At 46.4% G+C, this 72,089-nt stretch overlaps 1 protein-coding gene across 3 annotated transcripts; it reads right to left on the bottom strand.

The window, feature by feature from the left end:
* Positions 1-22,650: 22,650 nt before the first annotated feature.
* LOC106592347 (microtubule cross-linking factor 3) lies at positions 22,651-50,230 on the bottom strand. 3 transcript variants are annotated; one of them, XM_082976023.1, is made up of 12 exons: positions 50,134-50,230; positions 48,086-49,005; positions 46,955-47,179; positions 44,373-44,531; positions 43,464-43,532; positions 43,034-43,350; positions 41,517-41,667; positions 40,141-40,305; positions 39,316-39,516; positions 38,850-39,206; positions 37,062-37,765; positions 22,651-22,787 (listed from the first exon to the last, which is right to left on the bottom strand). In XM_082976023.1, the coding sequence occupies exons 2-11, from the start codon at positions 48,896-48,898 to the stop codon at positions 37,646-37,648; spliced, it is 2,577 nt and encodes an 858-aa protein (XP_082832149.1). In that variant the 5' UTR covers positions 48,899-49,005; positions 50,134-50,230; the 3' UTR covers positions 22,651-22,787; positions 37,062-37,645. The 3 variants fall into 3 exon arrangements, with proteins under 3 accessions (XP_082832149.1, XP_082832150.1, XP_082832148.1); XM_082976024.1 differs by lacking the exon at positions 22,651-22,787 and adding an exon at positions 33,105-33,266 and having other exon boundaries at positions 37,062-37,967; XM_082976022.1 differs by lacking the exon at positions 22,651-22,787 and adding an exon at positions 33,105-33,266.
* Between the last annotated feature and the right edge of the window lie 21,859 nt (positions 50,231-72,089).

The following is a 72,089-nucleotide window of genomic DNA, read 5'->3' as shown; positions in this document are numbered from 1 at the left end:
AGGACTATGCTTTGGTAAACATGTCTCTCTGTAGTGAGGTCAGGACTATGCTTTGGTAAACATGTCTCTCTGTAGTGAGGTCAGGACTATGCTTTGGTAAACATGTCTCTCTGTAGTGAGGTCAGGACTATGCTTTGGTAAACATGTCTCTCTGTAGTGAGGTCAGGACTATGCTTTGGTAAACATGTCTCTCTGTAGTGAGGTCAGGACTATGCTTTGGTAAACATGTCTCTCTGTAGTGAGGTCAGGACTATGCTTTGGTAAACATGTCTCTCTGTAGTGAGGTCAGGACTATGCTTTGGTAAACATGTCTCTCTGTAGTGAGGTCAGGACTATGCTTTGGTAAACATGTCTCTCTGTAGTGAGGTCAGGACTATGCTTTGGTAAACATGTCTCTCTGTAGTGAGGTCAGGACTATGCTTTGGTAAACATGTCTCTCTGTAGTGAGGTCAGGACTATGCTTTGGTAAACATGTCTCTCTGTAGTGAGGTCAGGACTATGCTTTGGTAAACATGTCTCTCTGTAGTGAGGTCAGGACTATGCTTTGGTAAACATGTCTCTCTGTAGTGAGGTCAGGACTATGCTTTGGTAAACATGTCTCTCTGTAGTGAGGTCAGGACTATGCTTTGGTAAACATGTCTCTCTGTAGTGAGGTCAGGACTATGCTTTGGTAAACATGTCTCTCTGTAGTGAGGTCAGGACTATGCTTTGGTAAAACATGTCTCTCTGTAGTGAGGTCAGGACTATGCTTTGGTAAACATGTCTCTCTGTAGTGAGGTCAGGACTATGCTTTGGTAAACATGTCTCTCTGTAGTGAGGTCAGGACTATGCTTTGGTAAACATGTCTCTCTGTAGTGAGGTCAGGACTATGCTTTGGTAAACATGTCTCTCTGTAGTGAGGTCAGGACTATGCTTTGGTAAACATGTCTCTCTGTAGTGAGGTCAGGACTATGCTTTGGTAAACATGTCTCTCTGTAGTGAGGTCAGGACTATGCTTTGGTAAACATGTCTCTCTGTAGTGAGGTCAGGACTATGCTTTGGTAAACATGTCTCTCTGTAGTGAGGTCAGGACTATGCTTTGGTAAACATGTCTCTCTGTAGTGAGGTCAGGACTATGCTTTGGTAAACATGTCTCTCTGTAGTGAGGTCAGGACTATGCTTTGGTAAACATGTCTCTCTGTAGTGAGGTCAGGACTATGCTTTGGTAAACATGTCTCTCTGTAGTGAGGTCAGGACTATGCTTTGGTAAACATGTCTCTCTGTAGTGAGGTCAGGACTATGCTTTGGTAAACATGTCTCTCTGTAGTGAGGTCAGGACTATGCTTTGGTAAACATGTCTCTCTGTAGTGAGGTCAGGACTATGCTTTGGTAAACATGTCTCTCTGTAGTGAGGTCAGGACTATGCTTTGGTAAACATGTCTCTCTGTAGTGAGGTCAGGACTATGCTTTGGTAAACATGTCTCTCTGTAGTGAGGTCAGGACTATGCTTTGGTAAACATGTCTCTCTGTAGTGAGGTCAGGACTATGCTTTGGTAAACATGTCTCTCTGTAGTGAGGTCAGGACTATGCTTTGGTAAACATGTCTCTCTGTAGTGAGGTCAGGACTATGCTTTGGTAAACATGTCTCTCTGTAGTGAGGTCAGGACTATGCTTTGGTAAACATGTCTCTCTGTAGTGAGGTCAGGACTATGCTTTGGTAAACATGTCTCTCTGTAGTGAGGTCAGGACTATGCTTTGGTAAACATGTCTCTCTGTAGTGAGGTCAGGACTATGCTTTGGTAAACATGTCTCTCTGTAGTGAGGTCAGGACTATGCTTTGGTAAACATGTCTCTCTGTAGTGAGGTCAGGACTATGCTTTGGTAAACATGTCTCTCTGTAGTGAGGTCAGGACTATGCTTTGGTAAACATGTCTCTCTGTAGTGAGGTCAGGACTATGCTTTGGTAAACATGTCTCTCTGTAGTGAGGTCAGGACTATGCTTTGGTAAACATGTCTCTCTGTAGTGAGGTCAGGACTATGCTTTGGTAAACATGTCTCTCTGTAGTGAGGTCAGGACTATGCTTTGGTAAACATGTCTCTCTGTAGTGAGGTCAGGACTATGCTTTGGTAAACATGTCTCTCTGTAGTGAGGTCAGGACTATGCTTTGGTAAACATGTCTCTCTGTAGTGAGGTCAGGACTATGCTTTGGTAAACATGTCTCTCTGTAGTGAGGTCAGGACTATGCTTTGGTAAACATGTCTCTCTGTAGTGAGGTCAGGACTATGCTTTGGTAAACATGTCTCTCTGTAGTGAGGTCAGGACTATGCTTTGGTAAACATGTCTCTCTGTAGTGAGGTCAGGACTATGCTTTGGTAAACATGTCTCTCTGTAGTGAGGTCAGGACTATGCTTTGGTAAACATGTCTCTCTGTAGTGAGGTCAGGACTATGCTTTGGTAAACATGTCTCTCTGTAGTGAGGTCAGGACTATGCTTTGGTAAACATGTCTCTCTGTAGTGAGGTCAGGACTATGCTTTGGTAAACATGTCTCTCTGTAGTGAGGTCAGGACTATGCTTTGGTAAACATGTCTCTCTGTAGTGAGGTCAGGACTATGCTTTGGTAAACATGTCTCTCTGTAGTGAGGTCAGGACTATGCTTTGGTAAACATGTCTCTCTGTAGTGAGGTCAGGACTATGCTTTGGTAAACATGTCTCTCTGTAGTGAGGTCAGGACTATGCTTTGGTAAACATGTCTCTCTGTAGTGAGGTCAGGACTATGCTTTGGTAAACATGTCTCTCTGTAGTGAGGTCAGGACTATGCTTTGGTAAACATGTCTCTCTGTAGTGAGGTCAGGACTATGCTTTGGTAAACATGTCTCTCTGTAGTGAGGTCAGGACTATGCTTTGGTAAACATGTCTCTCTGTAGTGAGGTCAGGACTATGCTTTGGTAAACATGTCTCTCTGTAGTGAGGTCAGGACTATGCTTTGGTAAACATGTCTCTCTGTAGTGAGGTCAGGACTATGCTTTGGTAAACATGTCTCTCTGTAGTGAGGTCAGGACTATGCTTTGGTAAACATGTCTCTCTGTAGTGAGGTCAGGACTATGCTTTGGTAAACATGTCTCTCTGTAGTGAGGTCAGGACTATGCTTTGGTAAACATGTCTCTCTGTAGTGAGGTCAGGACTATGCTTTGGTAAACATGTCTCTCTGTAGTGAGGTCAGGACTATGCTTTGGTAAACATGTCTCTCTGTAGTGAGGTCAGGACTATGCTTTGGTAAACATGTCTCTCTGTAGTGAGGTCAGGACTATGCTTTGGTAAACATGTCTCTCTGTAGTGAGGTCAGGACTATGCTTTGGTAAACATGTCTCTCTGTAGTGAGGTCAGGACTATGCTTTGGTAAACATGTCTCTCTGTAGTGAGGTCAGGACTATGCTTTGGTAAACATGTCTCTCTGTAGTGAGGTCAGGACTATGCTTTGGTAAACATGTCTCTCTGTAGTGAGGTCAGGACTATGCTTTGGTAAACATGTCTCTCTGTAGTGAGGTCAGGACTATGCTTTGGTAAACATGTCTCTCTGTAGTGAGGTCAGGACTATGCTTTGGTAAACATGTCTCTCTGTAGTGAGGTCAGGACTATGCTTTGGTAAACATGTCTCTCTGTAGTGAGGTCAGGACTATGCTTTGGTAAACATGTCTCTCTGTAGTGAGGTCAGGACTATGCTTTGGTAAACATGTCTCTCTGTAGTGAGGTCAGGACTATGCTTTGGTAAACATGTCTCTCTGTAGTGAGGTCAGGACTATGCTTTGGTAAACATGTCTCTCTGTAGTGAGGTCAGGACTATGCTTTGGTAAACATGTCTCTCTGTAGTGAGGTCAGGACTATGCTTTGGTAAACATGTCTCTCTGTAGTGAGGTCAGGACTATGCTTTGGTAAACATGTCTCTCTGTAGTGAGGTCAGGACTATGCTTTGGTAAACATGTCTCTCTGTAGTGAGGTCAGGACTATGCTTTGGTAAACATGTCTCTCTGTAGTGAGGTCAGGACTATGCTTTGGTAAACATGTCTCTCTGTAGTGAGGTCAGGACTATGCTTTGGTAAACATGTCTCTCTGTAGTGAGGTCAGGACTATGCTTTGGTAAACATGTCTCTCTGTAGTGAGGTCAGGACTATGCTTTGGTAAACATGTCTCTCTGTAGTGAGGTCAGGACTATGCTTTGGTAAACATGTCTCTCTGTAGTGAGGTCAGGACTATGCTTTGGTAAACATGTCTCTCTGTAGTGAGGTCAGGACTATGCTTTGGTAAACATGTCTCTCTGTAGTGAGGTCAGGACTATGCTTTGGTAAACATGTCTCTCTGTAGTGAGGTCAGGACTATGCTTTGGTAAACATGTCTCTCTGTAGTGAGGTCAGGACTATGCTTTGGTAAACATGTCTCTCTGTAGTGAGGTCAGGACTATGCTTTGGTAAACATGTCTCTCTGTAGTGAGGTCAGGACTATGCTTTGGTAAACATGTCTCTCTGTAGTGAGGTCAGGACTATGCTTTGGTAAACATGTCTCTCTGTAGTGAGGTCAGGACTATGCTTTGGTAAACATGTCTCTCTGTAGTGAGGTCAGGACTATGCTTTGGTAAACATGTCTCTCTGTAGTGAGGTCAGGACTATGCTTTGGTAAACATGTCTCTCTGTAGTGAGGTCAGGACTATGCTTTGGTAAACATGTCTCTCTGTAGTGAGGTCAGGACTATGCTTTGGTAAACATGTCTCTCTGTAGTGAGGTCAGGACTATGCTTTGGTAAACATGTCTCTCTGTAGTGAGGTCAGGACTATGCTTTGGTAAACATGTCTCTCTGTAGTGAGGTCAGGACTATGCTTTGGTAAACATGTCTCTCTGTAGTGAGGTCAGGACTATGCTTTGGTAAACATGTCTCTCTGTAGTGAGGTCAGGACTATGCTTTGGTAAACATGTCTCTCTGTAGTGAGGTCAGGACTATGCTTTGGTAAACATGTCTCTCTGTAGTGAGGTCAGGACTATGCTTTGGTAAACATGTCTCTCTGTAGTGAGGTCAGGACTATGCTTTGGTAAACATGTCTCTCTGTAGTGAGGTCAGGACTATGCTTTGGTAAACATGTCTCTCTGTAGTGAGGTCAGGACTATGCTTTGGTAAACATGTCTCTCTGTAGTGAGGTCAGGACTATGCTTTGGTAAACATGTCTCTCTGTAGTGAGGTCAGGACTATGCTTTGGTAAACATGTCTCTCTGTAGTGAGGTCAGGACTATGCTTTGGTAAACATGTCTCTCTGTAGTGAGGTCAGGACTATGCTTTGGTAAACATGTCTCTCTGTAGTGAGGTCAGGACTATGCTTTGGTAAACATGTCTCTCTGTAGTGAGGTCAGGACTATGCTTTGGTAAACATGTCTCTCTGTAGTGAGGTCAGGACTATGCTTTGGTAAACATGTCTCTCTGTAGTGAGGTCAGGACTATGCTTTGGTAAACATGTCTCTCTGTAGTGAGGTCAGGACTATGCTTTGGTAAACATGTCTCTCTGTAGTGAGGTCAGGACTATGCTTTGGTAAACATGTCTCTCTGTAGTGAGGTCAGGACTATGCTTTGGTAAACATGTCTCTCTGTAGTGAGGTCAGGACTATGCTTTGGTAAACATGTCTCTCTGTAGTGAGGTCAGGACTATGCTTTGGTAAACATGTCTCTCTGTAGTGAGGTCAGGACTATGCTTTGGTAAACATGTCTCTCTGTAGTGAGGTCAGGACTATGCTTTGGTAAACATGTCTCTCTGTAGTGAGGTCAGGACTATGCTTTGGTAAACATGTCTCTCTGTAGTGAGGTCAGGACTATGCTTTGGTAACATGTCTCTCTGTAGTGAGGTCAGGACTATGCTTTGGTAAACATGTCTCTCTGTAGTGAGGTCAGGACTATGCTTTGGTAAACATGTCTCTCTGTAGTGAGGTCAGGACTATGCTTTGGTAAACATGTCTCTCTGTAGTGAGGTCAGGACTATGCTTTGGTAAACATGTCTCTCTGTAGTGAGGTCAGGACTATGCTTTGGTAAACATGTCTCTCTGTAGTGAGGTCAGGACTATGCTTTGGTAAACATGTCTCTCTGTAGTGAGGTCAGGACTATGCTTTGGTAAACATGTCTCTCTGTAGTGAGGTCAGGACTATGCTTTGGTAAACATGTCTCTCTGTAGTGAGGTCAGGACTATGCTTTGGTAAACATGTCTCTCTGTAGTGAGGTCAGGACTATGCTTTGGTAAACATGTCTCTCTGTAGTGAGGTCAGGACTATGCTTTGGTAAACATGTCTCTCTGTAGTGAGGTCAGGACTATGCTTTGGTAAACATGTCTCTCTGTAGTGAGGTCAGGACTATGCTTTGGTAAACATGTCTCTCTGTAGTGAGGTCAGGACTATGCTTTGGTAAACATGTCTCTCTGTAGTGAGGTCAGGACTATGCTTTGGTAAACATGTCTCTCTGTAGTGAGGTCAGGACTATGCTTTGGTAAACATGTCTCTCTGTAGTGAGGTCAGGACTATGCTTTGGTAAACATGTCTCTCTGTAGTGAGGTCAGGACTATGCTTTGGTAAACATGTCTCTCTGTAGTGAGGTCAGGACTATGCTTTGGTAAACATGTCTCTCTGTAGTGAGGTCAGGACTATGCTTTGGTAAACATGTCTCTCTGTAGTGAGGTCAGGACTATGCTTTGGTAAACATGTCTCTCTGTAGTGAGGTCAGGACTATGCTTTGGTAAACATGTCTCTCTGTAGTGAGGTCAGGACTATGCTTTGGTAAACATGTCTCTCTGTAGTGAGGTCAGGACTATGCTTTGGTAAACATGTCTCTCTGTAGTGAGGTCAGGACTATGCTTTGGTAAACATGTCTCTCTGTAGTGAGGTCAGGACTATGCTTTGGTAAACATGTCTCTCTGTAGTGAGGTCAGGACTATGCTTTGGTAAACATGTCTCTCTGTAGTGAGGTCAGGACTATGCTTTGGTAAACATGTCTCTCTGTAGTGAGGTCAGGACTATGCTTTGGTAAACATGTCTCTCTGTAGTGAGGTCAGGACTATGCTTTGGTAAACATGTCTCTCTGTAGTGAGGTCAGGACTATGCTTTGGTAAACATGTCTCTCTGTAGTGAGGTCAGGACTATGCTTTGGTAAACATGTCTCTCTGTAGTGAGGTCAGGACTATGCTTTGGTAAACATGTCTCTCTGTAGTGAGGTCAGGACTATGCTTTGGTAAACATGTCTCTCTGTAGTGAGGTCAGGACTATGCTTTGGTAAACATGTCTCTCTGTAGTGAGGTCAGGACTATGCTTTGGTAAACATGTCTCTCTGTAGTGAGGTCAGGACTATGCTTTGGTAAACATGTCTCTCTGTAGTGAGGTCAGGACTATGCTTTGGTAAACATGTCTCTCTGTAGTGAGGTCAGGACTATGCTTTGGTAAACATGTCTCTCTGTAGTGAGGTCAGGACTATGCTTTGGTAAACATGTCTCTCTGTAGTGAGGTCAGGACTATGCTTTGGTAAACATGTCTCTCTGTAGTGAGGTCAGGACTATGCTTTGGTAAACATGTCTCTCTGTAGTGAGGTCAGGACTATGCTTTGGTAAACATGTCTCTCTGTAGTGAGGTCAGGACTATGCTTTGGTAAACATGTCTCTCTGTAGTGAGGTCAGGACTATGCTTTGGTAAACATGTCTCTCTGTAGTGAGGTCAGGACTATGCTTTGGTAAACATGTCTCTCTGTAGTGAGGTCAGGACTATGCTTTGGTAAACATGTCTCTCTGTAGTGAGGTCAGGACTATGCTTTGGTAAACATGTCTCTCTGTAGTGAGGTCAGGACTATGCTTTGGTAAACATGTCTCTCTGTAGTGAGGTCAGGACTATGCTTTGGTAAACATGTCTCTCTGTAGTGAGGTCAGGACTATGCTTTGGTAAACATGTCTCTCTGTAGTGAGGTCAGGACTATGCTTTGGTAAACATGTCTCTCTGTAGTGAGGTCAGGACTATGCTTTGGTAAACATGTCTCTCTGTAGTGAGGTCAGGACTATGCTTTGGTAAACATGTCTCTCTGTAGTGAGGTCAGGACTATGCTTTGGTAAACATGTCTCTCTGTAGTGAGGTCAGGACTATGCTTTGGTAAACATGTCTCTCTGTAGTGAGGTCAGGACTATGCTTTGGTAAACATGTCTCTCTGTAGTGAGGTCAGGACTATGCTTTGGTAAACATGTCTCTCTGTAGTGAGGTCAGGACTATGCTTTGGTAAACATGTCTCTCTGTAGTGAGGTCAGGACTATGCTTTGGTAAACATGTCTCTCTGTAGTGAGGTCAGGACTATGCTTTGGTAAACATGTCTCTCTGTAGTGAGGTCAGGACTATGCTTTGGTAAACATGTCTCTCTGTAGTGAGGTCAGGACTATGCTTTGGTAAACATGTCTCTCTGTAGTGAGGTCAGGACTATGCTTTGGTAAACATGTCTCTCTGTAGTGAGGTCAGGACTATGCTTTGGTAAACATGTCTCTCTGTAGTGAGGTCAGGACTATGCTTTGGTAAACATGTCTCTCTGTAGTGAGGTCAGGACTATGCTTTGGTAAACATGTCTCTCTGTAGTGAGGTCAGGACTATGCTTTGGTAAACATGTCTCTCTGTAGTGAGGTCAGGACTATGCTTTGGTAAACATGTCTCTCTGTAGTGAGGTCAGGACTATGCTTTGGTAAACATGTCTCTCTGTAGTGAGGTCAGGACTATGCTTTGGTAAACATGTCTCTCTGTAGTGAGGTCAGGACTATGCTTTGGTAAACATGTCTCTCTGTAGTGAGGTCAGGACTATGCTTTGGTAAACATGTCTCTCTGTAGTGAGGTCAGGACTATGCTTTGGTAAACATGTCTCTCTGTAGTGAGGTCAGGACTATGCTTTGGTAAACATGTCTCTCTGTAGTGAGGTCAGGACTATGCTTTGGTAAACATGTCTCTCTGTAGTGAGGTCAGGACTATGCTTTGGTAAACATGTCTCTCTGTAGTGAGGTCAGGACTATGCTTTGGTAAACATGTCTCTCTGTAGTGAGGTCAGGACTATGCTTTGGTAAACATGTCTCTCTGTAGTGAGGTCAGGACTATGCTTTGGTAAACATGTCTCTCTGTAGTGAGGTCAGGACTATGCTTTGGTAAACATGTCTCTCTGTAGTGAGGTCAGGACTATGCTTTGGTAAACATGTCTCTCTGTAGTGAGGTCAGGACTATGCTTTGGTAAACATGTCTCTCTGTAGTGAGGTCAGGACTATGCTTTGGTAAACATGTCTCTCTGTAGTGAGGTCAGGACTATGCTTTGGTAAACATGTCTCTCTGTAGTGAGGTCAGGACTATGCTTTGGTAAACATGTCTCTCTGTAGTGAGGTCAGGACTATGCTTTGGTAAACATGTCTCTCTGTAGTGAGGTCAGGACTATGCTTTGGTAAACATGTCTCTCTGTAGTGAGGTCAGGACTATGCTTTGGTAAACATGTCTCTCTGTAGTGAGGTCAGGACTATGCTTTGGTAAACATGTCTCTCTGTAGTGAGGTCAGGACTATGCTTTGGTAAACATGTCTCTCTGTAGTGAGGTCAGGACTATGCTTTGGTAAACATGTCTCTCTGTAGTGAGGTCAGGACTATGCTTTGGTAAACATGTCTCTCTGTAGTGAGGTCAGGACTATGCTTTGGTAAACATGTCTCTCTGTAGTGAGGTCAGGACTATGCTTTGGTAAACATGTCTCTCTGTAGTGAGGTCAGGACTATGCTTTGGTAAACATGTCTCTCTGTAGTGAGGTCAGGACTATGCTTTGGTAAACATGTCTCTCTGTAGTGAGGTCAGGACTATGCTTTGGTAAACATGTCTCTCTGTAGTGAGGTCAGGACTATGCTTTGGTAAACATGTCTCTCTGTAGTGAGGTCAGGACTATGCTTTGGTAAACATGTCTCTCTGTAGTGAGGTCAGGACTATGCTTTGGTAAACATGTCTCTCTGTAGTGAGGTCAGGACTATGCTTTGGTAAACATGTCTCTCTGTAGTGAGGTCAGGACTATGCTTTGGTAAACATGTCTCTCTGTAGTGAGGTCAGGACTATGCTTTGGTAAACATGTCTCTCTGTAGTGAGGTCAGGACTATGCTTTGGTAAACATGTCTCTCTGTAGTGAGGTCAGGACTATGCTTTGGTAAACATGTCTCTCTGTAGTGAGGTCAGGACTATGCTTTGGTAAACATGTCTCTCTGTAGTGAGGTCAGGACTATGCTTTGGTAAACATGTCTCTCTGTAGTGAGGTCAGGACTATGCTTTGGTAAACATGTCTCTCTGTAGTGAGGTCAGGACTATGCTTTGGTAAACATGTCTCTCTGTAGTGAGGTCAGGACTATGCTTTGGTAAACATGTCTCTCTGTAGTGAGGTCAGGACTATGCTTTGGTAAACATGTCTCTCTGTAGTGAGGTCAGGACTATGCTTTGGTAAACATGTCTCTCTGTAGTGAGGTCAGGACTATGCTTTGGTAAACATGTCTCTCTGTAGTGAGGTCAGGACTATGCTTTGGTAAACATGTCTCTCTGTAGTGAGGTCAGGACTATGCTTTGGTAAACATGTCTCTCTGTAGTGAGGTCAGGACTATGCTTTGGTAAACATGTCTCTCTGTAGTGAGGTCAGGACTATGCTTTGGTAAACATGTCTCTCTGTAGTGAGGTCAGGACTATGCTTTGGTAAACATGTCTCTCTGTAGTGAGGTCAGGACTATGCTTTGGTAAACATGTCTCTCTGTAGTGAGGTCAGGACTATGCTTTGGTAAACATGTCTCTCTGTAGTGAGGTCAGGACTATGCTTTGGTAAACATGTCTCTCTGTAGTGAGGTCAGGACTATGCTTTGGTAAACATGTCTCTCTGTAGTGAGGTCAGGACTATGCTTTGGTAAACATGTCTCTCTGTAGTGAGGTCAGGACTATGCTTTGGTAAACATGTCTCTCTGTAGTGAGGTCAGGACTATGCTTTGGTAAACATGTCTCTCTGTAGTGAGGTCAGGACTATGCTTTGGTAAACATGTCTCTCTGTAGTGAGGTCAGGACTATGCTTTGGTAAACATGTCTCTCTGTAGTGAGGTCAGGACTATGCTTTGGTAAACATGTCTCTCTGTAGTGAGGTCAGGACTATGCTTTGGTAAACATGTCTCTCTGTAGTGAGGTCAGGACTATGCTTTGGTAAACATGTCTCTCTGTAGTGAGGTCAGGACTATGCTTTGGTAAACATGTCTCTCTGTAGTGAGGTCAGGACTATGCTTTGGTAAACATGTCTCTCTGTAGTGAGGTCAGGACTATGCTTTGGTAAACATGTCTCTCTGTAGTGAGGTCAGGACTATGCTTTGGTAAACATGTCTCTCTGTAGTGAGGTCAGGACTATGCTTTGGTAAACATGTCTCTCTGTAGTGAGGTCAGGACTATGCTTTGGTAAACATGTCTCTCTGTAGTGAGGTCAGGACTATGCTTTGGTAAACATGTCTCTCTGTAGTGAGGTCAGGACTATGCTTTGGTAAACATGTCTCTCTGTAGTGAGGTCAGGACTATGCTTTGGTAAACATGTCTCTCTGTAGTGAGGTCAGGACTATGCTTTGGTAAACATGTCTCTCTGTAGTGAGGTCAGGACTATGCTTTGGTAAACATGTCTCTCTGTAGTGAGGTCAGGACTATGCTTTGGTAAACATGTCTCTCTGTAGTGAGGTCAGGACTATGCTTTGGTAAACATGTCTCTCTGTAGTGAGGTCAGGACTATGCTTTGGTAAACATGTCTCTCTGTAGTGAGGTCAGGACTATGCTTTGGTAAACATGTCTCTCTGTAGTGAGGTCAGGACTATGCTTTGGTAAACATGTCTCTCTGTAGTGAGGTCAGGACTATGCTTTGGTAAACATGTCTCTCTGTAGTGAGGTCAGGACTATGCTTTGGTAAACATGTCTCTCTGTAGTGAGGTCAGGACTATGCTTTGGTAAACATGTCTCTCTGTAGTGAGGTCAGGACTATGCTTTGGTAAACATGTCTCTCTGTAGTGAGGTCAGGACTATGCTTTGGTAAACATGTCTCTCTGTAGTGAGGTCAGGACTATGCTTTGGTAAACATGTCTCTCTGTAGTGAGGTCAGGACTATGCTTTGGTAAACATGTCTCTCTGTAGTGAGGTCAGGACTATGCTTTGGTAAACATGTCTCTCTGTAGTGAGGTCAGGACTATGCTTTGGTAAACATGTCTCTCTGTAGTGAGGTCAGGACTATGCTTTGGTAAACATGTCTCTCTGTAGTGAGGTCAGGACTATGCTTTGGTAAACATGTCTCTCTGTAGTGAGGTCAGGACTATGCTTTGGTAAACATGTCTCTCTGTAGTGAGGTCAGGACTATGCTTTGGTAAACATGTCTCTCTGTAGTGAGGTCAGGACTATGCTTTGGTAAACATGTCTCTCTGTAGTGAGGTCAGGACTATGCTTTGGTAAACATGTCTCTCTGTAGTGAGGTCAGGACTATGCTTTGGTAAACATGTCTCTCTGTAGTGAGGTCAGGACTATGCTTTGGTAAACATGTCTCTCTGTAGTGAGGTCAGGACTATGCTTTGGTAAACATGTCTCTCTGTAGTGAGGTCAGGACTATGCTTTGGTAAACATGTCTCTCTGTAGTGAGGTCAGGACTATGCTTTGGTAAACATGTCTCTCTGTAGTGAGGTCAGGACTATGCTTTGGTAAACATGTCTCTCTGTAGTGAGGTCAGGACTATGCTTTGGTAAACATGTCTCTCTGTAGTGAGGTCAGGACTATGCTTTGGTAAACATGTCTCTCTGTAGTGAGGTCAGGACTATGCTTTGGTAAACATGTCTCTCTGTAGTGAGGTCAGGACTATGCTTTGGTAAACATGTCTCTCTGTAGTGAGGTCAGGACTATGCTTTGGTAAACATGTCTCTCTGTAGTGAGGTCAGGACTATGCTTTGGTAAACATGTCTCTCTGTAGTGAGGTCAGGACTATGCTTTGGTAAACATGTCTCTCTGTAGTGAGGTCAGGACTATGCTTTGGTAAACATGTCTCTCTGTAGTGAGGTCAGGACTATGCTTTGGTAAACATGTCTCTCTGTAGTGAGGTCAGGACTATGCTTTGGTAAACATGTCTCTCTGTAGTGAGGTCAGGACTATGCTTTGGTAAACATGTCTCTCTGTAGTGAGGTCAGGACTATGCTTTGGTAAACATGTCTCTCTGTAGTGAGGTCAGGACTATGCTTTGGTAAACATGTCTCTCTGTAGTGAGGTCAGGACTATGCTTTGGTAAACATGTCTCTCTGTAGTGAGGTCAGGACTATGCTTTGGTAAACATGTCTCTCTGTAGTGAGGTCAGGACTATGCTTTGGTAAACATGTCTCTCTGTAGTGAGGTCAGGACTATGCTTTGGTAAACATGTCTCTCTGTAGTGAGGTCAGGACTATGCTTTGGTAAACATGTCTCTCTGTAGTGAGGTCAGGACTATGCTTTGGTAAACATGTCTCTCTGTAGTGAGGTCAGGACTATGCTTTGGTAAACATGTCTCTCTGTAGTGAGGTCAGGACTATGCTTTGGTAAACATGTCTCTCTGTAGTGAGGTCAGGACTATGCTTTGGTAAACATGTCTCTCTGTAGTGAGGTCAGGACTATGCTTTGGTAAACATGTCTCTCTGTAGTGAGGTCAGGACTATGCTTTGGTAAACATGTCTCTCTGTAGTGAGGTCAGGACTATGCTTTGGTAAACATGTCTCTCTGTAGTGAGGTCAGGACTATGCTTTGGTAAACATGTCTCTCTGTAGTGAGGTCAGGACTATGCTTTGGTAAACATGTCTCTCTGTAGTGAGGTCAGGACTATGCTTTGGTAAACATGTCTCTCTGTAGTGAGGTCAGGACTATGCTTTGGTAAACATGTCTCTCTGTAGTGAGGTCAGGACTATGCTTTGGTAAACATGTCTCTCTGTAGTGAGGTCAGGACTATGCTTTGGTAAACATGTCTCTCTGTAGTGAGGTCAGGACTATGCTTTGGTAAACATGTCTCTCTGTAGTGAGGTCAGGACTATGCTTTGGTAAACATGTCTCTCTGTAGTGAGGTCAGGACTATGCTTTGGTAAACATGTCTCTCTGTAGTGAGGTCAGGACTATGCTTTGGTAAACATGTCTCTCTGTAGTGAGGTCAGGACTATGCTTTGGTAAACATGTCTCTCTGTAGTGAGGTCAGGACTATGCTTTGGTAAACATGTCTCTCTGTAGTGAGGTCAGGACTATGCTTTGGTAAACATGTCTCTCTGTAGTGAGGTCAGGACTATGCTTTGGTAAACATGTCTCTCTGTAGTGAGGTCAGGACTATGCTTTGGTAAACATGTCTCTCTGTAGTGAGGTCAGGACTATGCTTTGGTAAACATGTCTCTCTGTAGTGAGGTCAGGACTATGCTTTGGTAAACATGTCTCTCTGTAGTGAGGTCAGGACTATGCTTTGGTAAACATGTCTCTCTGTAGTGAGGTCAGGACTATGCTTTGGTAAACATGTCTCTCTGTAGTGAGGTCAGGACTATGCTTTGGTAAACATGTCTCTCTGTAGTGAGGTCAGGACTATGCTTTGGTAAACATGTCTCTCTGTAGTGAGGTCAGGACTATGCTTTGGTAAACATGTCTCTCTGTAGTGAGGTCAGGACTATGCTTTGGTAAACATGTCTCTCTGTAGTGAGGTCAGGACTATGCTTTGGTAAACATGTCTCTCTGTAGTGAGGTCAGGACTATGCTTTGGTAAACATGTCTCTCTGTAGTGAGGTCAGGACTATGCTTTGGTAAACATGTCTCTCTGTAGTGAGGTCAGGACTATGCTTTGGTAAACATGTCTCTCTGTAGTGAGGTCAGGACTACGCTTTGGTAAACATGTCTCTCTGTAGTGAGGTCAGGACTACGCTTTGGTAAACATGTCTCTCTGTAGTGAGGTCAGGACTACGCTTTGGTAAACATGTCTCTCTGTAGTGAGGTCAGGACTATGCTTTGGTAAACATGTCTCTCTGTAGTGAGGTCAGGACTATGCTTTGGTAAACATGTCTCTCTGTAGTGAGGTCAGGACTATGCTTTGGTAAACATGTCTCTCTGTAGTGAGGTCAGGACTATGCTTTGGTAAACATGTCTCTCTGTAGTGAGGTCAGGACTATGCTTTGGTAAACATGTCTCTCTGTAGTGAGGTCAGGACTATGCTTTGGTAAACATGTCTCTCTGTAGTGAGGTGAGGACTATGCTTTGGTAAACATGTCTCTCTGTAGTGAGGTGAGGACTATGCTTTGGTAAACATGTCTCTCTGTAGTGAGGTCAGGACTATGCTTTGGTAAACATGTCTCTCTGTAGTGAGGTCAGGACTACGCTTTGGTAAACATGTCTCTCTGTAGTGAGGTCAGGACTATGCTTTGGTAAACATGTCTCTCTGTAGTGAGGTCAGGACTATGCTTTGGTAAACATGTCTCTCTGTAGTGAGGTCAGGACTATGCTTTGGTAAACATGTCTCTCTGTAGTGAGGTGAGGACTATGCTTTGGTAAACATGTCTCTCTGTAGTGAGGTCAGGACTATGCTTTGGTAAACATGTCTCTCTGTAGTGAGGTCAGGACTATGCTTTGGTAAACATGTCTCTCTGTAGTGAGGTCAGGACTATGCTTTGGTAAACATGTCTCTCTGTAGTGAGGTCAGGACTATGCTTTGGTAAACATGTCTCTCTGTAGTGAGGTCAGGACTATGCTTTGGTAAACATGTCTCTCTGTAGTGAGGTCAGGACTATGCTTTGGTAAACATGTCTCTCTGTAGTGAGGTCAGGACTACGCTTTGGTAAACATGTCTCTCTGTAGTGAGGTCAGGACTACGCTTTGGTAAACATGTCTCTCTGTAGTGAGGTCAGGACTACGCTTTGGTAAACATGTCTCTCTGTAGTGAGGTCAGGACTATGCTTTGGTAAACATGTCTCTCTGTAGTGAGGTCAGGACTATGCTTTGGTAAACATGTCTCTCTGTAGTGAGGTCAGGACTATGCTTTGGTAAACATGTCTCTCTGTAGTGAGGTCAGGACTATGCTTTGGTAAACATGTCTCTCTGTAGTGAGGTCAGGACTATGCTTTGGTAAACATGTCTCTCTGTAGTGAGATCAGGACTATGCTTTGGTAAACATGTCTCTCTGTAGTGAGGTGAGGACTATGCTTTGGTAAACATGTCTCTCTGTGGTGAGGTCAGGACTATGCTTTGGTAAACATGTCTCTCTGTAGTGAGGTGAGGACTATGCTTTGGTAAACATCATGTCTCTCTGTAGTGAGGTGAGGACTATGCTTTGGTAAACATGTCTCTCTGTGGTGAGGTCAGGACTACGCTTTGGTAAACATGTCTCTCTGTAGTGAGGTCAGGACTACGCTTTGGTAAACATGTCTCTCTGTAGTGAGGTCAGGACTACGCTTTGGTAAACATGTCTCTCTGTAGTGAGGTCAGGACTACGCTTTGGTAAACATGTCTCTCTGTAGTGAGGTCAGGACTACGCTTTGGTAAACATGTCTCTCTGTAGTGAGGTCAGGACTACGCTTTGGTAAACATGTCTCTCTGTAGTGAGGTCAGGACTACGCTTTGGTAAACATGTCTCTCTGTAGTGAGGTCAGGACTACGCTTTGGTAAACATGTCTCTCTGTAGTGAGGTCAGGACTACGCTTTGGTAAACATGTCTCTCTGTAGTGAGGTCAGGACTACGCTTTGGTAAACATGTCTCTCTGTAGTGAGGTCAGGACTACGCTTTGGTAAACATGTCTCTCTGTAGTGAGGTCAGGACTACGCTTTGGTAAACATGTCTCTCTGTAGTGAGGTCAGGACTACGCTTTGGTAAACATGTCTCTCTGTAGTGAGGTCAGGACTACGCTTTGGTAAACATGTCTCTCTGTAGTGAGGTCAGGACTACGCTTTGGTAAACATGTCTCTCTGTAGTGAGGTCAGGACTACGCTTTGGGAAACATGTCTCTCTGTAGTGAGGTCAGGACTACGCTTTGGTAAACATGTCTCTCTGTAGTGAGGTCAGGACTACGCTTTGGTAAACATGTCTCTCTGTAGTGAGGTCAGGACTACGCTTTGGTAAACATGTCTCTCTGTAGTGAGGTCAGGACTACGCTTTGGTAAACATGTCTCTCTGTAGTGAGGTCAGGACTACGCTTTGGTAAACATGTCTCTCTGTAGTGAGGTCAGGACTATGCTTTGGTAAACATGTCTCTCTGTAGTGAGGTCAGGACTATGCTTTGGTAAACATGTCTCTCTGTAGTGAGGTCAGGACTATGCTTTGGTAAACATGTCTCTGTAGTGAGGTGAGGACTATGCTTTGGTAAACATGTCTCTCTGTAGTGAGGTCAGGACTACGCTTTGGTAAACATGTCTCTCTGTAGTGAGGTCAGGACTACGCTTTGGTAAACATGTCTCTCTGTAGTGAGGTCAGGACTACGCTTTGGTAAACATGTCTCTCTGTAGTGAGGTCAGGACTACGCTTTGGTAAACATGTCTCTCTGTAGTGAGGTCAGGACTATGCTTTGGTAAACATGTCTCTCTGTAGTGAGGTCAGGACTATGCTTTGGTAAACATGTCTCTCTGTAGTGAGGTCAGGACTATGCTTTGGTAAACATGTCTCTCTGTAGTGAGGTCAGGACTATGCTTTGGTAAACATGTCTCTCTGTAGTGAGGTCAGGACTATGCTTTGGTAAACATGTCTCTCTGTAGTGAGGTCAGGACTATGCTTTGGTAAACATGTCTCTCTGTAGTGAGGTCAGGACTATGCTTTGGTAAACATGTCTCTCTGTAGTGAGGTGAGGACTATGCTTTGGTAAACATGTCTCTCTGTAGTGAGGTCAGGACTATGCTTTGGTAAACATGTCTCTCTGTAGTGAGGTCAGGACTACGCTTTGGTAAACATGTCTCTCTGTAGTGAGGTCAGGACTATGCTTTGGTAAACATGTCTCTCTGTAGTGAGGTCAGGACTATGCTTTGGTAAACATGTCTCTCTGTAGTGAGGTCAGGACTATGCTTTGGTAAACATGTCTCTCTGTAGTGAGGTGAGGACTATGCTTTGGTAAACATGTCTCTCTGTAGTGAGGTCAGGACTATGCTTTGGTAAACATGTCTCTCTGTAGTGAGGTCAGGACTATGCTTTGGTAAACATGTCTCTCTGTAGTGAGGTCAGGACTATGCTTTGGTAAACATGTCTCTCTGTAGTGAGGTCAGGACTATGCTTTGGTAAACATGTCTCTCTGTAGTGAGGTCAGGACTATGCTTTGGTAAACATGTCTCTCTGTGGTGAGGTCAGGACTATGCTTTGGTAAACATGTCTCTCTGTAGTGAGGTCAGGACTATGCTTTGGTAAACATGTCTCTCTGTAGTGAGGTCAGGACTATGCTTTGGTAAACATGTCTCCCTGTAGTGAGGTCAGGACTATGCTTTGGGAAACATGTCTCTCTGTAGTGAGGTCAGGACTATGCTTTGGTAAACATGTCTCTCTGTAGTGAGGTCAGGACTATGCTTTGGTAAACATGTCTCTCTGTAGTGAGGTCAGGACTACGCTTTGGTAAACATGTCTCTCTGTAGTGAGGTCAGGACTATGCTTTGGTAAACATGTCTCTCTGTAGTGAGGTCAGGACTATGCTTTGGTAAACATGTCTCTCTGTAGTGAGGTCAGGACTATGCTTTGGTAAACATGTCTCTCTGTAGTGAGGTCAGGACTATGCTTTGGTAAACATGTCTCTCTGTAGTGAGGTCAGGACTATGCTTTGGTAAACATGTCTCTCTGCCTCTCTATTTTTCCTCTGCGTTTCTTTTTTCCTTATAAATGTTTGTTCTCAGGAGGCCAAATGAGAGCCACATGTTGGTTCAAAGCAGATTGTTCCTTTTGTATTTCTCGTCTCATTAGGAAGCTAATCGCCTAGCCTCTCCTAGCCTCTCCTCGCCTCTCCTCGCCTCTCCTCGCCTCTCCTCGCCTAGCCTCGCCTCTCCTAGCCTCGCCTCTCCTAGCCTCTCCTCTCCTCGCCTCTCCTCGCCTAGCCTCTCCTCTCCTAGTCTCGCCTCTCCCTGCCTCGCCTCTCCTAGCCTCTCCTCGCCTCTCCTAGCCTCGCCTCTCCTAGCCTCTCCTAGCCTCGCCTCTCCTAGCCTCTCCTCTCCTCGCCTCTCCTCGCCTAGCCTCTCCTCTCCTAGTCTCGCCTCTCCCTGCCTCGCCTCTCCTAGCCTCTCCTCGCCTCTCCTAGCCTCGCCTCTCCTAGCCTCTCCTCGCCTCTCCTCGCCTCTCCTCGCCTAGCCTCTCCTAGCCTCGCCTAGCCTCTCCTCGCCTCTCCTCTCCTAGCCTCTCCTCGCCTCTCCTCTCCTAGCCTCTCCTCTCCTAGCCTCTCCTCTCCTAGCCTCTCCTCTCCTAGCCTCTCCTCGCCTCTCCTCGCCTCTCCTCGCCTCTCCTCGCCTCTCCTCTCCTCGCCTCGCCTCTCCTAGCCTCGCCTCGCCTCTCCTCTCCTCTCCTAGCCTCTCCTCTCCTAGCCTCTCCTCGCCTCTCCTCTCCTCGCCTCTCCTCTCCTCGCCTCTCCTCTCCTCTCCTCTCCTAGCCTCTCCTAGCCTCTCCTAGCCTCTCCTAGCCTCTCCTAGCCTCTCCTAGCCTCTCCTCTCCTCTCCTCTCCTAGCCTCTCCTAGCCTCTCCTAGCCTCTCCTCTCCTCTCCTAGCCTCTCCTAGCCTCTCCTAGCCTCTCCTAGCCTCTCCTAGCCTCTCCTAGCCTGAGTGTGTCAGATTTCGAGCCTTCTGTATTGGATGTCCCCTGATGTTCTCCATTCACTAGCTACCCACTGCCTCCTCATCTCCTTCCCTTTCTCCACCTCTCATCTCCTTCCCTTTCTCCACCTCTCATCTCCTTCCCTTTCTCCACCTCTCCTCTCTCCTTCCATCCTCTCGTCATCACCTGATCCTCTCGCTCTCCTCCCACCTCTCTCCCTCCCACCTCTCTCCCTCCCGCCCCTAACCTTACTGTAGCTGTACTGGGATCAGTATTAGTTGGTCTGCCAAAGCATAACCCCTAACCTTACTGCAGCTGTACTGGGATCAGTATTAGTTGGTCTCCCAAAGCATAGCCACTAACCTTACTGCAGCTGTATTGGGATCAGTATTAGTTGGTCTTATGTTTCCCAAAGCATAGCCCCTAACCTTACTGTAGCTGTACTGGGATCAGTATTAGTTGGTCTGCCAAAGCAGAACAGGAGGACAGTACCTTAGACTATAGAGATATAGCAGGACCAGTGAGCTCCAAGGACTTTGTCCCATTACTCTGCAGAACATGACTATATGAATGGCTACTTTGTTAGGATTGTTTCAATAGGACTGGTCACATGTCAATGACTCTTTCACTATGTTTCCAATAGTTGCTGTTAGCACCACTCTTCAACCACAAAACATCACCACATTCTGCTTTACAGCTCAGCCAACCTGGTCCCAGATCTGTCCTGTCTTTCCAGCTGCTATGGGCAATGTCATGACAAACAGATCTGGGATCAGGCTACAAAACATCACCACATTCTGCTTTACAGCTCAGCCAACCTGGTCCCAGATCTGTCCTGTCTTTCCAGCTGCTATGGGCAATGTCATGACAAACAGATCTGGGATCAGGCTACAAAACATCACCACATTCTGCTTTACAGCTCAGCCAACCTGGTCCCAGATCTGTCCTGTCTTTCCAGCTGCTATGGGCAATGTCATGACAAACAGATCTGGGATCAGGCTACAGCCAAACACTTCACATACTAGTCTACAGGTCCAGTGTCAGGGGATTTGTTGTAACAAAAAACTGTAAAATGCTGGAAAAACAAAACAAACAAACTCTCCAGTGTCATGGCTCACCTCCTCTCCCCTCCTCTCCCCTCCTCTCCCCTCCTCTCCCCTCCTCTCACCTCCTCTGCATGTCTCCCAGCTGGCTCTCCCACTCCTTCCTCTCAGAGATAAATCTCTCCCCTCTCACCTCCTCTCACCCCCTCTCCTCTCACCCATCTCACCTCCTCTCACCCCCTCTCCTCTCACCCATCTCACCTCCTCTGCATGTCTCCCAGCTGGCTCTCCCACTCCTTCCTCTCAGAGAAATCTCTCCCCTCCTCTCACCTCCTCTCACCCCCTCTCCTCTCACCCATCTCACCTCCTCTCACCCCCTCTCCTCTCACCCATCTCACCTCCTGTATCTTCCTCTGCATGTCTCCCAGCTGGCTCTCCCACTACCTTCCTCTCACCTCCTGTATCTTCCTCTGCATGTCTCCCAGCTGGCTCTCCCACTACCTTCCTCTCACCTCCTGTATCTTCCTCTGCATGTCTCCCAGCTGGCTCTCCCACTACCTTCCTCTCACCTCCTGTATCTTCCTCTGCATGTCTCCCAGCTGGCTCTCCCACTACCTTCCTCTCACCTCCTGTATCTTCCTCTGCATGTCTCCCAGCTGGCTCTCCCACTACCTTCCTCTCACCTCCTGTATCTTCCTCTGCATGTCTCCCAGCTGGCTCTCCCACTACCTTCCTCTCACCTCCTGTATCTTCCTCTGCATGTCTCCCAGCTGGCTCTCCCACTACCTTCCTCTCACCTCCTGTATCTTCCTCTGCATGTCTCCCAGCTGGCTCTCCCACTACCTTCCTCTCACCTCCTGTATCTTCCTCTGCATGTCTCCCAGCTGGCTCTCCCACTACCTTCCTCTCACCTCCTGTATCTTCCTCTGCATGTCTCCCAGCTGGCTCTCCCACTACCTTCCTCTCACCTCCTGTATCTTCCTCTGCATGTCTCCCAGCTGGCTCTCCCACTACCTTCCTCTCACCTCCTGTATCTTCCTCTGCATGTCTCCCAGCTGGCTCTCCCACTACCTTCCTCTCACCTCCTGTATCTTCCTCTGCATGTCTCCCAGCTGGCTCTCCCACTACCTTCCTCTCACCTCCTGTATCTTCCTCTGCATGTCTCCCAGCTGGCTCTCCCACTACCTTCCTCTCACCTCCTGTATCTTCCTCTGCATGTCTCCCAGCTGGCTCTCCCACTACCTTCCTCTCACCTCCTGTATCTTCCTCTGCATGTCTCCCAGCTGGCTCTCCCACTACCTTCCTCTCACCTCCTGTATCTTCCTCTGCATGTCTCCCAGCTGGCTCTCCCACTACCTTCCTCTCACCTCCTGTATCTTCCTCTGCATGTCTCCCAGCTGGCTCTCCCACTACCTTCCTCTCACCTCCTGTATCTTCCTCTGCATGTCTCCCAGCTGGCTCTCCCACTACCTTCCTCTCACCTCCTGTATCTTCCTCTGCATGTCTCCCAGCTGGCTCTCCCACTACCTTCCTCTCACCTCCTGTATCTTCCTCTGCATGTCTCCCAGCTGGCTCTCCCACTACCTTCCTCTCACCTCCTGTATCTTCCTCTGCATGTCTCCCAGCTGGCTCTCCCACTACCTTCCTCTCACCTCCTGTATCTTCCTCTGCATGTCTCCCAGCTGGCTCTCCCACTACCTTCCTCTCACCTCCTGTATCTTCCTCTGCATGTCTCCCAGCTGGCTCTCCCACTCCTTCCTCTCAGAGTTGAATCTCTCCAGCAGTTCAGACTTCTCTCGGACCCAGCCCTTCTCGCTGAGCTCCAGCCTGCAGCGCACGTCCATGGCTGCCGTGTGGGTGTCAACCAGCAGCCTCCTCTGCTGCTCTCTGTCCCTCTGATGAAGAGTACTCTCCCTGGGCTCTGGACTCTGAGTTCTCAGCCCCACCTCAACGACAGGACCTCCTCTAGCCTCCAACTGGACAGGAAGAGAGAGATGGAGGGAGAGATGGAGAGGGGGGAGTAAAGAGAGAGGCAGGCAGGGAGAGAGAGAGGGAGATGGAGAAGGGGGAGTAGAGAGAGAGGCAGGCAGGGAGAGAGGGAGATGGAGAAGGGGGAGTAGAGAGGCAGGCAGGGAGAGAGGGAGATGGAGAAGGGGGAGTAGAGAGAGAGGCAGGCAGGGAGAGAGGGAGATGGAGAAGGGGGAGTAGAGAGAGAGGCAGGCAGGGAGAGAGGGAGATGGAGAAGGGGGAGTAGAGAGGCAGGCAGGGAGAGAGGGAGATGGAGAAGGGGGAGTAGAGAGAGAGGCAGGCAGGGAGAGGGGGAGATGGAGAAGGGGGAGTAGAGAGAGAGGCAGGCAGGGAGAGAGGGAGATGGAGAAGGGGGAGTAGAGAGAGAGGCAGGCAGGGAGAGAGGGGGAGATGGAGAAGGGGGAGTAGAGAGAGAGGCAGGCAGGGAGAGAGGGAGATGGAGAAGGGGGAGTAGAGAGGCAGGCAGGGAGAGAGAGCAGACAAGATAATTAGGTGGGAGAGAATGTCAGGGAGTGTCAGGAAGAGGGGTGGAGGGAGAGAAGGACCAGGGGGAGGAGAGGAAAGGGAGAATTCAGAGAACGGATGGAAGGGATTAAAAGATCATAACTCAAAGGAGTTGATGGTCAACCTCTCCTGTCTCTCCTGTCTCTCATCATCTGACAGGATATCACAGCTGCCTCTACACAGTTCCTTTCCTGTCTGTGGTCCTGTCTCCCTGTCTTGTCTCTGGACACTATCTACAGAGTAGTTGTTAAAAAGGGGAGTACATTTTTTAAAAACTTTATTTAACTAGGCAAGTCTGTTAAGAACAAATTCTTATTTATAATGACGGTCTACTGGGGAACAGTGGGTTAACTGCCTTGTTCAGGGGCAGAACGACAGATTTTTACCTTGTCAGCTCGGGGGATTCGATCTAGCAACCTTTCGGTTACTAGTCCAACGCTCTAACCACTAGGCTACCTGCCGCCCCTCCACTCTAACCACTACCCTGCCGCCCCTCCACTCTAACCACTAGGCTACCTGCCGCCCTCCACTCTAACCACTAGGCTACCTGCCGTCCCTCCACTCTAACCACTAGGCTACCTACCACCCCTCCACTCTAACCACTAGGCTACCCTGCCGCCCCTCCACTCTAACCACTACCCTGCCGTTCCTCCGCTCGAACCACTAGGCTACCCTGCCGCCCCTCCACTCTAACCACTACCCTGCCGTTCCTCCACTCGAACCACTAGGCTACCCTGCCGCCCCTCCACTCGAACCACTAGGCTACCCTGCCGCCCCTCCACTCGAACCACTAGGCTACCCTGCCGCCCCTCCACTCTAACCACTAGGCTACCCTGCCGCCCCTCCACTCTAACCACTAGGCTACCCTGCCGCCCCTCCACTCTAACCACTAGGCTACCCTGCCGCCCCTCCACTCTAACCACTAGGCAACCCTGCCGCCCCTCCACTCTAACCACTAGGCAACCCTGCCGCCCCTCCACTCTAACCACTAGGCTACCCTGCCGCCCCTCCACTCTAACCACTAGGCTACCCTGCCGCCCCTCCACTCTAACCACTAGGCTACCCTGCCGCCCCTCCACTCTAACCACTAGGCTACCCTGCCGCCCCTCCACTCTAACCACTAGGCTAACCTGCCGCCCCTCCACTCTAACCACTAGGCTACCCTGCCGCCCCTCCACTCTAACCACTAGGCTACCCTGCCGCCCCTCCACTCTAACCACTAGGCAACCCTGCCGCCCCTCCACTCTAACCACTAGGCAACCCTGCCGCCCCTCCACTCTAACCACTAGGCTACCCTGCCGCCCCTCCACTCTAACCACTAGGCTACCCTGCCGCCCCTCCACTCTAACCACTAGGCTACCCTGCCGCCCCTCCACTCTAACCACTAGGCTACCCTGCCGCCCCTCCACTCTAACCACTAGGCTAACCTGCCGCCCCTCCACTCTAACCACTAGGCTACCTGCCGCCCCTCCACTCTAACCACTAGGCTACCTGCCGCCCCTCCACTCTAACCACTAGGCTACCTGCCGCCCCTCCACTCTAACCACTAGGCTACCCTGCCGCCCCTCCACTCTAACCACTAGGCTACCCTGCCGCCCCTCCACTCTAACCACTAGGCTACCCTGCCGCCCCTCCACTCTAACCACTAGGCTACCCTGCCGCCCCTCCACTCTAACCACTAGGCTACCCTGCCGCCCCTCCACTCTAACCACTAGGCTACCCTGCCGCCCCTCCACTCTAACCACTAGGCTACCCTGCCGCCCCTCCACTCTAACCACTACCCTGCCGTCCCTCCACTCTAACCACTAGGCTACCTGCCGCCCCACCACTCTAACCACTAGGCTACCTGCCGCCCCTCCACTCTAACCACTAGGCTACCTGCCGCCCCTCCACTCTAACCACTAGGCTACCTGCCGTCCGTCCACTCTAACCACTAGGCTACCTGCCGTCCCTCCACTCTAACCACTAGGCTACCTGCCGTCCCTCCACTCTAACCACTAGGCTACCTGCCGTCCCTCCACTCTAACCACTAGGCTACCTGCCGTCCCTCCACTCTAACCACTAGGCTACCTGCCGCCCCTCCACTCTAACCACTAGGCTACATCCCGCCCCTCCACTCTAACCACTAGGCTACATCCCGCCTCTACACTCTAACCACTAGGCTACCTGCCGCCCCTCCACTCTAACCACTAGGCTACCTGCCGCCCCTCCACTCTAACCACTAGGCTACCTGCCGTCCCTCCACTCTAACCACTAGGCTACCTGCCTCCCCTCCACTCTAACCACTAGGCTACCTGCCGCCCCTCCACTCTAACCACTAGGCTACATCCCGCCTCTACACTCTAACCACTAGGCTACCTGCCGCCCCTCCACTCTAACCACTAGGCTACCTGCCATCCCTCCACTCTAACCACTAGGCTACCCTGCCGTCCCTCCACTCTAACCACTAGGCTACCTGCCGTCCCTCCACTCTAACCACTAGTCTACCTGCCGTCCCTCCACTCTAACCACTAGTCTACCTGCCGTCCCTCCACTCTAACCACTAGGCTACCTGCCGTCCCTCCACTCTAACCACTAGGCTACCTGCCGTCCCTCCACTCTAACCACTAGGCTACCCTGCCGTCCCTCCACTCTAACCACTAGGCTACCTGCAGTCCCTCCACTCTAACCACTAGGCTACCTGCCGTCCCTCCACTCTAACCACTAGGCTACCTGCCGTCCCTCCACTCTAACCACTAGGCTACCTGCCGTCCCTCCACTCTAACCACTAGGCTACCCTGCCGCCCCTCCACTCTAACCACTACCCTGCCTAGTGTCCATACATCAGACACAAACATCTGCTGTTTAGGCCAATTCAGGAAATCTTGTATTTTTAATACCAACTAGTTGTGTTGACTGTGAGTGGTTTGGGTTAAGAAGGGCAGCGTTAAGGGAATCAGTCCTCTCTCTCTCTGTGTGGTCAATATAACCCTTAGAGAAACTATACTGGCTGTGGAGCTGGAATGAGACCAGGACAATGCTTCTCTCTGTAGTAAGTACACATAGACTTGCATCCAAAATGGCATCCTATTCCCTATATAGTGAACTACTTTTGACCAGGGCCCGTGGTGGTCCCGTAACTAAGGGCCATGAAGTTATGGAGTACTGGTGGGCCGTAACTAAGGGCCATGAAGGTATAGAGTACTGGTGGGCCCGTAACTAAGGGCCATGGAGTACTGGTGGTCCCGTAACTAAGGGCCATGAAGTACTGGTGGTACCGTAACTAAGGGCCATGAAGTACTGGTGGTCCCGTAACTAAGGGCCATGGAGTACTGGTGGTCCCGTAACTAAGGGCCATGAAGTACTGGTGGTCCCGTAACTAAGGGCCATGGAGTACTGGTGGTCCCGTAACTAAGGGCCATGAAGTACTGGTGGTCCCGTAACTAAGGGCCATGAAGTACTGGTGGTCCCGTGGCTAAGGGCCATGGAGTACTGGTGGTCCCGTAACTAAGGGCCATGAAGTACTGGTGGTCCCGTAACTAAGGGCCATGAAGTACTGGTGGTCCCGTAACTAAGGGCCATGAAGTACTGGTGGTCCCGTAACTAAGGGCCATGAAGTACTGGTGGTCCCGTAACTAAGGGCCATGAAGTACTGGTGGTCCCGTAACTAAGGGCCATGAAGTACTGGTGGTCCCGTAACTAAGGGCCATGAAGTACTGGTGGTCCCGTGGCTAAGGGCCATGGAGTACTGGTGGTCCCGTAACTAAGGGCCATGAAGTACTGGTGGTCCCGTAACTAAGGGCCATGAAGTACTGGTGGTCCCGTGGCTAAGGGCCATGAAGTACTGGTGGTCCCGTAACTAAGGGCCATGGAGTACTGGTGGTCCCGTGGCTAAGGGCCATGGAGTTATGGAGTACGAAGAGAACACTGTTTCTCCTTGTCTCTCTGGTCCCTCTGGTTGTGTCCTAAATGGCACCTTATTCCCAATATAGTGCACTACTTTTGACCAGGGCCCATTAGTGCAGCATATAGGAACTAGTGTCCCATTTGGGAAGCATCGTCTGTCTGTCTGAGGTCTTTGAACGCTCTGTGTAATTGCAGTGGCAGGATGACTGGAGCTGTCCAGTCTATTCCTAACCAAACAGGAACAGGAATACACAGAGAGTGCTACTGCTGTAACTCAGAGGTTAAATTGAGACGGAGGCTGATGCTCTTCTTGGCAGTGAGGTATGTATATTCCAGGAGGACCTGTAACAACAATGGTTGACTAGAGTCTTACAGTTCTCCAGACAGGCTGGCAGACACAGACAGACAGACAGACAGACAGACAGACAGACAGACAGACAGACAGACAGACAGACAGACAGACAGACAGACAGACAGACAGACAGACAGACAGACAGACAGACAGACAGACAGACAGACAGACAGACAGACAGACAGACAGACAGACAGACAGACAGTAAAACACAGAGGAGGCAGGCTGGAAGGCAGACAGTAAAAGACAGAGGCAGGCTGGCAGACAGACAGCAAAAGACAGAGACAGGCTGGCAGACAGAGACAGGCTGGCTGGCAGACATAGAATAAACACACAACAGCAGCCATCTCCTGCTGCTTTAGGACTGGACAGTGTGTCCGTGTGTGTCCGTGTGTGTCCGTGTGTGTCCGTGTGTGTGTCCCCGTGTGTGTGTGTCCGTGTGTGTGTGTGTCCGTCCGTGTGTGTGTGTAAAGGTAACAGTATCATCGTGGTCTCTCTCTATTAATAGGAGCCTCAACCAACCAGCCAATGCTGTACAGAGTTACAATGTCACATACATTCCTCAGGGAGCGGTGGGGCTGGAAGGACAAGTGAGATGTTTCTGCTTGACAAACATCTAAAGTATGTGGACAAATATGCCTGCAGATATCCGGCTCGGCCCCAGGATGCTTGGTGGTGGTAAGACCTGGTAGCTCAGCCCCAGGATGCTTGGTGGTAAGACCTGGTAGCTCAGCCCCAGGATGCTTGGTGGTAGTAAGACCTGGTAGCTCAGCCCCAGGATGCTTAGTGGTGGTAAGACCTGGTAGCTCAGCCCCAGGATGCTTGGTGGTGGTAAGACCTGGTAGCTCAGCCCCAGGATGCTTAGTGGTGGTAAGACCTGGTAGCTCAGCCCCAGGATGCTTGGTGGTGGTAAGACCTGGTAGCTCAGCCCCAGGATGCTTAGTGGTAAGAGCTGGTAGCTCAGCCCCAGGATGCTTGGTGGTAAGACCTGGTAGCTCAGCCCCAGGATGCTTGGTGGTGGTAAGACCTGGTAGCTCAGCCCCAGGATGATTGGTGGTAAGACCTGGTAGCTCGAAGACACAGGATGCATGGCACCCTATTCCCTACATACAGTAGTGCACTACTTTTGACCAGGGCCCATAGGAAATAGGGAGCCCTTCGAGACAAACCGCAGGCTGTGTATAACTGTCTATAAACTAAACTGTGGCAGCAGGATGTGGCTGAGAGGCGAAAACAGCTTTTACAATGGAGCTAACCCCTCCCTGCACATCACCAGGCTATGCCAGACCAACATTCCATTTATTAATATAGAACACTGTGGACTCACACAGAACCATCAGAACTCTGGGAAACAACAAGTGAATTCTAGAAGCTGATGTGGTCTGACAATCATTAATATAGAACACTGTGGACTCACACAGAACCATCAGAACTCTGGGGAACAACAAGTGAATTCTAGAAGCTGATGTGGTCTGACAATCATTAATATAGAACACTGTGGACTCACACAGAACCATCAGAACTCTGGGGAACAACAAGTGAATTCTAGAAGCTGATGTGGTCTGACAATCATTAATATAGAACACTGTGGACTCACACAGAACCATCAGAACTCTGGGGTACAACGAGTGAATTCTAGAAGCTGATGTGGTCTGACAATCATTAATATAGAACACTGTGGACTCACACAGAACCATCAGAACTCTGGGGAACAACAAGTGAATTCTAGAAGCTGATGTGGTCTGACAATCATTAATATAGAACACTGTGGACTCACACAGAACCATCAGAACTATGGGGAACAACGAGTGAATTCTAGAAGCTGATGTGGTCTGACAATCATTAATATAGAACACTGTGGACTCACACAGAACCATCAGAACTCTGGGGAACAACGAGTGAATTCTAGAAGCTGATGTGGTCTGACAATCATTAATATAGAACACTGTGGACTCACACAGAACCATCAGAACTCTGGGGAACAACAAGTGAATTCTAGAAGCTGATGTGGTCTGACAATCATTAATATAGAACACTGTGGACTCACACAGAACCATCAGAACTCTGGGGAACAACAAGTGAATTCTAGAAGCTGGGAGTGTTTTGATCATGGAATAGTTTTAACACTGAACACAGTTCCTCTTCATAACTAGTTAGTGAACAGACTGGACTGTTTATATTCTTAGTACGAGACCAACATGGGATCCTGACAGATGACTGGGTCATACAGCACAGGGGTGTACGGTACAAGCTTCACCCACAATCACACACACGCGCACACACACGCACACGTTCAGTTTCTATGCTTCAGTCATGCTTTAATTCCAGACCTATGTAAGGAGATGTTGTGTTACTCTGTTAAGTGAAAGGTCTGTTTAGTATGAGTCCATAGCTATCCCCTGTTTAGGATGAGTCCATATCTATCCCCTGTTTAGGATGAGTCCATATCTATCCCCTGTTTAGTATGAGTCCATATCCATCCCCTGTTTAGGATGAGTCCATATCTATCCCCTGTTTAGGATGAGTCCATATCTATCCCCTGTTTAGTATGAGTCCATATCTATCCCCTGTTTAGGATGAGTCCATATCTATCCCCTGTTTAGGATGAGTCCATATCTATCCCCTGTTTAGGATGAGTCCATATCTATCCCCTGTTTAGGATGAGTCCATATCTATCCCCTGTTTAGGATGAGTCCATATCTATCCCCTGTTTAGTATGAGTCCATATCTATCCCCTGTTTAGTATGAGTCCATATCTATCCCCTGTTTAGTATGAGTCCATATCTATCCCCTGTTTAGGATGAGTCCATATCTATCCCCTGTTTAGGATGAGTCCATATCTATCCCCTGTTTAGGATGAGTCCATATCTATCCCCTGTTTAGGATGAGTCCATATCTATCCCCTGTTTAGTATGAGTCCATATCTATCCCCTGTTTAGTATGAGTCCATATCTATCCCCTGTTTAGGATGAGTCCATATCTATCCCCTGTTTAGGATGAGTCCATATCCATCCCCTGTTTAGGATGAGTCCATATCCATCCCCTGTTTAGGATGAGTCCATATCTATCCCCTGTTTAGGATGAGTCCATATCCATCCCCTGTTTAGTATGAGTCCATATCCATCCCCTGTTTAGGATGAGTCCATATCTATCCCCTGTTTAGGATGAGTCCATATCTATCCCCTGTTTAGTATGAGTCCATATCTATCCCCTGTTTAGGATGAGTCCATATCTATCCCTTGTTTAGGATGAGTCCATATCTATCCCCTGTTTAGGATGAGTCCATATCTATCCCCTGTTTAGGATGAGTCCATATCTATCCCCTGTTTAGGATGAGTCCATATCTATCCCCTGTTTAGTATGAGTCCATATCTATCCCCTGTTTAGTATGAGTCCATATCTATCCCCTGTTTAGGATGAGTCCATATCTATCCCCTGTTTAGTATGAGTCCATATCTATCCCCTGTTTAGGATGAGTCCATATCTATCCCCTGTTTAGGATGAGTCCATATCTATCCCCTGTTTAGGATGAGTCCATATCTATCCCCTGTTTAGGATGAGTCCATATCTATCCCCTGTTTAGGATGAGTCCATATCTATCCCCTGTTTAGGATGAGTCCATATCTATCCCCTGTTTAGGATGAGTCCATATCTATCCCCTGTTTAGGATGAGTCCATATCTATCCCCTGTTTAGGATGAGTCCATATCTATCCCCTGTTTAGGATGAGTCCATATCTATCCCCTGTTTAGGATGAGTCCATATCTATCCCCTGTTTAGGATGAGTCCATATCTATCCCCTGTTTAGGATGAGTCCATATCTATCCCCTGTTTAGGATGAGTCCATATCTATCCCCTGTTTAGGATGAGTCCATATCTATCCCCTGTTTAGGATGAGTCCATATCTATCCCCTGTTTAGGATGAGTCCATATCTATCCCCTGTTTAGGATGAGTCCATATCTATCCCCTGTTTAGTATGAGTCCATATCTATCCCCTGTTTAGGATGAGTCCATATCTATCCCCTGTTTAGTATGAGTCCATATCTATCCCCTGTTTACATGAAAGCTTAGAGAAAAGCTGTGTACTTTCCCAGACTCTGGTTTTCCACACAGTCTGTCCATTGTCTTGTCTGTCTGTCTGTCTGTCTGTCTGTCTGTCTGTCTGTCTGTCTGTCTGTCTGTCTGTCTGTCTGTCTGTCTGTCTGTCTGTCTGTCTTGTCTTCAGACCCTGAATCCCCTCATCCAATTGATTGGTCACACATTCACAGATCACAGATCCCACCATGTGATGCGAGCATGACTCTTCTAACCACATCACAGGCCTCTGAAAGATGGCTGACTGTGTCCTACAGTACTGACACAGAGAGATATTATAGAGGGAGATGGCTGACTGTGTCCTACAGTACTGACACAGAGAGATATTATAGAGGGAGATGGCTGACTGTGTCCTACAGTACTGACACAGAGAGATGGCTGACTGTGTCCTACAGTACTGACACAGAAAGATATTATAGAGGGAGATGGCTGACCGTGTCCTACAGTACTGACACAGAGAGATATTATAGAGGGAGATGGCTGACTGTGTCCTACAGTACTGACACAGAGAGATATTATAGAGGGAGATGGCTGACTGTGTCCTACAGTACTGACACAGAGAGATATTATAGAGGGAGATGGCTGACTGTGTCCTACAGTACTGACACAGAGAGATATTATAGAGGGAGATGGCTGACCGTGTCCTACAGTACTGACACAGAGAGATGGCTGACTGTGTCCTACAGTACTGACACAGAAAGATATTATAGAGGGAGATGGCTGACCGTGTCCTACAGTACTGACACAGAGAGATATTATAGAGGGAGATGGCTGACTGTGTCCTACAGTACTGACACAGAGAGATATTATAGAGGGAGATGGCTGACTGTGTCCTACAGTACTGACACAGAGAGATATTATAGAGGGAGATGGCTGACTGTGTCCTACAGTACTGACACAGAGAGATATTATAGAGGGAGATGGCTGACTGTGTCCTACAGTACTGACACAGTCAGTGTATAGTGTAGTATCATATAGTGTAGTATAGTATCATATTGTATAGTATAGTGTAGTATCATACTGTGTAGTAGCATACTGTATAGTATGGTGTAGTATCATATAGTATAGTATCATGTAGTATCATATAGTATAGTATAGTGCAGTATCAGTAGTGCGGTATCATATTGTATAGTATAGTATCATATAGTATAGAGTAGTATCATATTGTATAGTATAGTATCATATTGTATAGTATAGTATCATATTGTATAGTATAGTGTAGTATCATATAGTATAGTATAGTGTAGTATCATATAGTATAGTATAGTGTAGTATCATATAGTATAGTGTAGTATCATATAGTATAGTATAGTGTAGTATCATATAGTATAGTATAGTGTAGTATCATATAGTATAGTATCATATAGTATAGTATCATATTGTATAGTATAGTGTAGTATAATATAGTATAGTGTATTCTTACCTGTGCGATTCTGCATTTCAGCTGAGCTCTCTCCAGTTCCCAGGCACATCTGTCCTTAGTGTACTGCAGCTGTAGCTCGCTCCTCTTGGACTCCTCTCTCTTCACCTCTAGCTGCACCTCCTCCACTACAGTCTTAAGATCCAACAAAATCCTTCTGTTCTCCCCTCCCTGAGAATCAATACAGCAACACAGAGTTAGCTGTTCTCCCTGAGAATCAATACAGCAACACAGAGTTAGCTGTTCTCCCTGAGAATCAATACAGCAACACAGAGTTAGCTGTTCTCCCCTCCCTGAGAATCAATACAGCAACACAGAGTTAGCTGTTCTCCCTGAGAATCAATACAGCAACACAGAGTTAGCTGTTCTCCCTGAGAATCAATACAGCAACACAGAGTTAGCTGTTCTCCCTGAGAATCAATACAGCAACACAGAGTTAGCTGTTCTCCCTGAGAATCAATACAGCAACACAGAGTTAGCTGTTCTCCCCTCCCTGAGAATCAATACAGCAACACAGAGTTAGCTGTTCTCCCCTCCCTGAGAATCAATACAACAACACAGAGTTAGCTGTTCTCCCTGAGAATCAATACAGCAACACAGAGTTAGCTGTTCTCCCTGAGAATCAATACAGCAACACAGAGTTAGCTGTTCTCCCTGAGAATCAATACAGCAACACAGAGTTAGCTGTTCTCCCCTCCCTGAGAATCAATACAGCAACACAGAGTTAGCTGTTCTCCCCTCCCTGAGAATCAATACAGCAACACAGAGTTAGCTGTTCTCCCTGAGAATCAATACAGCAACACAGAGTTAGCTGTTCTCCCTGAGAATCAATACAGCAACACAGAGTTAGCTGTTCTCCCTGAGAATCAATACAGCAACACAGAGTTAGCTGTTCTCCCCTCCCTGAGAATCAATACAGCAACACAGAGTTAGCTGTTCTCCCTGAGAATCAATACAGCAACACAGAGTTAGCTGTTCTCCCTGAGAATCAATACAGCAACACAGAGTTAGCTGTTCTCCCTGAGAATCAATACAGCAACACAGAGTTAGCTGTTCTCCCTGAGAATCAATACAGCAACACAGAGTTAGCTGTTCTCCCTGAGAATCAATACAGCAACACAGAGTTAGCTGTTCTCCCCTCCCTGAGAATCAATACAGCAACACAGAGTTAGCTGTTCTCCCTGAGAATCAATACAGCAACACAGTTAGCTGTAGCTGGTGTTCCACAATACATACATTCAGAAAACACTCAGAACAAAAACAAAATCGTAGTAGTGAACCAGATGTATCATCTAAAACTTGTGAATAGAATATCTACCTGTGCTGAAGTGTGAAATTATTTTCAAAATTAGGCCTACTTGTATCTCAGCAACTTGTCTTAAAAGTATCTCCTTCTGTCGAATCCATTCTTCCTTGTCCTGTCCGTGGCGTTTCTTTAAGTGCTGAAACTTGTGTTTCAGACGGGAGTGATGAGTCCCCGGTTCTTGCGTCCGATCCACTGATGTTCCAACCGTTCCAGAATGAGACCGTTCGGTGAACTGAGTGACTGTTGGCGGGGAGGAGAACGTCCTGAACGGGCTGCGACTCTTCTTCCCTCTGCCCCTCTCTCTTTCTCTTTCCAACCGGGAGCAGGGAACGAATTCCCAGTCCTGCGCTGGCACGTACCCACCGCCGCCGCCTCCGCCTCCACCTCCTCCACTACCCAAATCTGACCCATTTCCGAACGCAGCATTCCACATTTCTCAACGCGCAGTGACAAACAAACACAAACTGATGACAGCCTTTCGGTTGACCGGGGGGGCTTTCGGTTGTAGTTGCAGCAGCATAATTATCCGAAACCGGAGATTTCCCCGGACTTGTCCGTTTCTCTCAACGCTGAACCAGGAGCAGTTCGAGGCCATGCAGCGATGTGCGTATTTGTCCCTTCCATGTCACCGCGCCGTTGCCAAGGTCAACAGTCGGTCATTATGCGGCGGCACTCTACTGATGCTATCTGGATTTATTATCCAAACTTCTTTAGGCTAGTCATTATTCCTACGGTAAAATACTACGGTTACCGGCCAGGCTCCTGCCCTGTGCAGCGCGCTGTGTGGGTGACGAACACCCAGTAGGTTGTTGTTACGGGGACAGGACGACTACCCAATAATACACCTAGTCCACTGATGTAAGAGCTGGGGGACTATTTTTACACCCTGTAACCATGTATATCATTTACTCAATAACCCCACCGGGTAACGTAGACTACTAAGTAACGGAGCCGGGAGTAGGTCGCGCGGAACCCCCCGTTGAATAAATATGAATTAAATCACGTCTGTTTACTACCGGGTCGATTATTGTCGCGGGGCTCTGACTGCGGAATGTGGATCAAGTGGTAGACTAGACTATTCAAAGGGTTGTAACCGTGACCGTGGCGATAAATGTGTTCAGCTCGCTGGTTATAGTCTAATGGGTGTTTATTGGCTTCACACGCAAAATCAGAAGCCAAATGTTGCACAGCCTGTCAATACACACACACACACACACACACACACACACACACACACACACACACACACACACACACACACACACACACACACACACACACACACACACACACACACTCTTGCAGTTGATCCACGTTTCTGTATTCGCAGTTAGTCTGCATCCTATTTTGATATAAGGCTGTGCTCCGTTATTTCACAAGAACCCTTTCATTGCCTTCAAATCTCTGAATAGATTCGGGACATCTGAAAACATCTTACCTGTTATGCAATGTCCAGCTGTGTAATATCATAAAGTTCTCCAAAAACACCAAAATAAGCTATCCAACAAAAAAAACGGGTCTTTCTGGTCAGTTGTTAATGAAAATCAGAGTGGTCCCTAAATCCAACGGAAATAACCGTCTTGGTCTGACTTGTCTTTATTTTTTCCTGATGCTTTTTCATTGGACAACTCGACCAGACGAGCCACGAAGAAGCCCCCGCGTACTTCTCCCTCACAGCTGGTCTTAATACCGTTTATGACGTCACATACCCACCGCCGGATGAGAATCGCCGTGTGTTCCGGTCTCAGTGGCCAATAGAACTTACGGGATATTAACAAGACCACATCCAACACAAATCAAATGTTATTGGTCATGTGCACATATTTTACAGATGTTATCGCAGGTGTAGCGAAACGCGTATGTTTTCTAGGTCCCAACAGTGCATTATTACAACAGTAATACCTAACAAAAACACAACAATACACCCAAAAAAATATCAGAACGAGCAATGGAATGTATGTATATGATGGTGTGTATATACACATTATGACAATATACAAATAGAAAAGGTGTGTACAGCAGTAGTTATATAGGATGAGCTTTGACCAGAATACAGTATGTAACAGTCTAGCTTCCGTCCCTCTCCTCGCCCCAACCTGGGCTCGAACCAGGGACCCTCTGCGCACATCAACAACTGACACCCCACGAAGCATCGTTACCCATCACGCCACAAAAAGCCGCGGCCCTTGCAGCGCAAGGGGAACAACTACTTCAAGGTCGCAGAGCGAGTGACGTCACCCGATTGAAACTAGCGCGCACCACCGCTAACTAACTAGCCATTTCACATCGGTTACATATATATAAGTGACCAGTGTTCAATGACTATGTACATAGAGCAGCTGTTAGTATTTTTCATTTAGTTTATGTTGCACATATTTCTTACTGTTTAAAACTCTGTGTTGTTGGTTAAGGGCTCGTAAGTAAACATTTCACAGTACTCCAGGTGAACGCTCTGTTGATGGATTATGTGTCCCTAACACTGCTATACTGTACATGCATGAGCACTATACATAGGTAGGTACTGTGTAGGTTTACAGACTGGGCCTCCTATACACCCACAGCAAACTGTTGTTCCTTCCTGCCTTTTGCATCAGAGTTCTGGGGGACCTCTAAAATAAGGTTAGATAAGGGACCATTTACTGTTAACCTTGTCTACTCACCTAATAATATACAGTGTCTCAGTCCCAGAGGTGTGTGGTCTCAGCCCCAGAGGTGTGTGGTCTCAGTCCCAGAGGTGTGTGGTCTCAGCCCCAGAGGTGTGTGGTCTCCTCCAGTGTCTCAGCCCCAGAGGTGTGTGGTCTCAGTCCCAGAGGTGTGTGGTCTCAGTCCCAGAGGTGTGTGGTCTCAGTCCCAGAGGTGTGTGGTCTCAGTCCCAGAGGTGTGTGGTCTCCTCCAGTGTCTCAGTCCCAGAGGTGTGTGGTCTCAGTCCCAGAGGTGTGTGGTATCAGCCCCAGAGGTGTGTGGTCTCAGTCCCAGAGGTGTGTGGTCTCAGTCCCAGAGGTGTGTGGTCTCAGTCCCAGAGGTGTGTGGTCTCCTCCAGTGTCTCAGTCCCAGAGGTGTGTGGTCTCAGTCCCAGAGGTGTGTGTGGTCTCAGTCCCAGAGGTGTGTGGTCTCAGTCCCAGAGGTGTGTGGTCTCAGCCCCAGAGGTGTGTGGTCTCAGCCCCAGAGGTGTGTGGTCTCAGTCCCAGAGGTGTGTGGTCTCAGTCCCAGAGGTGTGTGGTCTCAGTCCCAGAGGTGTGTGGTCTCAGTCCCAGAGGTGTGTGGTCTCAGTCCCAGAGGTGTGTGTGGTCTCCTCCAGTGTGTGTTGAAAGCGTGTAAATAGTAACTGCTGAAACGTGGAATAGTGTCCCGTATCACGTGTGACCTTAGATGGGAATGTTCCAAAAGAAAAAATACAAACCAAATAAAAATATGACTAAACAAAAAATATGTGTCTATGCAAAGTGAGACGGACGTTACAGGACGAAGAAGAGAGTAAAGAGGAAGACGAGTTTGAAGATGGTGGTATAGGAGAGTGAAGAGAACAGGACGAGGATGAGGATGAGCAGAATGATGGGTTGAAACATCTAGATGGGTTAATAGGACAGAGAAGGAGGAAGAGTCAGGAAAACAGAATGGTAGAAAGACAGGAAGAGAGAACAGATTAAAAGCAGGTTAAACAATACTGACATTCAGACCAAATAGAGGCCTGTCCTACAGTAGATGTAATACTGACATTCAGACCAAATAGAGGCCTGTCCTACAGTAGATGTAATACTGACATTCAGACCAAAATAGAGGCCTGTCCTACAGTAGATGTAATACTGACATTCAGACCAAATAGAGGCATATCCTACAGTAGATGTAATACTGACATTCAGACCAAATAGAGGCCTGTCCTACAGTAGATGTAATACTGACATTCAGACCAAATAGAGGCCTGTCCTACAGTAGATGTAATACTGACATTCAGACCAAATAGAGGCCTGTCCTACAGTAGATGTAATACTGACATTCAGACCAAATAGAGGCCTGTCCTACTGTAGATGTAATACTGACATTCAGACCAAATAGAGGCCTGTCCTACAGTAGATGTAATACTGACATTCAGACCAAATAGAGACTTGTCCTACAGTAGATGTAATACTGACATTCAGACCAAATAGAGGCCTGTCCTACAGTAGATGTAATACTGACATTCAGACCAAATAGAGGCCTGTCCTACAGTAGATGTAATACTGACATTCAGACCAAATAGAGGCCTGTCCTACAGTAGATGTAATACTGACATGTCCACAATGCATACATGTAATGGGTGTGTGTAAGTGTCTGCCAGGGTTTCCGTTAGGAAATGTGGTGACGGACATTTTAATTTACCGGACATTTAATAAGGAGGGAGGGGGGGGGGGGGGGGAGGGGGCAAAAGGCCAACGGAAACCCTAGTGTGTGTCTAACTCTGTTCAACTTACAGACAGTGGTTCCTCTTCCTCTTTGTCCTCTGGCTTGGGGACATCCAGTCTGTCTATAAATCCCTGCAGCTCCTTCCTGAAGGCCTTCATCTGAGCGGTGATCCTGTACAACAACTCATGTTCTCTGACGGTGCTCCCTTCCTCCTCGTAAAGCTCCCCGTTGGAGACCATATAGACCCGGGCCTCAGCCATGATGGTACCGGTGTCCGCTATCAGCCTGTCGATGGTCCGACCAAGCCGCTCTGCTTCTAGACGGATGTCTACCATCTGCTGCCGGTCCTTCAGGCTGCGGGGGAGGAAACGGCCCTCGGGGGTGTAGAGGGAGCGCGTGGGGGTCAGGCACCGGATGTTACGCACCTGGATTGGTAGGGAGACGGGATAACCTTAGGATTAGCTTCGGGCTTGTCAGCTTCACTGTATTTAATACACAAAGCCATTATTGGGTTTACTGTGGTACGTGTATCACCTCGTCCGAGTCGCACTCCCCTCCGACGGGGCCTTCTCGTTTACGGTGGGGTGGGAAGCGCGATGAGGTGGAGGCGTCATCTCCTCCGTCACTCTCTGCGTCACTTTCCCGGGGGCTGGCCCTGATGCCCAGGTGTGATGCCAGGTCGTAGCGCTGCATGTTGGACAGCAGGACACGGTTCTCATACTGCATCTGCATCACCTGTAGAGGTAAGGAGACAGGATAGCATTATGTTAGCGTCAGAGACAGGATAGCATTATGTTAACGTCAGAGACAGGATAGCGTTATGTTAGCGTCAGAGACAGGATAGCATTATGTTAGCGTCAGAGACAGGATAGCATTATGTTAGCGTCAGAGACAGGAAGGCATTATGTTAGCGTCAGAGACAGGATAGCATTATGTTAGCGTCAGAGACAGGATAGCATTATGTTAGCGTCAGAGACAGGAAGGCATTATGTTAGCGTCAGAGACAGGAAGGCATTATGTTAGCGTCAGAGACAGGATAGCATTATGTTAGCGTCAGAGACAGGATAGCATTATGTTAGCGTCAGAGACAGGATAGCATTATGTTAGCGTCAGAGATGGATAGCATTATGTTAGCTTCAACTGTCAGCTTCATTTCAATTCAATGAATTCAGGAAGTAAACTGAAATTCCACTTCCAATGTGTTCTCAGTGAGAAGCATGGAGGGAAATTGGAATTGGAATTCCAGGTAACTTCCTGAATTGAAGGAATTAAAATGGAAGTGACCCCAACCTTGCACAGAAGAAGAAAAAAAAAATACACAGAGCATTGTGGGTAGTGTAGTCCATCATGCTGCCTCACCTTGCCACTCAGCTCGTTGATCTGCAGCCTGGCAGCCTTTAGCTCCTCCTGCAGGACCTCCACCTTGGCCCGGTCTGCAGCCGCTCCGACACCACCACCTCCTCCACCACCAGCGCCGTGCCTGGAGCCCTCCTTGTACTTCAGCTTGTTCAGCTCTCCCGTCACCTAAAAGAACGATATAGTGGGCGATTGAAACAGGATGTACTTTAGTAAAACTACCTTAAAGCTTAAATCACTGACTGTATATGGTTCTGGATTAAAGAACGTCTGTTAAATCTGTGGTTCTCAACCTGGGGTACGTGTCCTGTGTCCTTCCCCCAGGAGGTACATGTTAAACCTTATGAGACCAGGTGTCCTTCCCCCAGGTGGTACATGTTAAACCTTATGAGACCAGGTGTTCTTCCCCCAGGAGGTACATGTTAAACCTTATGACACCAGGTGTCCTTCCCCCAGGAGGTACATGTTAAACCTTATGAGACCAGGTGTCCTTCCCCCAGGAGATACATGTTAAACCTTATGAGACCAGGTGTCCTTCCCCCAGGAGGTACATGTTAAACCTTATGACACCAGGTGTCCTTCCCCCAGGAGGTACATGTTAAACCTTATGAGACCAGGTGTCCTTCCCCCAGGAGATACATGGTAAACCTTATGAGACCAGGTGTCCTTCCCCCAGGAGGTACATGTTAAACCTTATGGGACCAGGTGTCCTTCCCCCAGGAGGTACATGGTAAACCTTATGAGACCAGGTGTCCTTCCCCCAGGAGATAAATGTTAAACCTTATGAGACCAGGTGTCCTTCCCCCAGGAGGTACATGTTAAACCTTATGACACCAGGTGTCCTTCCCCCATGAGATACATGGTAAACCTTATGAGACCAGGTGTCCTTCCCCCAGGAGGTACATGGTAAACCTTATGAGACCAGGTGTCCTTCCCCCAGGAGGTACATGTTAAACCTTATGACACCAGGTGTCCTTCCCCCAGGAGGTACATGGTAAACCTTATGAGACCAGGTGTCCTTCCCCCAGGAGATACATGTTAAACCTTATGACACCAGGTGTCCTTCCCCCAGGAGGTACATGGTTAACCTTATGAGACGTTGCTACGAGGGGGTGTTGAGAGAGAGAGATAAATGTGATCAGTAACGACAAATACTCTACTATATGATTCACACGTAGAATGTAAACGGCTTCTTTCCAAATTGCACCCTATTCCCTATATAGCACACTAGTTTCAACCAGAGCCCTTTGCTCCCTGGTCTAAAGTAGTGCACTATATAGGGAATAGGGTGCCATTTTGGGACTAACACTGTTGTTCTCCTCTACATCCTGCAGTAGTAGTGCACTATATAGGGAATAGGGTGCCATTTGGGACGCCACCTTGTTGTTGTCCTCCTCTGCGTCCTGCAGGTTCCTCCTGAGCAGCTCTGCCTCGTCCTCCACCAGCTGTAGCTGCTGTCTCAGCTCCCTGAGTTCCTCTCCCTGCTCCCTGCTGCAGCCATGCTCAGCCGAGCCTCCAGCCACCTCATCCCTGGTAACGCATCGATCAGCACGTCGATCAACACATCCATCAATCAATACATCAATCAATACATCCATCAATCAATACATCCATCAATCAATACATCCATCAATCAATACATCCATCAATCAGCACGTCGATCAACACATCCATCAATCAATAAATCGATCAACACATCCATCAATCAATAAATCAATCAACACATCAATCAATACATCAATCAATCAATACGTCAATCAATACATCAATCAATCAATACATCAATCAATACATCAATCAATACATAAATCAATCAATACGTCAATCAATACATCAATCAATCAACACATCAATCAATACATCAATCAATCAATACATCAATCAACACATCCATCAATCAATGCATCAACCAATCAATACATCAATCAACACATCAATCAATCAATACATCAATCAATACATCAACCAATATATCAACCAATCAATATATCAATCAATATATCAACCAATCAATGATCAATCAATCAATACATCAATCAATACATCAACCAATCAATATATCAATCAATATATCAACCAATCAATGATCAATCAATCAACACATCAATCGATACATCAATCAATATATCAACCAATCAATATATCAATCAATATATCAACCAATCAATGATCAATCAATCAACACATCAATCAATACATCAATCAATATATCAACCAATCAATACATCAATCAATCAAATGTATCTTGTTTATTTACAAAGACATATGGAGATCTGAGAGGATTTGATTGGTATAAGCAATATGGGGAAACTTTTATCAAGCCTATCAGAGAGCAGGGTGGAGCTACTACCATATTGCTGACAGCTGTCAAATCCTCTCAGATCTCCACAAGTGCATCAAGTCTATAGGCTTTAGGGTTTAGGGCGTAGGGTTTAGGGGTCCGTTGGGTCTACCGGTCTCTCCTCTCCTCCAGTTCAGGCCTCAGTCCTCTATTCTCCACCTCCCTCCCTCCCTCCCTCCCTCCCTCCCTCCCTGTCTCTCATGTCCTCCAGTTCAGCCTTCAGTCCTCTATTCTCCACCTCTAGTCCTCCCTCCCTCCCTCCCTCCCTCCCTCCCTCCCTCCCTCCCTCCCTCCCTCCCTACCTGTCTCTCATGTCCTCCAGTTCAGCCTTCAGTCCTCTGTTCTCCACCTCCCTCCCTCCCTCCCTCCCTCCCTCCTCCCTCCCTCCCTCCCTCCCTCCCTCCCTCCCTCCCTCCCTCCCTCCCTCCCTCCCTACCTGTCTCTCATGTCCTCCAGTTCAGCCTTCAGTCCTCTATTCTCCACCTCCCTCCCTCCCTCCCTCCCTCCCTCCCTCCCTCCCTCCCTCCCTCCCTCCCTCCCTCCCTCCCTCCCTACCTGTCTCTCATGTCCTCCAGTTCAGCCTTCAGTCCTCTATTTTCCACCTCCAACTCTACGATCTTCCTCCCCAGGATGTTGGCTTCCTCCTCCACCAGCCTCAGTCTCAGTTTCAGCTCTGACTCCCGGGTGGTAGCTGGTCCACCAGCCTCTCCCTTGGGCCCAGGGCTATCCACATCCCCGTAGAAAGAGCGATACTTCTGCAGCTCGTGTTCCAGCCGGTCCTTCTCCTTGTCAATTTTAGCCATCTTCTTCCTCATTAAAATGGCTTCCTCCTTGATGAAGGCCAACTGGCATTTCAGATCTTCGTTGTCCTCCTGAAGGAGAGAAGAAGAATATAATATATATATATGTTTTGGTCTCGTCTCTTTCGTCATTATAGTTTGACGAATAACAATGATGTAAAACATTGTTGAAAATAGTGCCGTACTTCTATTGGAGTCTGTGGAATCCTCTTCTCTTTCTGAACGTCCCTGCCTCCTCTCCTCTTCAGTGACAGCTGCAGAGAATAAAGATGGAATCATCAGCCCACCTGTTAACTGTTGTACATGACTGGTGGAATCTGTCGTGGACAGTACCATGTTCTTTACAGGACAGGCTGTTAATCATTAAAACATGACTCTCGGGAAACCTCTTAACTAACAAGCTTGTGATGAGTAACCAGACCCTGTGTTAACTCCCTGAGCTAACGTCTCGGCTTTAGCTCGGCAGGCTTAACACGGTGTTGTGGCACGCAGGAGACCTGGGTTTGAATCCAGCTGGTCACGTGACACTGCGGAACCTTGCCCTCCCTGACAGCAGGTGTCCTCATTACCTCCTTCTCCAGCTGGTTGTGCAGGGCCTGCTTGGTCACCTCCACCTAACCCTAACCCACCACCCTAACCCTCCCCTGTCTACCCCTGTCCCCCCCCCCCACCTCACCCCATCCCTCCCCCTCATCACCTCCTTGGCCTTCTCCAGCTGGTTGTGCAGGGCCTGCTCAGTCACCTCCACCTAACCCTAACCCACCACCCTAACCCTCCCCTGTCTACCCCTGTCCCCCCCCCACCTCACCCCTTCCCTCCCCCTCATCACCTCCTTGGCCTTCTCCAGCTGGTTGTGCAGGGCCTGCTCAGTCACCTCCACCTAACCCTAACCCACCACCCTTACCCTCCCCTGTCTACCCCTGTACCCCCCGCCACCTCACCCCTTCCCTCCCCCTCATCACCTCCTTGGCCTTCTCCAGCTGGTTGTGCAGGGCCTGCTCAGTCACCTCCACCTAACCCTAACCCACCACCCTAACCCTCCCCTGTCTACCCCTGTCCCCCCCCCACCTCACCCCTTCCCTCCCCCTCATCACCTCCTTGGCCTTCTCCAGCTGGTTGTGCAGGGCCTGCTTGGTCACCTCCACCTCTATCAGCTTTTGCCTTAGCTTCTCGTTCTCCTCCTCTGTCTTCGTCCTTTTCTCCTCCACATTCTCCAACTCATGGTGCAGACGCACTGACACATCCTTCGCTACCTAGAGAGGGGGGGCGGGGGGCAGAGAGACAGGGAGGGAGAGAGACAGGGAGGGAGAGAGAGGGAGAGAGACAGGGAGGGAGAGGGAGAGAGAGAGAGGGAGGGGTAGGGAAGTGGAGAGGGAGGGGGAGGGAAGTGGAGAGGGAGGGGGAGATGGAGAGAGAGAGGGATGGAGGGGGAGAGCGAATGGGAAAGGGAGGGGGAGTGGGGGAGGGAGAGGGATGGAGGGGGAGAGAGACAGGGAGGGGGAGATTTATTTAAATTGATTTTTTATAAATTTGACAGGATTTCTTAAAACCTGTTTTTGCTTCGTCATTATGGGGTATTGTGATGTCATTATGGGGTATTGTGATGTCATTATGGGGTATTGTGATGTCATTATGGAGTATTGTGATGTCATTATGGGGTATTGTGTGTAGATTGATGAGGATTTGTTTTTATTTAATCCATTTTAGAAAAAGGTTGCAACGTAACAAAATGTGGAAAAGGTCAAGGGGTCTGAATACTTTCAGAATCCACTGCATATGTAACTGTATATACACAAGCATTTTGGGAATAGAATGGCATTTGGATCAAACCAAATAGCATTCATCACATCCACAGTTCACAGCAGACACAGTCTAGACAACATTACCGTCAGGTCCCACCCTATGACATATAGTCTAGACAACATTACCTTCAGGTCCCACCCTATGACATATAGAGTCTAGACAACATTACCCTATGACATATAGAGTCTAGACAACATTACCCTATGACATATAGAGTCTAGACAACATTACCCTATGACATATAGAGTCTAGACTACATTACCCTATGACATATAGAGTCTAGACTACATTACCCTATGACATATAGAGTCTAGACAACATTACCCTATGACATATAGCGTCTAGACAACATTACCTTACGACATATAGAGTCTAGACAACATTACCCTATGACATATAGAGTCTAGACAACATTACCCTATGACATATAGAGTCTAGACAACATTACCTTATGACATATAGAGTCTAGACAACATTACCTTCAGGTCAAACCATATGACATATAGAGTCTAGACAACATTACCCTATGATATATAGAGTCTAGACAACATTACCTTCAGGTCCCACCCTATGACATATAGAGTCTAGACAACATTACCTTTAGGTCCCACCCTATGACATATAGAGACTAGACAACATTACCTTCAGGTCCCACCCTATGACATATAGAGACTAGACAACATTACCTTTAGGTCCCACCCTATGCCATATAGAGTTTAGACAACATTATCCTATGACATATAGAGACTAGACAACATTACCTTCAGGTCCCACCCTATGACATATAGAGTCTAGACACCATTACCCTATGACATATAGAGTCTAGACAACATTACCTTCAGGTCCCACCCTATGACATATAGAGTCTAGACAACATTACCCTATGACATATAGAGTCTAGAAAACATTACCTTCAGGTCAAACCCTATGACATATAGAGTCTAGACAACATTACCTTCAGGTCCCACCCTATGACATATAGAGTCTAGACAACATTACCCTATGATATATAGAGTCTAGACAACATTACCTTCAGGTCCCACCCTATGACATATAGAGTCTAGACTACATTACCCTATGACATATAGAGTCTAGACAACATTACCCTATGACATATAGAGTCTAGACAACATTACCCTATGACATATAGAGTCTAGACAACATTACCTGATGACATATAGAGTCTAGACAACATTACCCTATGACATATAGAGTCTAGACAACATTACCTGATGACATATAGAGTCTAGACAACATTACCTTATGACATATAGAGTCTAGACAACATTACCTTCAGGTCAAACCCTATGACATATAGAGTCTAGACAACATTACCCTATGACATATAGAGTCTAGACAACATTACCCTATGACATATAGAGTCTAGACAACATTACCCTATGACATATAGAGTCTAGACAACATTACCTTATGACATATAGAGTCTAGACAACATTACCTGATGACATATAGAGTCTAGACAACATTACCTTATGACATATAGAGTCTAGACAACATTACCTGATGACATATAGAGTCTAGACAATATTTCCTTCAGGTATTTTAACAGACCTAACACATTGGTCAATCTAAGCACAGGCAGTAGCGCTATAGGTTCATTGGTGTGTTAGAAATATTTTTTCTATTTTCAATATCACAATTATCGCCGCACTTGTTGGCATTGGTGCGAAAGGACTTGGTTTAATGAATAAACAAGTTGTGGGTGTCTCGAGGCTTGGCCCCTCACTGAAATGCAATGGTTCATTGGATCAGTGTTAAACTTTGCACATACACTGCTGCCATCTAGTGGCCAAAATCTAAATTACTTTATGGGCCGGAAAATAGTTATCCTAGAGTCTAGACAGGGTCTTACCTTCAAGTCCTGCTCCAGGGCCCTCAGTAGCTCTCCGTCTACCTCTCCCGTCTGAGCGAACCTCATCCTCTTCCTCTCCGCCTTCCTCAGACGGTACTGGAGAATCCGGCAGTTCTTATTGGCTCGCTCCAGCTCGCGATGCATGTCCTGCAGCTGGCACGCGTCCTCTTCGTAGAACGTGTCTCTCATCTCGTCCATCTCCGCTCTCATCTCCTCTATCTCAGTCTAATGGGAATGAATGAGAGAGAGAAAGAGAGAGATGGAGAGGGACACAGCAATTAGAGGCATCAATAAAACATTATAGAGGCAACAGCAAAGGCGTCATGCCCATAGGGGCACAGGGGCACGTGCCCCCTCAGATTTGTGCTGTAAATATTACTTTTTTTAACTATAAATTTTTTTACATATATATATATATATATATATATATATATTATTATTTTTTTTTTTTCTTCTTTTTTTTTCTTCTCTGTAATACTACTAGCCACTTTTAGGAAGCAATTTTATGAAGTTGGCTTTAGCTAGCCCAGATAGGTTCCCAATCTCCCAACCTCATAACTAGCTACCAAGGAGCCATTTTCAGGCTATAAAGTTAAGAGTAGCTAGCTTGTCTAACTATCTTAGCTGGCATGCCTGCTGGCAAGGCAGGTAGACTTTAGAAAACCAATCAATAACTAAATGTACTGAATAAGACTCACATTCCTTTCAATGTTTTACCCAGATTTGAGCAGAGATGCAGAAAAGCATATTTAGTTTCATTAAAAAAAAGAGCCACCAGTAAGGAGAATAGAAACATCTCAAGAGGTTTAGATATGCAGAGGAATATATATATATATTGGACATATAATTAAGCATAATGATTATGGCTCTAGATTGCTGGAAAAAAAAGCTGTTTCAGGTGTTTGAAAAATGATAAATTCTCCAATTTATGGACAGGGGCATAGCCCCTCTCCGGAAACCCCCCTACCCCCTACCCCCAGCCATCCTCATGTACTTTCTGCCCCTCAGATTTTGGGGGTGCATGACGCCCCTGGGCAACAGTATAAAGCGTAGGCTGCTAAAACATGCTGTTATTAAACCCATTATTTTTAAACCCATACAGACGTGACAATGGCAGACATATAGACATACCTTTAGCTCATCATTTTCATCCTCCAGTTTCTCTATCTCCTCCTGAAATAGCTGGTCGGGCTCAGGTACCGGTTCGGGCTCGTTAACGATGGCCTCAGGGGAGAGATCCTCTGGTACCGCCGTTTCTGTGACCGGCTCCGGGGGAGACTGTGTCTTTGTCTTCATCTTTCCTCCTCCTTTTTTTAAGCTTTTATTAAGGTGAAACTGGATCAGCTCAGACTGCAAACATCCCTCTCTCCAGAAGCCAGGGCCGCAGCCCACACTGCTCTTGCCAGAGGTTTTTTTGTTTCCGGTCGTTGTACCGCTAGCCTCACCTTCTCCTCCCCCTCCTCTCGGGTTATTGTTCTTCAATTTAGGAGATTTGGATGAACAAGGTTGATCAGAAACAACCCGTGTTGTATCCCCCTTCAAACACGATATATCAGTACAACGCGAGTCTTCAGACTGACTGCTGCGCTCCTCTGCCGCTCCTCTGCCGCTCCCAGCCGCCGCCGCCGCCCTGGTCAACGTATGGATTTCAGCACCATCGGACTGGACAGGGACCGCGCCTGCCACGCTTGCCGCGCCTTTGAAAGAAAAATACTGTCTGTCTTTGCTGGTTGCCGTGGAGACCGGGGAGCTGCCGCGGCTGCCTCTCCCTCCTCCGCACTGCTTTGACGCGATGCTCTTTGACGGAGTGCTGCTTTTCGGTGTCTCTTTAGATCCAATGTCTTTGCCGCCAGCCGGGGAGGAAGCGCGCTGTAGCTGCTGCCTTCTGTTGCTATTGTCTAGCTGGCTGCGGGAGTCGGCAGCGCCGCCCGACGCAGGGTTCATGGTGTCATATAGAGAGGATGGACGTTCAGTTCAATAGCCTAGTCTACAATCCACATCACATCATCACATCAGCCAGACAGTACCCTCCCTGCGCTGTGTTCTTCTGGCTGAAAAATAATACAGTGAACACGTCGTTATTTTAACTACAAAGAAAAATAAGCCGAGAAACGGAGGTGATTTGCTTCCATGCGTTTCTTGAAAGTAGACTCAAGTAGGCTAAACGAGAGGCCATTCTATTCTGAGAGGTCTTTAAATATAGAGCGTGGCTGAAATTAATATTTTATGTAAAAGGCACCTTCATAACAACACTGCCCCAATCCACCCACAATAAGGTTGCAGTACCAACACCATCAGACCACGCCCACCGGGCTACTAGCCCGCACGCAGAGAATGGCTGCAGTAATTGGAAATCTCATCAGCCAATTAAATTGCACTAGGCTGAAGCATGTGTCCAGCCATTCTACTGTAGATCTCTCTCTCTCTCTCTCTCTCTCTCTCTCTCCTCTCTCTCCTCTCTCCTCTCTCTCTCTCTCTCTCTCTCTCTCTCTCTCTCTCTCTCTCTCTCTCTCTCTCTCTCTCTCTCTCTCTCTCTCTCTCTCTCTCTCTCTCTCTCTCTCTCTCTCTCTCTCTCTCTCTCTCTTTCTCTCTTTCTCTCATTCTTTTAAAGACAGGATTCTTCGGAAGCTCTGACCTCTAGAAGTAAACATCGTCGAGACAAGGCTCGAGGGAAAATGTTTTGAATATCTGTCAGGTTCGTGGCTGTCGTTCCACTCCTACCGCTCCGACACGTCCGATGAGACTTTATCAACCGGATGGAACGGATAAACCCGCTGAGACACTACTCAACCGGATGGAACGGATAAACCCGCAAAATAAAGGAGCGAGCAATCTACACGATGCTCGCGTTGTAGTACAATCAATAGTTAAATACCGTCTAGAATTCGATAGTCAACCTAGTGTGTGTAGTACATTTACATTTACATTTTAGTCATTTAGCAGACGCTCTTATCCAGAGCGACTTACAGTAGTGTTGCAGTCTAATGAGAGGTTAGTTTCCGACAGAAACCACACACACACACACACTGGGTCTAACAAATCATAAAGATTCAAATCGATTGACACAATTAAAACCCTTTGTCCTCTCTAAGCACTAAATATATATTGACGTTAATCATACAAATAAGAGTTATTCTTAACCAATGAAAACAATGAATATCATTTAAAGGACATCTTACCAGCAGTATCCCGGCGACAGTGATGGGGAGGAGGAGGAGGAGGAATCCCCTCCTCTGAATCTCTTTGAGCGCACGCGGCCCCAACCACCAATGAAACTGGTTCTAATGTACATTACATTACGTCACCTCGGGGAGGGGAGGGGCGCAGAAAGAGACTAACCGGAAGATGAAGGTGGAAGTGCTTAGTTGGCACCTGGCAGGATTCATGATGATATACACAAATAATGCATTCTCATGAATGATGACCTGAAGATTTACGGCACCATAATTGGTGATAATGCCGCCAAAACTACCTTGTTGATTTAAAGATTGTCAGAGAGAGAGAGAGAGAGAGAGAGAGAGAGACAGAGAGAGAGAGAGAGAGAGAGAGAGAGAGAGAGAGAGAGAGAGAGAGAGAGACAGAGAGACAGAGAGAGAGAGAGAGAGAGAGAGAGAGAGAGAGAGAGATAGAGAGAGAGAGAGGCAGTCCTATCAGAGGCTTTTGATGGTAGATAAACAAGGGGTATCCCTCCTTGAATACATGGTTCCTGTCTACAACCAGTTGTATGGTTTGTTACACTTTGAAATCAATGGTTTTTGGTTTGGGTGTACATTTAAGCATAATTATGTTGCCATGCAACTGGAGGGAGGTATATTCTATCACTCTGCCTCTGTGTTTCAAAACAAGCTGAGTACCAAAGACATCCAGCCAACATTGTCACTTTCCATTTATTCCTGGCTTGTCACTGAGACTCTCTCTCTCTCTTGCTATCTCTTTTGCTCTTGCTATCTCTTTTGCTCTTGCAATCTCTTTTGATCTCTCTCTCTCTCTCTCTCTCTCTCTCTCTCTCTCTCTCTCTCTCTCTCTCTCTCTCTCTCTCTCTCTCTCTCTCTCTCTCTCTCTCTCTCTCTCTCTCTCTCTCTCTCTCTCTCTCTCTCGCAGCCTCAAGCTGTGTTGTGAAACTGTTTCACAGGAGCCTGGAGACCGTCAGAGCTGAGTTAAGAGAAAGAGGGGGGTACTTTTTGAACAGAGCTACGGGACAGAGACAGTCAAATGCTCTCACCGTCCTGGGTTATCTCTCACCCTCCTCACACTAACTGGGTTATCTCTCACCCTCCTCACACTAACTGGGTTATCTCTCACCCTCCTCACACTAACTGGGTTATCTCTCACCCTCCTCACACTAACTGGGTTATCTCTCACCCTCCTCACACTAACTGGGTTATCTCTCACCCTCCTCACACTAACTGGGTTATCTCTCACCCTCCTCACACTAACTGGGGTGTGTACCCCCCCAACCCCCCTCCACCCCAACTCTCCTCTAGTCCTCTCCACCTAAACCCTGCTCTCCTCCTCCCCATCCTCTCCCACCTCTCCCCCTCCTCCTCTCCTCCCCCCCACCTCGCCCCCTCCTCTCCTCCCCCCCACCTCGCCACCCCTCTCCCCCTCCTCCTCTCCCCCCCCCCCACCTCACCACCCCCTCTCCCCCCCCCCCCCACCTCACCACCCCTCTCCCCGTCCTCCTCTCCTCCCCCCCACCTCGCCACCCCCTCTCCCCCTCCTCCTGCCACCTCGCCACCACTCTCCCCCTCCTCCTCCTCTCCTCCCCCCCACCTCGCCACCCCTCTCCCCCTCCTCCTCCCCCTCCTCCTCTCCTCCCCCTCCTCCTCTCCTCCCACTCCTCCTCCCCTCCTCCTCCCCCCCACCTCGCCACCCCTCTCCCCCTCCTCCTCTCCTCCTGCCACCTCGCCACCACTCCTCCTCCTCTTCCTCCCCCCCCACCTCGCCACCCCTCTCCCCCTCCGCCTCTCCTCCCCCTCTCCTCCCCCTCCTCCTCTCCCCCCAACCTCTCCTCCCCCCACCTCTCCACCTCCTCTCCCCTCCCTGCCCAACTGTGAGGGCCTTATTATGACAGATGTCTACATCCCTGCAGGGCCCAGTCTCTCTCCAATTAAATCCACTCAACATTAAATTAACCCTTGAACATCGCTTCTGTATCTTCCTGAAATCCAATCAACCATGTACAGCCTCTATATTCTGCATCCTCAAATTGTGAAAAGTTGATTACATGTTATCCATTGTCCAGTTATTATTCCATCTTTGATGTCTTATAAGCAACAGTCTAAAATGAGATGAGATACCTCTAGTCTGATCCTGTAACTCCAGTCTGATCCTGTAACTGTAGTCTGATCCTGTAACTGTAGTCTGATCTTTGACCCCCCCCCCCCCCCCATTTGTTTTGTACACTGCTGCTACTCGCTGTTTGTTATCTATGCATAGTTACTTCACCCCTACCTACATGTACAAATGACCTCTAACCTGTACCCCCGCACATTGACTCAGTACCGGTACCTCCTGTATATAGCCTCCATACTGACTCGGTACCGGTACCTCCTGTATATAGCCTGCACACTGACTCGGTACCGGTACCTCCTGTATATAGCCTCCACATTGACTCTGTACCGGTACCTCCTGTATATAGCCTCCACATTGACTCGGTACCGGTACCTCCTGTATATAGCCTGCACACTGACTCGGTACCGGTACCTCCTGTATATAGCCTCCACATTGACTCTGTACCGGTACCCCCTGTATATAGCCTCCACACTGACTCTGTACCGGTACCTCCTGTATATAGCCTCCACATTGACTCGGTACCGGTACCTCCTGTATATAGCCTGCACACTGACTCGGTACCGGTAACCTCCTGTATATAGCCTCCACATTGACTCTGTACCGGTACCCCCTGTATATAGCCTCCACACTGACTCTGTACCGGTACCTCCTGTATATAGCCTCCACATTGACTCGGTACCGGTACCTCCTGTATATAGCCTCCACATTGACTCTGTACCGTAACACCCTGTATATAGCCTCCACATTGACTCGGTACCGGTACCCCCTGTATATAGCCTCCACATTGACTCTGTACCGGTACCTCCTGTATATAGCCTCCACATTGACTCTGTACCGTAATACCCTGTATATAGCCTCCACATTGACCCGGTACCGGTACCTCCTGTATATAGCCTCCACATTGACTCTGTACCAGTACCTCCTGTATATAGCCTCCACATTGACTCTGTACCGGTACCCCCTGTATATAGCCTCCACATTGACTCTGTACCGGTACCTCCTGTATATAGCCTCCACACTGACTCGGTACCCGGTACCTCCTGTATATAGCCTCCACATTGACTCTGTACCGTAACACCCTGTATATAGCCTCCACATTGACTCTGTACCGTAACACCCTGTATATAGCCTCCACACTGACTCGGTACCGGTACCTCCTGTATATAGCCTCCACACTGACTCGGTACCGGTACCTCCTGTATATAGCCTCCACACTGACTCGGTACCGGTACCCTCCTGTATATAGCCTCCACACTGACTCGGTACCGGTACCTCCTGTATATAGCCTCCACATTGACTCTGTACCGTAACACCCTGTATATAGCCTCCACATTGACTCGGTACCGGTACCTCCTGTATATAGCCTCCACATTGACTCTGTACCGGTACCCCCTGTATGTAGCCTCCACATTGACTCTGTACCGTAACACCCTGTATATAGCCTCCACATTGACTCTGTACCGTAACACCCTGTATATAGCCTCCACATTGACTCGGTACCGGTACCTCCTGTATATAGCCTCCACATTGACTCTGTACCGGTACCCCCTGTATATAGCCTCCACATTGACTCTGTACCGGTACCCCCTGTATATAGCCTCCACATTGACTCTGTACAGGTACCCCTGTATATAGCCTCCACATTGACTCTGTACCGGTACCCCCTGTATATAGCCTCCACATTGACTCTGTACCGTAACACCCTGTATATAGCCTCCACATTGACTCTGTACCGTAACACCCTGTATATAGCCTCCACATTGACTCTGTACCGGTACCCCCTGTATATAGCCTCCACATTGACTCTGTACCGGTACCCCCTGTATATAGCCTCCACATTGACTCGGTACCGGTACCCCCTGTATATAGCCTCCACATTGACTCGGTACCGGTACCCCCTGTATGTAGCCTCCACATTGACTCGGTACCGGTACCTCCTGTATATAGCCTCCACATTGACTCGGTACCGGTACCTCCTGTATATAGCCTCCACATTGACTCTGTACCGGTACCTCCTGTATATAGCCTCCACATTGACTCGGTACCGGTACCCCCTGTATATAGCCTCCACACTGACTCGGTACCGGTACCTCCTGTATATAGCCTCCACACTGACTCGGTACCGGTACCCCCTGTAAGAGCCTCCACACTGACTCGGTACCGGTACCTCCTGTATATAGCCTCCACATTGACTCGGTACCGGTACCTCCTGTATATAGTCTCCACATTGACTCTGTACCGGTACCTCCTGTATATAGCCTCCACATTGACTCGGTACCGGTACCTCCTGTATATAGCCTCCACATTGACTCGGTACCGGTACCTCCTGTATATAGCCTCCACATTGACTCGGTACCGGTACCCCCTGTATATAGCCTCCACACTGACTCGGTACCGGTACCTCCTGTATATAGCCTCCACATTGACTCTGTACCGGTACCTCCTGTATATAGTTTGGTTAGTGTTATGTTATTGTGTTACTTTTTATTTTAAAAAATATATATATTTATATTAGTTTATTTGCTGAATATTTTCTTAACTCTTCTTGAACTGCACTGTTGGTTAAGGGCTTGTAAGTAATCATTTCACCTTAAGGTCTTGGGTCATGTGACAAATAAGGTTTGACCTGATTTGATCCTGAGATATCCTGTAAATACAGTCTGATCCTGAGATATCCTGTAAATATAGTCTGATCCTGAGATATCCTGTAAATATAGTCTGATCCTGAGATATCCTGTAAATATAGTCTGATCCTGAGATATCCTGTAAATATAGTCTGATCCTGAGATATCCTGTAAATACAGTCTGATCTTGAGGTATTGTGTAACTAGTCTGATCTTGAGGTATTGTGTAACTCTAGTCTGAAGGACAGCTGGGAGGACATCACAGAGAGAGAGAGAGAGAGAGAGAGAGAGAGACACACACACACACACACACACACACACACACACACACACAGAGAGAGAGAGACAGAGAGAGAGGCAGGGGCAGACTTATTGATTTGGAAGCCCCAGGCAGAGGCCAGTCTAAGGGCCCCCCTATAATGGGTTTTACAGTAAAGAGGTACCGTAAAACTTCAATTAATTGCCCAGGAGTTTTTAAATCCCCGAACACAACAGGAACTTATTAGAGACAGGTTTCTATTATAGCCAGGTGTCTATTAACTATGCTCATTTAAGTAGTTCATTGTTTAATTCCAGCATTCACTTTCATGTATTAATATATTTCTTCATTTCCTGCACTAATGTGTTATCGTTTACACACTGAGTCACATTTCTTTTGACTTAGTATGCCTCTAGATTTCTTTTAAACTTTTCCTTGACATAACAACTATTCTCCTCTTTGACTGGCAGTTCTTACTTTCGCCACTAGAGGGCGATCAGCTGGTTTCTAGGAGTCTGTACTCCGGGAAGTTGTTGACGGTTTTTGTGCTTGCCAGTTAGCTAGCAGTTCTCAGCTGTTAGCAGCCAATGGCTAGCAGTTCTCAGCTGTTAGCAGCCAATGGCTAGCAGTTATCTGCTGTTAGCAACCAATGGCTAGCCTTTCTCAGCTGTTGGCAGCAAATGAATAGCAGTTCTCAGCTGTTAGCAACCAATGGCTAGCAGTTATCTGCTGTTAGCAGCCAATGGCTAGCAGTTATTTCCTGTTAGCAACCAATGGCTAGCAGTTATCTCCTGTTAGCAACCAATGGCTAGCAGTTCTCAGCTGTTAGCAGCCAATGGTTAGCAGTTATCTGCTGTTAGCAGCCAATGGCTAGCAGTTTTCAGCTGTTAGCAGCCAATGGTTAGCAGTTATCTGCTGTTAGCAGCCAATGGCTAGCAGTTATCTCCTGTTAGCAACCAATGGCTAGCAGTTATCTCCTGTTAGCAACCAATGGCTAGCAGTTCTCAGCTGTTAGCAGCCAATGGCTAGCAGTTCTCAGCTGTTAGCAGCCAATGGCTAGCAGTTCTCAGCTGTTGGCAGCCAATGGCTAGCAGTTCTCAGCTGTTGGCAGCCAATGGCTAGCAGGTTCTTACTGGTGATAAAATGGATGATTGCCATAATTTTTTTTTGTCATTACTGAATTATTAAATCTAACAAATCAAACATTAAACCTCGTAAACAATTAATGTAAATGCATGCTAACCTCGTAAACAATTCATGGTAATGCATGGTAACCTCGTAAACAATTCATGGTAATGCATGGTAACCTCGTAAACAATTCATGGTAATGCATGGTAACCTAGTAAACAATTCATGGTAATGCATGGTAACCTCGTAAACAATTCATGGTAATGCATGGTAACCTCGTAAACAATTCATGGTAATGCATGGTAACCTCGTAAACAATTCATGGTATTGCATGGTAACCTCGTAAACAATTCATGGTAATGCATGGTAACCTAGGAAACAATTCATGGTAATGCATGGTAACCTCGTAAACAACGTATATTTGAAACAGGCTTTTATTTGAAACAGGCTTTTATTTGCTGAAATGTGTGACGTCGCCCGGCTATTAAAAGGGACAGCCGGCCTTTTGAGATTCGCCGTTTAATTGATGTTTTACGGTAATTGAACTGTAAAAATGTATTACCTTTAAAATGTGCCATAAACACAACCAGTCATGATGTTTTCATCTGATTGTCAAACAAATCACTTCAAAAAAATATGGTTACCTTTGCATGTTCATCCCAAATAATGTGGCCTCATTAACCTGGGCACAGTGTCCAGGCAAAATCCCCCAGTGGTGTAAAGTACTTAAGTAAAAATATTATAAAGTACTACTTAAGTAGTGTTTTGGGGTATCTGACCTTTACTATTTATATTTTTGACAACTTTTATTTCACTACATTCGTAAAGAAAATAATGTACTTTTTACTCCATACATTTTCCCTGAAACCCAAAAGTACTTGTTACATTTTGAATGTTTAGCAGGACAGGACATGGTCCAATTCACACACTTATCAAGTGTGTGAACTGGTCATCCCTACTGCTTCTGATCTGGCAGACTCACTAAATACAAATGCTTCGTTTGTAAATGAAGTCTAGAGTATTGGAGTGTGCCCCTGGCGATCCGTAAAAAATAAATAAAGAAAGAAAATTGTGCCGTCTGGTTTGCTTAATATAAAGAACGTGAAATGATTTATACTTTTACTTTTGATACTTAAGTATATTTTAGCAATTACATTTACTTTTGATACTTAATAAGTATATTTAAAACCAAATACTTTTAAACTTTTACTCAAGTAGTATTTTACTGAGTGACTTTCACTTTTACTTGAGTCATTTTCTATTAAAGTATCTTTACTTTTACTCAAGTATGACAATCGGGTACTTTTTCCACCACTGAACCCCTCCTCCCCCCCTTTCAACCATTTTCCAACTTTGAAGCTTCCCGCAGATTTTGCTGCTGTTGAACCAACCTGCTGAAGCAAGACAGAATTAGAGCGATGAAGCTGAGCAGCCCTTGACAGCGTAAATCGTAGGTCCGCCACTGGAGAGAGACAGAGACAGAGAGTCCTTGATTAACTCACATCCCAAAATAATACCATCACCCTGCTTCACCCTGCCCTCTGTCAACCTCCCCCTCCTCCTCCTCCTCCTCCTCCTCCTCCTTCCCCAACACCAGCACAATGACCTCATGCCCAGACTCATCCAGGCTGCTTTGCATTGTTGGAAATCTGAGACTGTGTCCTAATCCTTCATGTTTATTCAGGGTTTGTGTAACGTGTGTCGGGGGCCCCAGGCACCAATAGTCTAGGTACTTTGGAAATCATAATGCTACACGATTATGAAGCAATTTTCAGTGACACAGCCACAGTTTTGTCTTTGAGTGACGACCAATGAGGAGCGCTAAGGGAGCGGCCTGCTGGGTTTTTAATGAGTGGGCGTGTTCTGGCCTCAGCTTGTGGGGTAGGAGGAGCTACAGATTCTACAGATACTGGTTCATAATAGGACATTCTGCAGGCTAAGCAAAGATCCGCAAGAATACTTACGTTTGCATTGCATCAATTTAATCCGATTTTACGAGTGATAAATAAAATAAAAAAGCAACTGTATGTATATGACTTATTACTGGGTCTCGTGGGGCTGGAATCTACTGCTCTGTTCTCCTCTCCCTGTGAATTTCCAGCAGGCATATAGATGAACACCTGTCTGCTCTAGCCTGGTCCTGAAGGATGACTGTGTGAGGGAGGAGACAAGGGGGGGGGGGGGGGGGGGGGTGACTATGGAGGCGTAGAAATTCTCCTTAATTAGTCCTCTGGACCATCCAATAACAGGGCTAGGACAGATATTTGACACTTTAAAAAAAAATAATGTTTCTACTTGCCTAAATAGTTTGAAGAAGAAACTAAGAGTTATTGTGAGGCCAGGGAATCTTCTCTCGATATCTGAGATGTTGAAACAGTTTTAACATTTCCTCAGATACAAAGAGCAGATTCCCTGGCCTGCTGTTTCAATGCAGACCAGAGAATCTTCTCTCTGTATCTGAGGAGATGTTGAAACTGCAGTCAGTGAGGAAATATAGGAGCCTAAAGGGGAGATGCTTGCTAAAATTACAGCTTTCCTATATTGAGTTATAAAAGTATTGCTCCGGGTAACAGAATAACAAAGACCCGCCCTTCATCTCCTTCTCTGGCAATGCTAACACCCACCCATAAACTCTCTTGTCTAGTAGTGCATGACCACACACACACACACACACACACACACACACACACACACACACACACACACACACACACACACACACACACACACACACACACACACACACACACACACACACACACACACACACACACACACACACACACACACACACACACACACACACACACACACACACACACACACACACACACACATCCAACTGTGTGGGGGCTCTCACAGATTACAGAAGAGGGTGTGTGTGTGTGTGGTAGGGAGGTGTGAGAGCCCCCCGGTTTAATTTAGAACCACGGCTGTGTACAGTTACCATGGAAACCTTTGTTTCCGTGAAGCGTGGGGATGAGGAAGAAGGATGCTGATTGGTCCTTGGGGCCCCTGATCAGTGACATAAAGGAGTAGGTGACCTCCTGGATCACACATCTGTTAAACAGCTAGTCTGCATCCCCAATGGGACCCTCTTCCCTTTATAGGGCACTAGATGCACCCATAGGGTTTTGGTCAAAAGTAGGGCACTATGTAGGGAATAGGCTGCCATTTGGAACACTCCTCTATTTCCTCACTGACTGCAGTTTCAACATCTCCTCAGATTCACAAGCATTTTCGTTACACCCGCAATAACATCTGCTAAATATGTGTATGTGACCAATAGACTTCGATTCGATTTTGACCCTAGTGTTATTTACAGTGAGGACTCTCCCCTGACTGGTCACTCCTCTACACAGGTTAGATACTGGACTGGACTGGATAGGAGAAAGAAACATGGTGGACATACAGGTTAGATACTAGACTGGACTGGATAGGAGAAAGAAACATGGTGGACATACAGGTTAGATACTAGACTGGATAGGAGAAAGGAACATGGTGGACATACAGGTTAGATACTAGACTGGACTGGATAGGAGAAAGAAACATGGTGGACATACAGGTTAGATACTAGACTGGACTGAATAGGAGAAAGGAACATGGTGGACATACAGGTTAGATACTGGACTGGTCTGGATAGGAGAAAGGAACATGGTGGACATACAGGTTAGATACTGGACTGGACTGGATAGGAGAAAGGAACATGGTGGACATACAGGTTAGATACTGGACTGGATAGGAGAAAGGAACATGGTGGACATACAGGTTAGATACTGGACTGGACTGGATAGGAGAAAGGAACATGGTGGACATACAGGTTAGATACTAGACTGGATAGGAGAAAGGAACATGGTGGACATACAGGTTAGATACTAGACTGGACTGGATAGGAGAAAGAAACATGGTGGACATACAGGTTAGATACTGGACTGGACTGGATAGGAGAAAGGAACATGGTGGACATACAGGTTAGATACTGGACTGGACTGGATAGGAGAAAGAAACATGGTGGACATACAGGTTAGATACTGGACTGGACTGGATAGGAGAAAGGAACATGGTGGACATACAGGTTAGATACTAGACTGGACTGGATAGGAGAAAGGAACATGGTGGACATACAGGTTAGATACTAGACTGGATAGGAGAAAGAAACATGGTGGACATACAGGTTAGATACTAGACTGGACTGGATAGGAGAAAGGAACATGGTGGACATACAGGTTAGATACTGGACTGGATAGGAGAAAGGAACATGGTGGACATACAGGTTAGATACTGGACTGGATAGGAGAAAGGAACATGGTGGACATACAGGTTAGATACTGGACTGGACTGGATAGGAGAAAGGAACATGGTGGACATACAGGTTAGATACTGGACTGGACTGGATAGGAGAAAGAAACATGGTGGACATACAGGTTAGATACTAGACTGGACTGGATAGGAGAAAGGAACATGGTGGACATACAGGTTAGATACTAGACTGGATAGGAGAAAGGAACATGGTGGACATACAGGTTAGATACTGGACTGGACTGGATAGGAGAAAGAAACATGGTGGACATACAGGTTAGATACTAGACTGGACTGGATAGGAGAAAGGAACATGGTGGACATACAGGTTAGATACTAGACTGGATAGGAGAAAGGAACATGGTGGACATACAGGTTAGATACTAGACTGGATAGGAGAAAGGAACATGGTGGACATACAGGTTAGATACTAGACTGGACTGGATAGGAGAAAGAAACATGGTGGACATACAGGTTAGATACTGGACTGGACTGGATAGGAGAAAGAAACATGGTGGACATACAGGTTAGATACTAGACTGGATAGGAGAAAGGAACATGGTGGACATACAGGTTAGATACTGGACTGGACTGGATAGGAAAAAGGAACATGGTGGACATACAGGTTAGATACTAGACTGGACTGGATAGGAGAAAGGAACATGGTGGACATACAGGTTAGATACTAGACTGGATAGGAGAAAGAAACATGGTGGACATACAGGTTAGATACTGGACTGGACTGGATAGGAGAAAGAAACATGGTGGACATACAGGTTAGATACTGGACTGGACTGGATAGGAGAAAGGAACATGGTGGACATACAGGTTAGATACTAGACTGGACTGGATAGGAGAAAGGAACATGGTGGACATACAGGTTAGATACTGGACTGGACTGGATAGGAGAAAGAAACATGGTGGACATACAGGTTAGATACTAGACTGGACTGGATAGGAGAAAGGAACATGGTGGACATACAGGTTAGATACTAGACTGGACTGGATAGGAGAAAGGAACATGGTGGACATACAGGTTAGATACTAGACTGGACTGGATAGGAGAAAGGAACATGGTGGACATACAGGTTAGATACTAGACTGGATAGGAGAAAGGAACATGGTGGACATACAGGTTAGATACTGGACTGGACTGGATAGGAGAAAGAAACATGGTGGACATACAGGTTAGATACTAGACTGGATAGGAGAAAGGAACATGGTGGACATACAGGTTAGATACTGGACTGGACTGGATAGGAGAAAGAAACATGGTGGACATACAGGTTAGATACTAGACTGGATAGGAGAAAGGAACATGGTGGACATACAGGTTAGATACTAGACTGGATAGGAGAAAGGAACATGGTGGACATACAGGTTAGATACTAGACTGGATAGGAGAAAGGAACATGGTGGACATACAGGTTAGATACTAGACTGGATAGGAGAAAGGAACATGGTGGACATACAGGTTAGATACTAGACTGGACTGGATAGGAGAAAGGAACATGGTGGACATACAGGTTAGATACTAGACTGGATAGGAGAAAGGAACATGGTGGACATACAGGTTAGATACTAGACTGGACTGGATAGGAGAAAGGAACATGGTGGACATACAGGTTAGATACTGGACTGGACTGGATAGGAGAAAGGAACATGGTGGACATACAGGTTAGATACTAGACTGGACTGGATAGGAGAAAGGAACATGGTGGACATACAGGTTAGATACTGGACTGGATAGGAGAAAGGAACATGGTGGACATACAGGTTAGATACTAGACTGGATAGGAGAAAGGAACATGGTGGACATACAGGTTAGATACTGGACTGGATAGGAGAAAGGAACATGGTGGACATACAGGTTAGATACTGGACTGGATAGGAGAAAGGAACATGGTGGACATACAGGTTAGATACTAGACTGGATAGGAGAAAGGAACATGGTGGACATACAGGTTAGATACTAGACTGGACTGGATAGGAGAAAGAAACATGGTGGACATACAGGTTAGATACTGGACTGGACTGGATAGGAGAAAGAAACATGGTGGACATACAGGTTAGATACTAGACTGGACTGGATAGGAGAAAGGAACATGGTGGACATACAGGTTAGATACTAGACTGGATAGGAGAAAGGAACATGGTGGACATACAGGTTAGATACTAGACTGGATAGGAGAAAGGAACATGGTGGACATACAGGTTAGATACTAGACTGGATAGGAGAAAGGAACATGGTGGACATACAGGTTAGATACTAGACTGGATAGGAGAAAGGAACATGGTGGACATACAGGTTAGATACTAGACTGGACTGGATAGGAGAAAAGAACATGGTGGACATACAGGTTAGATACTAGACTGGATAGGAGAAAGGAACATGGTGGACATACAGGTTAGATACTAGACTGGACTGGATAGGAGAAAGGAACATGGTGGACATACAGGTTAGATACTGGACTGGACTGGATAGGAGAAAGGAACATGGTGGACATACAGGTTAGATACTAGACTGGACTGGATAGGAGAAAGGAACATGGTGGACATACAGGTTAGATACTGGACTGGATAGGAGAAAGGAACATGGTGGACATACAGGTTAGATACTAGACTGGACTGGATAGGAGAAAGAAACATGGTGGACATACAGGTTAGATACTGGACTGGATAGGAGAAAGGAACATGGTGGACATACAGGTTAGATACTGGACTGGATAGGAGAAAGGAACATGGTGGACATACAGGTTAGATACTAGACTGGATAGGAGAAAGGAACATGGTGGACATACAGGTTAGATACTAGACTGGACTGGATAGGAGAAAGAAACATGGTGGACATACAGGTTAGATACTGGACTGGACTGGATAGGAGAAAGAAACATGGTGGACATACAGGTTAGATACTAGACTGGACTGGATAGGAGAAAGGAACATGGTGGACATACAGGTTAGATACTAGACTGGATAGGAGAAAGAAACATGGTGGACATACAGGTTAGATACTGGACTGGACTGGATAGGAGAAAGGAACATGGTGGACATACAGGTTAGATACTAGACTGGACTGGATAGGAGAAAGAAACATGGTGGACATACAGGTTAGATACTGGACTGGACTGGATAGGAGAAAGGAACATGGTGGACATACAGGTTAGATACTAGACTGGATAGGAGAAAGGAACATGGTGGACATACAGGTTAGATACTGGACTGGACTGGATAGGAGAAAGAAACATGGTGGACATACAGGTTAGATACTGGACTGGACTGGATAGGAGAAAGGAACATGGTGGACATACAGGTTAGATAGTAGACTGGACTGGATAGGAGAAAGAAACATGGTGGACATACAGGTTAGATACTGGACTGGATAGGAGAAAGGAACATGGTGGACATACAGGTTAGATACTAGACTGGACTGGATAGGAGAAAGGAACATGGTGGACATACAGGTTAGATACTGGACTGGACTGGATTGGAGAAAGGAACATGGTGGACATACAGGTTAGATACTAGACTGGACTGGATAGGAGAAAGGAACATGGTGGACATACAGGTTAGATACTAGACTGGATAGGAGAAAGGAACATGGTGGACATACAGGTTAGATACTAGACTGGATAGGAGAAAGGAACATGGTGGACATACAGGTTAGATACTAGACTGGACTGGATAGGAGAAAGAAACATGGTGGACATACAGGTTAGATACTGGACTGGACTGGATAGGAGAAAGAAACATGGTGGACATACAGGTTAGATACTAGACTGGATAGGAGAAAGGAACATGGTGGACATACAGGTTAGATACTGGACTGGACTGGATAGGAGAAAGGAACATGGTGGACATACAGGTTAGATACTAGACTGGACTGGATAGGAGAAAGGAACATGGTGGACATACAGGTTAGATACTAGACTGGATAGGAGAAAGGAACATGGTGGACATACAGGTTAGATACTGGACTGGACTGGATAGGAGAAAGAAACATGGTGGACATACAGGTTAGATACTGGACTGGACTGGATAGGAGAAAGGAACATGGTGGACATACAGGTTAGATACTAGACTGGACTGGATAGGAGAAAGGAACATGGTGGACATACAGGTTAGATACTGGACTGGACTGGATAGGAGAAAGAAACATGGTGGACATACAGGTTAGATACTAGACTGGACTGGATAGGAGAAAGGAACATGGTGGACATACAGGTTAGATACTAGACTGGACTGGATAGGAGAAAGGAACATGGTGGACATACAGGTTAGATACTAGACTGGACTGGATAGGAGAAAGGAACATGGTGGACATACAGGTTAGATACTAGACTGGATAGGAGAAAGGAACATGGTGGACATACAGGTTAGATACTGGACTGGACTGGATAGGAGAAAGAAACATGGTGGACATACAGGTTAGATACTAGACTGGATAGGAGAAAGGAACATGGTGGACATACAGGTTAGATACTGGACTGGACTGGATAGGAGAAAGAAACATGGTGGACATACAGGTTAGATACTAGACTGGATAGGAGAAAGGAACATGGTGGACATACAGGTTAGATACTAGACTGGATAGGAGAAAGGAACATGGTGGACATACAGGTTAGATACTAGACTGGATAGGAGAAAGGAACATGGTGGACATACAGGTTAGATACTAGACTGGATAGGAGAAAGGAACATGGTGGACATACAGGTTAGATACTAGACTGGACTGGATAGGAGAAAGGAACATGGTGGACATACAGGTTAGATACTAGACTGGATAGGAGAAAGGAACATGGTGGACATACAGGTTAGATACTAGACTGGACTGGATAGGAGAAAGGAACATGGTGGACATACAGGTTAGATACTGGACTGGACTGGATAGGAGAAAGGAACATGGTGGACATACAGGTTAGATACTAGACTGGACTGGATAGGAGAAAGGAACATGGTGGACATACAGGTTAGATACTGGACTGGATAGGAGAAAGGAACATGGTGGACATACAGGTTAGATACTAGACTGGATAGGAGAAAGGAACATGGTGGACATACAGGTTAGATACTGGACTGGATAGGAGAAAGGAACATGGTGGACATACAGGTTAGATACTGGACTGGATAGGAGAAAGGAACATGGTGGACATACAGGTTAGATACTAGACTGGATAGGAGAAAGGAACATGGTGGACATACAGGTTAGATACTAGACTGGACTGGATAGGAGAAAGAAACATGGTGGACATACAGGTTAGATACTGGACTGGACTGGATAGGAGAAAGAAACATGGTGGACATACAGGTTAGATACTAGACTGGACTGGATAGGAGAAAGGAACATGGTGGACATACAGGTTAGATACTAGACTGGATAGGAGAAAGGAACATGGTGGACATACAGGTTAGATACTAGACTGGATAGGAGAAAGGAACATGGTGGACATACAGGTTAGATACTAGACTGGATAGGAGAAAGGAACATGGTGGACATACAGGTTAGATACTAGACTGGATAGGAGAAAGGAACATGGTGGACATACAGGTTAGATACTAGACTGGACTGGATAGGAGAAAGGAACATGGTGGACATACAGGTTAGATACTAGACTGGATAGGAGAAAGGAACATGGTGGACATACAGGTTAGATACTAGACTGGACTGGATAGGAGAAAGGAACATGGTGGACATACAGGTTAGATACTGGACTGGACTGGATAGGAGAAAGGAACATGGTGGACATACAGGTTAGATACTAGACTGGACTGGATAGGAGAAAGGAACATGGTGGACATACAGGTTAGATACTGGACTGGATAGGAGAAAGGAACATGGTGGACATACAGGTTAGATACTAGACTGGACTGGATAGGAGAAAGGAACATGGTGGACATACAGGTTAGATACTGGACTGGATAGGAGAAAGGAACATGGTGGACATACAGGTTAGATACTGGACTGGATAGGAGAAAGGAACATGGTGGACATACAGGTTAGATACTAGACTGGATAGGAGAAAGGAACATGGTGGACATACAGGTTAGATACTAGACTGGACTGGATAGGAGAAAGAAACATGGTGGACATACAGGTTAGATACTGGACTGGACTGGATAGGAGAAAGAAACATGGTGGACATACAGGTTAGATACTAGACTGGACTGGATAGGAGAAAGGAACATGGTGGACATACAGGTTAGATACTAGACTGGATAGGAGAAAGGAACATGGTGGACATACAGGTTAGATACTGACTGGACTGGATAGGAGAAAGGAACATGGTGGACATACAGGTTAGATACTAGACTGGACTGGATAGGAGAAAGAAACATGGTGGACATACAGGTTAGATACTGGACTGGACTGGATAGGAGAAAGGAACATGGTGGACATACAGGTTAGATACTAGACTGGATAGGAGAAAGGAACATGGTGGACATACAGGTTAGATACTGGACTGGACTGGATAGGAGAAAGAAACATGGTGGACATACAGGTTAGATACTGGACTGGACTGGATAGGAGAAAGGAACATGGTGGACATACAGGTTAGATACTAGACTGGACTGGATAGGAGAAAGAAACATGGTGGACATACAGGTTAGATACTGGACTGGATAGGAGAAAGGAACATGGTGGACATACAGGTTAGATACTAGACTGGACTGGATAGGAGAAAGGAACATGGTGGACATACAGGTTAGATACTGGACTGGACTGGATAGGAGAAAGAAACATGGTGGACATACAGGTTAGATACTGACTGGACTGGATAGGAGAAAGGAACATGGTGGACATACAGGTTAGATACTGGACTGGACTGGATAGGAGAAAGAAACATGGTGGACATACAGGTTAGATACTGGACTGGATAGGAGAAAGGAACATGGTGGACATACAGGTTAGATACTAGACTGGACTGGATAGGAGAAAGGAACATGGTGGACATACAGGTTAGATACTGGACTGGATAGGAGAAAGGAACATGGTGGACATACAGGTTAGATACTAGACTGGACTGGATAGGAGAAAGGAACATGGTGGACATACAGGTTAGATACTAGACTGGACTGGATAGGAGAAAGAAACATGGTGGACATACAGGTTAGATACTAGACTGGACTGGATAGGAGAAAGGAACATGGTGGACATACAGGTTAGATACTGGACTGGATAGGAGAAAGGAACATGGTGGACATACAGGTTAGATACTAGACTGGATAGGAGAAAGAAACATGGTGGACATACAGGTTAGATACTAGACTGGACTGGATAGGAGAAAGGAACATGGTGGACATACAGGTTAGATACTGGACTGGACTGGATAGGAGAAAGGAACATGGTGGACATACAGGTTAGATACTAGACTGGACTGGATAGGAGAAAGGAACATGGTGGACATACAGGTTAGATACTGGACTGGACTGGATAGGAGAAAGAAACATGGTGGACATACAGGTTAGATACTAGACTGGACTGGATAGGAGAAAGGAACATGGTGGACATACAGGTTAGATACTAGACTGGACTGGATAGGAGAAAGGAACATGGTGGACATACAGGTTAGATACTAGACTGGACTGGATAGGAGAAAGGAACATGGTGGACATACAGGTTAGATACTAGACTGGATAGGAGAAAGGAACATGGTGGACATACAGGTTAGATACTGGACTGGACTGGATAGGAGAAAGAAACATGGTGGACATACAGGTTAGATACTAGACTGGATAGGAGAAAGGAACATGGTGGACATACAGGTTAGATACTGGACTGGACTGGATAGGAGAAAGAAACATGGTGGACATACAGGTTAGATACTAGACTGGATAGGAGAAAGGAACATGGTGGACATACAGGTTAGATACTAGACTGGATAGGAGAAAGGAACATGGTGGACATACAGGTTAGATACTAGACTGGATAGGAGAAAGGAACATGGTGGACATACAGGTTAGATACTAGACTGGATAGGAGAAAGGAACATGGTGGACATACAGGTTAGATACTAGACTGGACTGGATAGGAGAAAGGAACATGGTGGACATACAGGTTAGATACTAGACTGGATAGGAGAAAGGAACATGGTGGACATACAGGTTAGATACTAGACTGGACTGGATAGGAGAAAGGAACATGGTGGACATACAGGTTAGATACTGGACTGGACTGGATAGGAGAAAGGAACATGGTGGACATACAGGTTAGATACTAGACTGGACTGGATAGGAGAAAGGAACATGGTGGACATACAGGTTAGATACTGGACTGGATAGGAGAAAGGAACATGGTGGACATACAGGTTAGATACTAGACTGGATAGGAGAAAGGAACATGGTGGACATACAGGTTAGATACTGGACTGGATAGGAGAAAGGAACATGGTGGACATACAGGTTAGATACTGGACTGGATAGGAGAAAGGAACATGGTGGACATACAGGTTAGATACTAGACTGGATAGGAGAAAGGAACATGGTGGACATACAGGTTAGATACTAGACTGGACTGGATAGGAGAAAGAAACATGGTGGACATACAGGTTAGATACTGGACTGGACTGGATAGGAGAAAGAAACATGGTGGACATACAGGTTAGATACTAGACTGGACTGGATAGGAGAAAGGAACATGGTGGACATACAGGTTAGATACTAGACTGGATAGGAGAAAGGAACATGGTGGACATACAGGTTAGATACTAGACTGGATAGGAGAAAGGAACATGGTGGACATACAGGTTAGATACTAGACTGGATAGGAGAAAGGAACATGGTGGACATACAGGTTAGATACTAGACTGGATAGGAGAAAGGAACATGGTGGACATACAGGTTAGATACTAGACTGGACTGGATAGGAGAAAGGAACATGGTGGACATACAGGTTAGATACTAGACTGGATAGGAGAAAGGAACATGGTGGACATACAGGTTAGATACTAGACTGGACTGGATAGGAGAAAGGAACATGGTGGACATACAGGTTAGATACTGGACTGGACTGGATAGGAGAAAGGAACATGGTGGACATACAGGTTAGATACTAGACTGGACTGGATAGGAGAAAGGAACATGGTGGACATACAGGTTAGATACTGGACTGGATAGGAGAAAGGAACATGGTGGACATACAGGTTAGATACTAGACTGGACTGGATAGGAGAAAGGAACATGGTGGACATACAGGTTAGATACTGGACTGGATAGGAGAAAGGAACATGGTGGACATACAGGTTAGATACTGGACTGGATAGGAGAAAGGAACATGGTGGACATACAGGTTAGATACTAGACTGGATAGGAGAAAGGAACATGGTGGACATACAGGTTAGATACTAGACTGGACTGGATAGGAGAAAGAAACATGGTGGACATACAGGTTAGATACTGGACTGGACTGGATAGGAGAAAGAAACATGGTGGACATACAGGTTAGATACTAGACTGGACTGGATAGGAGAAAGGAACATGGTGGACATACAGGTTAGATACTAGACTGGATAGGAGAAAGAAACATGGTGGACATACAGGTTAGATACTGGACTGGACTGGATAGGAGAAAGGAACATGGTGGACATACAGGTTAGATACTAGACTGGACTGGATAGGAGAAAGGAACATGGTGGACATACAGGTTAGATACTGGACTGGACTGGATAGGAGAAAGAAACATGGTGGACATACAGGTTAGATACTAGACTGGATAGGAGAAAGGAACATGGTGGACATACAGGTTAGATACTGGACTGGACTGGATAGGAGAAAGAAACATGGTGGACATACAGGTTAGATACTGGACTGGACTGGATAGGAGAAAGGAACATGGTGGACATACAGGTTAGATACTAGACTGGACTGGATAGGAGAAAGAAACATGGTGGACATACAGGTTAGATACTGGACTGGATAGGAGAAAGGAACATGGTGGACATACAGGTTAGATACTAGACTGGACTGGATAGGAGAAAGGAACATGGTGGACATACAGGTTAGATACTGGACTGGACTGGATAGGAGAAAGAAACATGGTGGACATACAGGTTAGATACTGGACTGGACTGGATAGGAGAAAGGAACATGGTGGACATACAGGTTAGATACTGGACTGGACTGGATAGGAGAAAGAAACATGGTGGACATACAGGTTAGATACTGGACTGGATAGGAGAAAGGAACATGGTGGACATACAGGTTAGATACTAGACTGGACTGGATAGGAGAAAGGAACATGGTGGACATACAGGTTAGATACTGAGACTGGATAGGAGAAAGGAACATGGTGGACATACAGGTTAGATACTAGACTGGACTGGATAGGAGAAAGGAACATGGTGGACATACAGGTTAGATACTAGACTGGACTGGATAGGAGAAAGAAACATGGTGGACATACAGGTTAGATACTAGACTGGACTGGATAGGAGAAAGGAACATGGTGGACATACAGGTTAGATACTGGACTGGATAGGAGAAAGGAACATGGTGGACATACAGGTTAGATACTAGACTGGATAGGAGAAAGGAACATGGTGGACATACAGGTTAGATACTGGACTGGACTGGATAGGAGAAAGAAACATGGTGGACATACAGGTTAGATACTGGACTGGACTGGATAGGAGAAAGGAACATGGTGGACATACAGGTTAGATACTAGACTGGACTGGATAGGAGAAAGGAACATGGTGGACATACAGGTTAGATACTGGACTGGACTGGATAGGAGAAAGAAACATGGTGGACATACAGGTTAGATACTAGACTGGACTGGATAGGAGAAAGGAACATGGTGGACATACAGGTTAGATACTAGACTGGACTGGATAGGAGAAAGGAACATGGTGGACATACAGGTTAGATACTAGACTGGACTGGATAGGAGAAAGGAACATGGTGGACATACAGGTTAGATACTAGACTGGATAGGAGAAAGGAACATGGTGGACATACAGGTTAGATACTGGACTGGACTGGATAGGAGAAAGAAACATGGTGGACATACAGGTTAGATACTAGACTGGATAGGAGAAAGGAACATGGTGGACATACAGGTTAGATACTGGACTGGACTGGATAGGAGAAAGAAACATGGTGGACATACAGGTTAGATACTAGACTGGATAGGAGAAAGGAACATGGTGGACATACAGGTTAGATACTAGACTGGATAGGAGAAAGGAACATGGTGGACATACAGGTTAGATACTAGACTGGATAGGAGAAAGGAACATGGTGGACATACAGGTTAGATACTAGACTGGATAGGAGAAAGGAACATGGTGGACATACAGGTTAGATACTAGACTGGACTGGATAGGAGAAAGGAACATGGTGGACATACAGGTTAGATACTAGACTGGATAGGAGAAAGGAACATGGTGGACATACAGGTTAGATACTAGACTGGACTGGATAGGAGAAAGGAACATGGTGGACATACAGGTTAGATACTGGACTGGACTGGATAGGAGAAAGGAACATGGTGGACATACAGGTTAGATACTAGACTGGACTGGATAGGAGA

The sequence above is a fragment of the Salmo salar genome, chromosome 05, assembly GCF_965601325.2.
Source record: "Salmo salar chromosome 05, fSalSal1, whole genome shotgun sequence".
Lineage (NCBI taxonomy): Eukaryota > Metazoa > Chordata > Actinopteri > Salmoniformes > Salmonidae > Salmo > Salmo salar.
The sequence above is the reverse complement of the archived record's forward strand: the minus strand, read 5'-3'. Positions and strand labels throughout refer to the sequence as shown.

Bases quoted from the DNA above. Each gene is read 5' to 3' on its own strand.
- LOC106592347 (XM_082976023.1), bottom strand. From the start codon at position 48,898: ATGAACCCTGCGTCGGGCGGCGCTGCCGACTCCCGCAGCCAGCTAGAC. The intron at 43,533-44,372 runs GTGATGAGGGGG...TATTCTCTGCAG, and splicing joins AGCTGGAGAAGGCCAAGGAG to CTGTCACTGAAGAGGAGAGG. The intron at 37,766-38,849 runs GTAAGTTGAACA...TTCCCATCTAAG, and splicing joins AGGAAGAGGAACCACTGTCT to GTCACACGTGATACGGGACA.